Genomic DNA, 72,089 nt, shown 5'->3' with positions numbered 1-72,089 from the left:
TTTGGCAAGAATGTTATGTTTAGCAAGAGTTCATTCTTTGAAAAGCAGGTAAGTGAAATCACCTAAGAATTGGTTTCACAGAGTTGGAATTAATTAAATCCAGTATAAGCTTAGGCAATGAGTGCACATTTTCCATTCTTGGATTTCTCTTGTTTAGTTTGGGGAAATGTAGTATCTTGTCCAACACGTTTCAAATCCTAGGACTCCTGAGAGTTTTGAAGTACTTCCGAACTGATTTTGTGCTTTTGTTACAACTGTTCAGTTTATTGTGAAATACGCAAGTGCATATAGATAAGAATTCTAAATTGGGACAATATTCACTGCACTACAGTGCCCTCCATAATGTTTGGGACAATGGCCCATCATTTATTTATTTGCCTCTGTACTCCACAATTAGCGATTTGTAATAGAAAAAAAAATCACATGTGGTTAAAGTGCACATTGTCAGATTTTAATAAAGGCCATTTTACACATTTTGGTTTTACCATGTAGACATTACAGCAGTGTTTATACATAGACATTGTCTTCCCTCCTCCCCCCCCCCCCCCCCCCCCCCCCCACCCCCCCCCCCCCCATTTCATGGCACCATAATGTTTGGGACACATCAATGTCATTTAAATAAAAGTAGACATGTTTGGTATTTTGTTGCATATCCTTTGCAAGCAATGACTGCTTGAAGTCTGTGATTCATGGACATCACCAGTTGCTGGGTGTCTTCTCTGGTGATGCTCTGCCAGGCCTGTATTGCAGCCATCTTTAGCTAATGCTTGTTTCGGGGGCTAGTCCCCTTCAGTTTTCTCTTCAGCATATAAAAGACATGCTCAATTGTGTTCAGATCGGGTGAATGACTTGGCCACTCAAGAACGGACCATTTATTAGCTTTGAAAAACTCAGTTGTTACTTTAGCAGTACGTTTGGGATCATTGTCGTGCTGTAGAATGAACCGCCGGCCAATGCGTTTTGAGGCATTTGTTTGAACTTGAGCAGATAGGATGTGTCTGTACACCGGAATTCATTATGCTACTACCATCCGCAGTTGTATCATCAATGAAGATAAGTGAGCCAGTACCTTCAGCAGCCATACATGCCCAGGCCATAACACCCCCACCACCGTGTTTCACAGATGAGGTGGTATGCTTTGGATCTTGGAGCAGTTCCTTCTCTCCTCCATACTTTGCTCTTGCCATCACTCTGATATAAGTTAATCTTCATCTCATCTGTCCACAGGACCTTTTTTTCCAGAACTGCGGTTGCTCTTTTAAGTACATCTTGGCAAACTGTAACCTGCCATCCTATTTTTGTGATTAACCAGTGGTTTGCATCTTGCAGTGTAGCCTCTGTATTTCTGTACATGAAGTCTTCTGCGGACAGTGGTCATTGACAAATCCACACCTGACTCCTGAAGAATGTTTCTGATCTGTCGCACAGGTGTTTGGGGATCTTTCTTTATTATAGAGGGAATTCTTCTCATCAGCTGTGGAGGTCTTCCTTGGCCTGCCAGTCCCTTTGTGATTAGTAAACTCACCAGTGCTCTCTTTCTTCTTAATGATGTTCCAAACAGTTGATTTTTGTAAGTGTAGTTTGACTGATGTCTCTTAATAGTTTTATTCTTGTTTCTCAGTCTCATAATGGCTTCTTTGACTTTCATTGGCACAACTTTGGTCCTCATATTGATAAACAGCAATAAATGTTTCCAAAGGTGATGGGAAGACTGGAGGAAAGACTAGGTGCTGAGATCTCTCTTATACCTGCATTAAGGAGGCAATTAAACACAGCTGAGCAATTACAAACACCTGTGAAGCCACGTGTCCCAAACATTATGGTGCCCTGAAATGGGGGGGACTATGTATAAACACTGCTGTAATTTCTACATGGTGAAACCAAAATGTATACAAATGGCCTTTAATAAAATCTGACAATGTGCACTTTAACCACACGTGATTTTTCTTTTCTATTACAAATCTCAAATTGTGGAGTACAGAGGCAAATAAATAAATGATGGGTCTTTTTTCCAAACATTATAGAGGGCACTGTATAGTTGCAGATCCTACTGATGTGTGGGTTTCCTTAACAATGTAGGCATCACAATAGGCAGACAAATTACATTATTGGAGACATTTGTTTTCTAAATTAGTGATTGTGACTCCAAACTTATTCCCATTCTGAGTTGTTTATTCCAACTTGACAGTAATTTTCATCCACTTTGTTTTGAAACATACTTGTTGAAATTGAGAGCACGTTTTATAGTCTGTGTGGCAATGAACAAACAAAGGCCTTGTTCCTCTGTAAAATTTGAAGATGGTTCTAATCAACTATTTTTTAAAACTACTATAAAACTTTCAAAGTAAATGAAATCCCAGTCATTGGTATTTCAATAACTTTGATTACTCAGGACATACTCAGGAATGTTTGTGTAGGTTTTGTTTCCTTTGTACATTTGACTGTTTTGTGGTTTAAATGCAGAGCATCGAAGTTGAAGTCTGAAAATGACAAGTTAAATAATAGAATTGTTTAGATGGTTAGGCAATATTTGTACAACTGTGTGATTTTTACACAATGTGCTTTTGTTACAACTGTTCAGAGTTTATTATGAAATACGCAAGTGCATATAGATAAGAATTCTAAATTGTGACAATATTCACTGCACTATATACTTGCAGATTCTACTGATGTGTGGGTTTCATTAACAATGTTGACATCACACCAGGCAAACAAATTACATTACTACATTCAGTCTGAAGAAGGGTCTCGACCCGAAACGTCACCCGTTCCTTCTCTCCAGAGATGCTGCCTGTCCGGCTGAGTTACTCTGGTGAGTTCACCTACCATTCCTGCTCAGGAACAAACATGCAGCAGACACATCAGTTAAAAGTCCTATGCTAGTTTTGGACTTTACTTTAGACTTTAGAGATACAGCACGGAAACAGGCCCAACGAGTCTGCACCAACCAGGCCGTGCACTAGCACTAGTCGCAGCTTACAATTTTTTGCCAAAGCCAAAGCCAATAAACCTACAAACCTGCACAACTGGGTGACATTTCGGGTCGAGACCCTTCAGACTGATGTCAGGGTAGAGGGTGGAACATAGAAACATAGAAAATAGGTGCAGGAGTAGGCCATTCGGCCCTTCGAGCCTGCACCGCCATTCAATATGATCATGGCTGATCATCCAACTCAGTATCCTGTACCTGCCTTCTCTCCATACCCCTTTGATCCCTTTAGCCACAAGGGCCACATCTAACTCCCTCTTAAATATAGCCAAAGAACTGGCCTCAACTACCTTCTGTGGCAGAGAATTCCACAGATTCACCACTCATGTTTTTCTCATCTCGGTCTTAAAAGATTTCCCCCTTATCCTTAAACTGTGACCCCTTGTTCTGGACTTCCCCAACATCGGGAACAATCTTCCTGCATCTAGCCTGTCCAACCCCTTAAGAATTTTGTACGTTTCTATAAGATCCCCCCTCAATCTTCTAAATTCTAGCGAGTACAAGCCAAGTCTATCCAGTCTTTCTTCATATGAAAGTCCTGACATCCCAGGAATCAGTCTGGTGAACCTTCTCTGTACTCCCTCTATGGCAAGAATGTCCTTCCTCAGATTAGGAGACCAAAACTGTACGCAATACTCCAGGTGTGGTCTCACCAAGACCCTGGTCAACTGCAGTAGAACCTCCCTGCTCCTATACTCAAATCCTTTTGCTATTAATGCTAACATACCATTCGATTTCTTCACTGCCTGCTGCATGGCAAGAATGTCTCTCCTCAGATTAGGAGGTGGTTAGGACAGAGATATAATGTAGTCGGAGATAGTAAGACTGGTGGGAGAACTGTGGAGGGAATGAAGAGAGTGAAACAAGAGCTACTTGAAGTTAGAGGTCAATATTCATACCGCTGGGGTGTAGCTACCCATGCTCAATATGAGGTGCTGTTCCTCCAATTTGCGCTGTACCTCATTATGACAATGGAGGAGACCCGGAGAGAAAGGCCAGTTTGGGAATCGCAGGGGAAGTTGGTGCTGAGCAACTGGGAGATCAGGTAGGTTAAGGCGGACTGAGCGGAGGTGTTCAGCGAAACGATCGGCGAGCCTGCGCTTGGTCTCACTGATATACAGGAGTTGACACCTGGAACAGCGGATACAGTAGATGCGGTTGGAGGAGGTGCAAGTGAACCTCTGCCTCACCTGGAAAGATTTGGGGTCTTGGATGGAGTTGAGGGAGGAGGTAAAGGGACAGGTGTTGCATCTCCTGCGGTTGCTGGGGAAAGTACCTGGGGAGGGGGGTGGTTTGGGTGGGAAGGGACCAGGGAGTTGCAGAGGGAACGGTCTGCGGAAAGCAGAACGGTGGAGATGTGGTCAGTAGTGGGATCCTGTTAGAGGTGGAAAAAATATTGGAGGATTATATGCGACATGCAACAAAGGTAATGCCAATGTGGTGATGGGGGATTTCAGGAAAATCAGGGTTCAGGACCCCAAGAAAGAGAGTTTGTGGAATGCCTCCGAGATGGATTCTTAGAGCTGCTTGTAATGGAGCCGACCAGAGAAAAGGCAATTCTGGATTTAGTGTTGTCCAATGAACCAGATTTGATAAAAGAACTCGAGGTAAAGGAACATAGAAATTAGGTGCAGGAGTAGGCCATTCGCCCTTCGAGCCTGCACCGCCATTCAATATGATCATGGCTGATCATCCAACTCAGTATCCCGTACCTGCCTTCTCTCCATACCCTCTGATCCCCTTGGCCACATGGGCCACATCTAACTCCCTCTTAAATATAGCCAATGAACTGGCCTCAACTACCCTCTGTGGCAGAGAGTTCCAGAGATTCACCACTCTCTGTGTGAAAAAAGTTCTTCTCATCTCGGTTTTGAAGGATTTCCCCCTTATCCTTAAGCTGTGACCCCTTGTCCTGGACTTCCCTAACATCGGGAACCATCTTCCTGCATCTTGCCTGTCCAACCCCAACCACTTAGATGACAAGAGAAGTTAGGGATAGAATAAAACTAAAAGAAAAAATGTACAGCACAGCAAAGAGTAGCCGGAAGCCAGAGGAAGACAACAGAAGGAAACAATGCGGGCTGAAAAGATGAAGTACGAGGGGAAGCTGGCCAGGAATATAAAGGACAGTAAAAGCCTCTAGATATGTTAAGGGAAAAAGAATGGCAAAGTCAAATGTGGGTCCCTTGAAGCAGACATGGGCAACAAGGAAATGGCAGAAGATTTGAACAGGTACTTAGGACCTGTCTTCACTAAGGAAGACACAAACAATCTCCCAGATGTACTGGAGGATGCAGGATCTATGAGGGTCAAGGAACTGAAATAAATGTTCATTAGGCGAGAAATAGTATTGGGTAGGCTAATGGGACTGAAGGATGATAAATCCCCTGGGCCGGATGGTCTGCATCCCAGGGTCCTCAGGGAGGTGGCTCTAGAAATAGTGGACGCATTGGTGATCATTTCCCAATGTTCAATAGATTCAGATCCTGTAGATTGGAGCTCAGCTAATGTTATCCCACTTTTCAAGAAAGGAGCGAGAGAGAAAATGGGGAATTGCAGACCAGGTAGCCTGACTGGTGGTGGAAAAGATGCTGGAGTCCATTATTAAAGAGGTAATAATGGGGCATTTGGATAGCAGTAAAATGATTAGTCCAAGGCAGCATGGATTTATGAAAGGAAAATCATGCTTGACTAATCTTCTGGATGTGACAAGTAAAATCGATGAAGGGGAGCCAGTGGATGTAGTGTATCTGGACTTTCAAAAAGCCTTTAATGTTGGGGCCGCAACTGTTTACCATATATATAATGATTTGGAAGAGGGAATTAGTGTGTGGATGACACAAAACTGGGTGGCAGTGTGAACTGAAGAGGATGTTAGGAGGTTGCAGGGTGACCTGGAAAAGGTTGAGTGAGTAGGCAGATGTATGGGAAAACCTCATCCTGGGCACAGATGCGGTGTAGACGGAGGAATTAGGAGTAGGGGGATAGAGTCTTAACAGGAAGCAGGGTGTGAAGAAGTGTAGTCCACATAGCTATGGGAGTCATTAGGTTTGTAGTAGATGTCGGTCAATAGTCTTTCTCCTGTAATGGGGACGGCGAGATCTAGAAATGGTCGGGAGATGTCGGAGATGGTCCAAGTGAATTTGAGTGCAGGATGAAATTAGTTGTGAAGTTGATAAAGTCAGTGAGTTCTGCATGGGCGCAGGAGGTAGCACCTTTGCATAAAGGGGAGGTCAACTCTGTCTATCCCTCTCATCATTTTAAAGACCTTGATAGAGGTCTTTAAAATGATGAGAGGGATAGACAGAGTTGATGTGGACAAGCTTTTCCCTTTGAGAATAGGGAAGATTCAAACAAGGGGACATGACTTCAGAATTAAGGAACAGAAGTTTAGGGGTAATATGAGGGGGAACTTCTTTACTCAAAGAGTGGTGGCGGTGTGGAATGAGCTTCCAGTGGAAGTGGTGGAGGCAGGTTCATTGGTATCATTTAAAAATATATTGGATAGGCATATGGATGAGAAGGGAATGGAGGGTTATGGTATGAGTGCAGGCAGGTAGGACTAAGGGGGAAAAGAAAAAATTTGTTCGGCATGGACTTGTAGGGCCGAGATGGCCTGTTTCCGTGCTGTAATGGTTATATGGATGCAGTCGTCAATGTAGCGGAGGTAGAGTTCGGGGATAGGGCCAGTGCACGCCTGGAACATTGATTGTTCGATGTACCCTACAAAGAGGCAGGCATAGCTAGAGCCCATATGAGTGCCCATAGGTACACCTTGGATTTGGAGGAGTCAAAGGAGAAGTTATTGAGGGTAAGGACCAGCTCTGCTTGGCGGAGGAGAGTATTAGATGGAAATTGGTTGTTTCTGCCATCTAGGAAGAAATAGAGGGCTTTAAGACTTTCCTGGTGGGGGATGGAGGTGTAGAGTGAGTGGACATCCATAGTAAAGATGAGGGAGTTGGGGCTTGGAAAACGGACGTCATTGAAGGGACGAAAAGCGTGCAAGGTGGCTTGGACATAGGTAGAGAGGGATTGGACCAGGGAGATAGGGTGGAGTCGACGTATGTGGAAATTAATTCAGTGGGACATGAACAAGCAGAAACAATGGGTCTGCTGGGACAGTTCTACTTGGGGAGAAGATAAAATCAGGCCGTGCGGAACAATAAGGTTGGAGACTTTAGAGGGCAGAGAGCCGGAAGTAATAAAATCAGAAATGGTGTGTGTGTGATATTGGTACCCGGACGGGGCGTCTAAGGATGAGAAGCCGAAGCAAAGAAGTGGAAGCCAAAGCACCGAACAGAAAGGATGCCGAGAAGCCGAAAAGCCAAATAACGGACATGACGTCTCTGGGGGTGGGATTTGTCCGAGCCCTTGTCAGCGATTGGTCCAGACCCCCGTGTCCATCAGTGTTTAAGAAGGAACTACAGATGCTGGAGAATCGAAGGTACACAAAAAAGCTGGAGAAACTCAGCGGGTGCAGCAGCATCTATGGAGCGAAGGAAATAGGCAACGTTTCGGGCCGAAGAAGGTTTCGGCCCGAAACGTTGCCTATTTCCTTCGCTCCATAGATGCTGCTGCACCCGCTGAGTTTCTCCAGCTTTTTTTTTTACGTGTACGCCCGTGTCCATCACATCACTGCCAGGGAGGGTGGGAGGGATTTTTTATTTTCCTTCGTCGTTGGACTGCCAAAGATTATGGAGCAAATCATTTTTGTAAGCGTTGATCTACCACGGTGCTTCAGGTTAAGAGGCTGGAATCTCCCTCCCCCTCCCTCTCTCTTTTATCTGTCTCTCGCTCTCTCTTGGCCTTCCCCAAATCTTTTGCCGCTTTGCAAAGACAACTACATCTGCAGTTAACCATATAACCATATAACAATTACAGCACGGAAACAGGCCATCTCGACCCTTCTAGTCCGTGCCGAACACATAATCTCCCCTAGTCCCATATACCTGCGCTCAGACCATAACCCTCCATTCCCTTCCCATCCATATAACTATCCAATTTATTTTTAAAATCATGCAGTTCCTTCCTATTGAAGAAGAACCCTGGCCCGAAACAACTCCTGATCCATTCCCTCCACAGATGCCACCCAGCCCGCTGAGTTCTTATTTATTTAACTCTGAAATTGAAGATAGAAACATAGAAATTAGGTGCAGGAGTAGGCCATTCGGCCCTTCGAGCCTGCACCACCATTCAATATGATCATGGCTGATCATCCAACTCAGTATCTCGTACCTGCCTTCTCTCCATACCCCCTGATCCCCTTAGCCACAAGGGCCACATCTAACTCCCTCTTAAATATAGCCAATGAACTGGCCTCAACTACCCTCTGTGGCAGAGAGTTCCAGAGATTCACCACTCTCTGTGTGAAAAAAGTTCTTCTCATCTCGGTTTTGAAGGATTTCCCCCTTATCCTTAAGCTGTGACCCCTTGTCCTGGACTTCCCTAACATCGGGAACCATCTTCCTGCATCTAGCCTGTCCAATCCCTTAAGAATTTTGTAAGTTTCTATAAGATCCCCTCTCAATCTCCTAAATTCTAGAGAATATAAACCAAGTCTATCCAGTCTTTCTTCATAAGACAGTCCTGACATCCCAGGAATCAGGCTGGTGAACCGTCTCTGCACTCCCTCTATGGCAATAATGTCCTTCCTCAGATTTGGAGACCAAAACTGTACGCAATACTCCAGGTGTGGTCTCACCAAGACCCTGTACAACTGCAGTAGAACCTCCCTGCTCCTATACTCAAATCCTTTTGCAATGAAAGCTAACATACCATTCGCTTTCTTTACTGCCTGCTGCACCTGCATGCCTACCTTCAATGACTGGTGTACCATGACACCCAGGTCTCGCTGCATCTCCCCCTTTCCCAATTGGCCACCATTTAGATAATAGTCTGCTTTCCCGTTTTTGCCACCAAAATGGATAACCTCACATTTATCCACATTATACTGCATCTGCCAAACATTTGCCCACTCACCCAGCCTATCCAAGTCACCTTGCAGTCTCCTAGCATCCTCCTCACAGCTAACACTGCCCCCCAGCTTAGGTCGCAGGCTGTTCTAAGAAATATAGCCACAAAAAGCTGGAGTAATTCAGCTGGGACAGGCAGCATCCCTAGAGAGAAGGAATGGGTGATGTTTCGGATCGAGACCCTTCTTCAGATCTCTGGGGATGCTGCCTGTCCCAGCTGAGTTATTCCAGCATTTTGCGTCTATATTTCTTAGAACAGCCCTGCGACCTGGAACTTCGGTTGCAATGATGGAGAACGTCTTTTAGTAGGAATGAAGGCTGAGAGGAGATTTGGTTCAAAATCATCGTGTTCGATCTAATGTTTTGATTTCATTGCACTGTATTTTTCTTTTCACTGTCTTGTACAATTTATGTATCATTTATGTTTTCGTGTGTTGTCTATGTGTGCCTGCGATGCTGCTGCAAGCAGGTTTTTCTTTGTTCCTGCACCTCAATACACTTGCGGATCCGAAAATAAACTAGACTTAAGAACCGGAGACCGTAGACTTTAAGTGGTTCTCAAAAGAAACAGATGTCACGAAGAAAAAACTTCATGAGTAACTAGGATGTGAATCCAAAGCCTGAAGAGGTAGAAGGAGCTTTAATTATTTTTTATATGCGATTTGGTGAAGCATCTGAACTGAAACAGGTTACGGGAGATACATAAGACAGGATATTCCCTAGGACATTGAGGGAAGTTAGTGTAGAAATAGCAGGGGCTATGACAGAAATATTTCAATTGTCATTAGAAACGGGAATAGTGCCGGAGGATTGGCGTACTGCGCATGTTGTTCCATTGTTTAAAAGGGGTCTAAGAGTAAACCTAGCAATTATAGACCTGTTAGTTTGACGTCAGTGGTGGGCAAATTAATGGAAAGGATACTTAGAGATAATATATATAAGCATCTGGATAAACAGGGTCTGATTAGGAACAGTCAACATGGATTTGTGCCTGGAAGATCATGTTTGACTAATCTTCTTGAATTTTTTGAAGAGGTTGCTCGGGAAATTGATGAGGGTAAAGCAGTGGATGTTGTGTATATGGACTTTAGTAAGGCCTTTGACAAGGTTCCTCATGGAAGGTTGGTTAAAAAGGTTCAATTGTTGGGTATTAATGGTGGAGTAGCAAGATGGATTTCCAAAGGGTTTCTACAGCTATATTAATAGCAAAAGGATAACGAGGGATAAAATTGGTCCATTGGAGAGACAGGGTGGACAGCTATCTGCAGAGCCAAAAGAGATGGGGGAGATATTGAACGATTTTTTTTCTTCGGTATTCACCAAGGAGAAGGATATTGAATTATGTGAGGTCAGGGAAACTAGTAGAGTTGCTATGGATACTATGAGGTTCAAAGTTAAAGAAGTACTGGCACTTTTGAAAAATATAAAAGTGGATAAGTCTCCAGGTCCTGAAAGGATATTCCCTAGGACATTGAGGGAAGTTAGTGTAGAAATAGCAGGGGCTATGACAGAAATATTTCAAATGTCATTAGAAACGGGAATAGTCCCCGAGGATTGGCGTACTGCGCATGTTGTTCCATTGTTTAAAAAGGGTTCTAAGCGTAAACCTAGCAATTATAGACCTGTTAGTTTGACTTCAGTGGTGGGCAAATTAATGGAAAAGATACTTAGAGATAATATATATAAGCATCTAGATAAACAGGGTCTGATTAGGAACAGTCAACATGGATTTGTGTCTGGAAGGTCATGTTTGACTAATCTTCTTTAATTTTTTGAAGAGGTTACTAGGGAAATTGACGAGGGTAAAGCAGGGGTCACAGCTTAAGGATAAGGGGGAAATCCTTTAAAACCGAGATGAGAAGAACTTTTTTCACACAGAGAGTGGTGAATCTCTGGAACTCTCTGCCACAGAGGGTAGTTGAGGCCAGTTCATTGGCTATATTTAAGAGGGAGTTAGATGTGGCCCTTGTGGCTAAGGGGATCAGAGGGTATGGAGAGAAGGCAGGTACGGGATACAGAGTTGGATGATCAGCCATGATCATATTGAATGGCGGTGCAGACTCGAAGGGCCGAATGGCCTACTCCTGCACCTAATTTCTATGTTTCTATGGATGTTGTCTATATGGACTTTAGTAAGGCCTTTGACAAGGTTCCTCATGGAAGGTTGGTTAAGAAGGTTCAACTGTTGGGTATAAATGCAGGAATAGCAAGATGGATTCAACAGTGGCTGAATGGGAGAAGCCAGAGGGTAATGGTGGATGGCTGTTTATCGGGTTGGAGGCAGGTGACTAGTGGGGTGCCTCAGGGATCTGTGTTGGGTCATTTGTTGTTTGTCATGTACATCAATGATCTGGATGAAGGTGTGGTAAATTGGATTAGTAAGTATGCAGATGATACCAAGATAGGGGGTGTTGTGGATAATGAAGAGGATTTCCAAAGTCTACAGAGTGATTTAGGCCATTTGGAAAAATGGGCTGAAAGATGGCAGATGGAGTTTAATGCTGATAAATGTGAGGTGCTACACCTTGGCAGGACAAATCAAAATAGGACGTACATGGTAAATGGTAGGGAATTGAAGAATACAGTTGAACAGAGGGATCTGGGTATAACCGTGCATAGTTCCTTGAAGGTGGAATCTCATATAGATAGGGTGGTAAAGAAAGCTTTAGGTATGCTAGCCTTTATAAATCAGAGCATTGAGTATAGAAGTTGGGATGTAATGTTAAAATTGTACAAGGCATTGGTGAGACCAAATCTGGAGTATGGTGTACAATTTTGGTCGCCCAATTATAGGAAGGATGTCAACAAAATAGAGAGAGTACAGAGGAGATTTACTAGAATGTTGCCTGGGTTTCAACAGCTAAGTTACAGAGATAGGTTGAATAAGTTAGGTCTTTATTCTCTGGAGCGCAGAAGGTTAAGGGGGGACTTGATAGAGGTCTTTAAAATGATGAGAGGGATAGACAGAGTTGATGTGGACAAGCTTTTCCCTTTGAGAATAGGGAAGATTCAAACAAGAGGACATGACTTCAGAATTAAGGGACAGATGTTTAGGGGTAATATGAGGGAGGACTTATTTACTCAGAGAGTGGTAGCGGTGTGGAATGAGCTTCCAGTGGAAGTGGTGGAGGCAGGTTGATTGGTATCATTTAAAAATAAATTGGATAGGCATATGGATGAGAAGGGAATGGAGGGTTATGGTATGAGTGCAGGCAGGTGGGACTAAGGGGAAAAAAGTTGTTCGGCACGGACTTGTAGGGCCGAGATGGCCTGTTTCCGTGCTGTAATTGTTATATGGTTATATGGATTCAACAGTGGCTGAATGGGAGATGCCAGATAGTAGTGGTGGATGGCTGTTTGTCAGGTTGGAGGCCGGTGACTAGTGGGGTGCCACAGGGATCTGTGTTGGGTCCACTGTTGTTTGTCATGTACATCAATGATCTGGATAATGGTGTGGTAAATTGGATTAGTAAGGATGCAGATGATACTAAGATAGGTGGTGTGGATAATGAAGTAGATTTTCAAAGTCTACAGAGAGATTTAGGCCATTTGGAAGAGTGGGCTGAAAGATGGCAGATGGAGTTTAATGCTGATAAGTGTGAGGTGCTACCTCTTGGCAGGACAAATCAAAATAGGACGTTCATGGTAAATGGTAGTAAGTTGAGGAATGCAGTTGAACAGAGGGATCTAGGTATAACTGTGCAGTTCCCTGAAGGTGTAATCTCATGTAGATAGGGTGGTAAAGAAAGCTATTGGTGTGCTGGCCTTTATAAATCAGAGCATTGAGTAAAGATTCCAAGATGGTGCCGATGTCTATGGCTGCCTGTCTGTTGCTCTCTCTGTTTTTTGTGTTTTCTATTGGTGTTATAGAACTAAAGTCTCTGCTGGTCTACGACCGTACATCTCTAATGGACATTCAGCGTAATGTCGGTGCCTTTGTTTACCGCGGACATACTACACTGCCCCCATTCCTCTTGGGAATCCAAACTCACCTGGAGTGGGTTTTAAGCCCGAGGAAGCGTCGCCGTCGCCGTCGCCGTGGCAAACGTAGCGGTCGACTGGTGAAGTCTAAACTGGGTGGGCCAGGAGGTGGGAATCTCCTCGAAAGCCTTGAGCGTCGGGAACACTTTGCTCAGGGACATCTCCAGGGCCTGCAGCCTTCAGCCTGGTGCTCACCAACTGTCAACTGTCAACGGACAATCTCCTCCCCAACGATCGGGAGCACTGTCCACCTGCTGCAGCACGGAGAACTGGCTTGGCTCACCGTCTCGGTAGGAGGAACGAAGGAGGTCACCTGGTACACCAACTCTTCCGGGTGGGTCCCTTCGCCCCCACCCCTTCCTATGCTCAGGAGCTGTGGCGAGATGGGCCACGCCCCCCATGTTCTCCTCGGCCCCGCCACCGCGGGGTGAATCCCCGGAACCTGAGGACTCTGCACCGGGCTCAGCGATCAGCTGATCTGGTGAGTCCATCCCCCTCCAGGATCGGTTTAGTGAACGCCAGATCCCTGGCAAACAAGACTTTTATACTGAGGGATTTCTTCTGCTCACGTGGACTGGATTTCCTCTGTGTGACTGAGACTTGGATGGGTCCAGGTGAGTGCAGCGCTCTTGTTGAGCTATTACCGGCTGGCTGCTCTTATTTCAACTCACCGCGGATATCGGGCCGTGGAGGAGGAACAGCGGCTGTTTATAAAAATAACTTTAAGTGCAGGCAATGCCCTCTATCATCTTCTTTCTCCAGTTTCGAAGCAACTGTATTTGAAGTGGGCCGCTCCAAACCGGTGCTTTGTGCGGTCATCTACCGACCGCCCAAGTATAATAAGGACTTTGTAAATGAATTTTCTGATTTTCTAGCTGTGATCATGCCCAACTATGATCGTGTCCTTTTGGTTGGGGACTTTAACATCCATGTGTGCTGTCCTGCTAAGCCGTTAGTGAAGGACTTTTTCACCCTTGTGGACTCTTTTGATTTTGTCCAGTGTGTGTCTGGTCCCACACACGAACATGGACATACACTGGACCTTGTTCTCTCTCATGGCTTGTCTGTGTTGAATTTGGAAATCTCTGATTGTGTGTTTTCAGATCATATGCCTGTATTGTTTGATGTCAATTTCTCCTGTGAAGCAATTTTGCCTGTGGTGTCTGCTCGGCGCTGTCGGTCTTTTAGCCCTTTTACTGCTGGCAAGTTCTCTGCTGCTTTCGATCAGCTCTGCGCCCCCTCTGCATCCACTCCTCTTGGTACGGAGGAGATTAGTTCGTGGTTTCATTCTTCATGCAGGACTATACTGGACTCTGTGGCTCCGTTAAGATCGTTGAAGCCGAGGGCTAAACCTGAACCCTGGTTCAGTGCAGTGACTCGTGCAGCACGACGGGAGTGTCGTAGAGCTGAGCGAAAGTGGAGGAAGGACAGGCTACAGGTTTCACTTCAAATTCTCAGGGACTGTTGGCGTCACTACCAAAACAACAGTGTTAAAAAGCCAAGAGAGAGTACCTGTCTAAAATTATTGTGTCAAAGTGTAACAACCCTCGTGTGCTATTTGAAATCATTGACTCTGTTCTAAATGCCCCGCAGCCTGTCTGTCTGGAAGCTTCACCTGAAATGTGTAATGACTTCCTGCACTTTTTTGTTGATAAGGTTGTTTCCTTAAGGGCTAACATTTCAGCACCTGCCTCTGACCCTTCTATTTCGGTCCCTTGCCTGGTGGTATTCAACAAGTTTGAGCCTGTGACTATATCGTATTTAAAGGATGTGGTTTCCCATATTAAGCCATCGGGTTCTCCTTGTGATGCGGTCCCTCCACATCTTTTTAAGGAGGTTTTCTCTAGTATAGGGCAGTCGGTTCTTACCATTATTAACAGCAGCTTGTGTTCTGGGGTTGTCCCCGTGAGTTTTAAGCATGCGGTAGTGCAACCACTGCTTAAGAAACCTGGCCTGGATCAATCTGTTCTGGCCAATTTTAGACCCATCTCGAAATTGCCTTTTATTTCTAAATTACTGGAGAGAGTTGTTTATGCTCAGCTAAAACTATTCCTGGAGGAGCATGATATTCGGGAGATCTTCCAGTCTGGATTTAAAACCATGCACAGCACGGAGTCAGCATTGCTAAGGGTTTTTAACGATATCCTCCTGGCTAATGATTCTGGGGATTGTGTGGTTCTTGTCCTGCTGGACTTGTCTGCCGCCTTTGATACGGTGGACCATAATATCTTATTATCTCGGCTACAGCAGTTAGTGGGCATCTGCGACAGTGCCCTGGGATGGTTCAGGTCCTATCTGGCAGACAGAACCATGTGTGTTAGCCTTGCTGGGTTTGAATCCTCTTCCGCTCCCCTGTCATATGGGGTTCCACAGGGTTCGATTCTGGGGCCCCTGCTTTTCTCGCTGTACATACTTCCTCTGGGTTCCATCCTTAGAAAGCATGGCATCTCCTTCCACTGTTATGCAGATGATACCCAGCTTTATTTGCCGCTGAGGGGGAAGATGCCTTTTCTGTAAAATCGCTTCTGTCTTGTTTTGATGACATTAAGTCCTGGTTGGCCCTAAACTTTCTTGGATTTAATGAAAAGAAGACAGAGGTGATTTTATTTGATCCCAATGGCTGCCGTGAACCTCCATTTGTTGATTTAGGTCCATTGTCAAGGTACGTGAAGCCAACAGTTGTGAACCTGGGTTTTAGGATGGACAGTGACTTTAAATTAGATCGCCAAATATGCGCGGTGGTTAAGTCCAGCTTCTTTCACCTAAGGAAGCTGGCGAAGGTGAAGCCCATTCTCGAGCGGCAGCATTTTGAGACAGTAATCCATGCCTTTATTACATCTAGGCTGGATTACTGTAACGCGCTCTATTTTGGTGTTGCTCGTTCTTCACTGGCTCGTCTCCAGTTGGTTCAGAATGCTGCTGCTCGCCTTTTAACAGGGACTCGAAAGAGGGAGCACATATCGCCAATTCTGGCCTCCCTACACTGGCTCCCGGTGCACTTTCGGGTTCATTTTAAGTTACTGTTATTTGTTTTTAAATCTCTGAATGGGCTCGCCCCGCCTTACCTCTCTGAGCTGCTCCACCCATACACTCCTGCCCGGTCCCTCAGGTCAGCTGGTCAGCTGCTCCTGGAGGTACCGAGGTCTAGTCGGAGGCTCAGAGGGGATAGAGCCTTCTCTGTTGCTGCTCCCGGCACTCTGGAACACCCTGCCGCTGCACATCAGACAGGCCCCCTCACTGTCCATCTTCAAATCCAGTGTTAAAACGCATTTGTACTCCCTGGCTTTTGACCATGCCTGAGGCTTTGCTTCTGTTTGTGGTGTTTTTGATGTTTCTTTATTTTACATGTCTTTTCCTACTATTTCTTTTGATTGTTATTTTTGGTGTGTATTAACTTTTTTGTCAATGATTAGTGATGTACAGCACTTTGTTGCAGCTATGTTTGTTTTTAAAGTGCTCTATAAATAAAATTATTATTATATTATTATTATTATAGAAGTTGGGATGCAATGTTAAAATTGTACAAGGCATTGGTGAGGCCAATTCTGGAGTATGGTGTACAATTTTGGCCGCCTAATTATAGAAAGGATGTCAACAAAATAGAGAGAGTACAGAGGAGATTTACTAGAATGTTGCCTGGGTTTCAACAACTAAGTTACAGAGAAAGGTTGAACAAGTTAGGTCTTTATTCTTTGGAGCGCAGAAGGTTAAGGGGGGACTTGATAGAGGTCTTTAAAATTATGAGAGGGATAGACAAAGATAGGATAAGCTTTTCCCATTGAGAGTAGGGAAGATTCAAACAAGAGGACATGACTTGAGAATTAAGGGACAGACGTTTAGGGGTAACATGAGGGGGAACTTCTTTACTCAGAGAGCGGTAGCTGTGTGGAATGAGCTTCCAGTGGAAGTGGTGGAGGCTGGTTTGATTTCATCATTTAAAAATAAATTGGATAGTTATATGGACGGGAAAGGAATGGAGGGTTATGGTCTGAGCGCAAGTAGATGGGACTAGGGGAGAATAAGTGTTCGGCACGGACTAGAAGGGCCGAGTTGGCCTGTTTCCGTGCTGTAATTGTTATATGGTTATAAACAATGTAAATCGACTGCTATCACAGGAAGCATATGGACAGCAGAAACTCCACCTCTCCCATCCCACCATCAATCCAAACCAGTTACATACTTCCATGCAAAGCCTCCATGGGGTCTATTCCACAGACACAAAGAGTACTTGTGAATAGACACAAAATGCTGGAGTAACTCAGCGAGACAGGCAGCAACTCTGGGGAGAAGGAATGTGTGATGTTTCGGGTCGAGACCCTTCTTCAGACAGAACTGAACTCTTGTTGGTGAGAGTACCTGTGATTGTCTGAAGAAGGGTCTCTACCTGAAATGTCACCCATTCCTGCTATCCAGAGATGCTACCTGACCCGCTGAATTACTCCAGCCTTTACAATACAATACAACAATTTATTTGTTGTCATTTGAACCCGGAGTTAAACGAAATTTGGTTTCTGCAGTCATACAAACAAGAAGAAGAACCAAGACACAACACAATTTACACAAACATCCATCACAGTGAATCTCCTCCTCACTGTGATGGAAGGCAAAGTCTTATCTCTCCCCTGCACTCCTCGCTCTCCTCCCGATGTCCGAGTCAAAACCCCCGGCTGGCGATGGTAAATAAGTCCCGCGGCCATTAAAGCCGCACCGGGTGATGCAAGGCCGCGCTCCGGGTCTTGGAGTTGGAGCCCCCGGCGGGCGCTAACAAGTCCTGCGGCCATTTAAAGCCACGCCGGGTGATGTAAGGCCCCGCTCCAGGTCATCCTCAACCCCACAACTCGGGCAGGAGAAGTCGCCGTTGCAGAAGCCCCGAAAAGTGGTCTCCCAGCAGATACCCGCGGGCTCCCGATGTCATCGTCCACCAGACCTGCAGCTGGAGCCCCCGAATCTCCTGGGTCCGGCCACAGCCGCGCGCCACGACAGCTCCTCCCGCTCTGAACTCGGCCAGCTCCGCGATGGTGGGTAAGCCCACAGCTCCGCGACTGGAGCCCCAGGTCGTTCGGGTTGGAGGCCGCTCCACGGTGCTAGGCCCCAACGACAACGGAGACCCGACAGGGAAAAGGTCAGGTTCTCTGTGCAGGGGAAAGATTTTAAAAGTTTCCCCCCTCACGCACATACCCAGTTTAAAAAAACTACATTCAAACAAAACAACAAAAAAAACGGACAGATGGACTGCAGAGGCCGCTGTGACGTGAGTCGTGCCGTGTCTATTTTTGTGTCTATCTTCAATTTCAGAGTTAAATAAAAAACAGTGTGCTGGAGGAACTCAGCGGGCTAGGCGGCATCTGTGGAGGGAATGGATTAGGAGTTGTTTCAGGCCAGGGTTCTTCTTCAATAGGAAGGAACTGCAGATGTAGTTGTCTTTGCAAAACGCCAAATGATTCTGGGAATGCCAAGAGAGGGAGAGGGGAGAGAGTGAGCGAGAAAGAATGAGAGATTCCAGCTACTTAACCCCAAGCACCCTGGTAGATCAACGCTTACAAAAATAATCCGCTCTATGATCTTTGGCAGTCCAAAAGCAGCGAAGGAAAATAAAAAATCCCCCCACCCTCCAGTCTCCCCCGGCCAGTGATGCGATGAACGCGGGGGTCTGGACCAATCGCTGACAAGGTCTGGGACAAATCCCCTCCCTGGAGACGTCATGTCCGTTATTTGGCTTTTCAGCGTCGTTACTGTTCGGTATCTTGGCTCCCTTTTCGGCGGGTTTGATTATCAAGTTGGGGTTGCAGAGTGCGCGGAGGGCTGTACGTTCGGGGGTGGGGAGGTTAGAGTGAGTAAGGGGAGTGGAAGAGTTGAGGCGGTTGATGTCCCGCTGGCAGTTGGAAATGACAAGATCTAAAGGGCAGATCGTCAAGTGGTCACAACATTGGGGCTTGCAGTTCAACCCTTCCAAATGTGAAACCATGCGTGTCACCAGAAAGAGGAATCCAGGCGTCACATCCTACAACATACTTGGTGTCACCCTTGAAGAACCCAAACAAACCAAGTATCTTGGCATCAAATTGCAAAATGATCTTCGTTGGAATGGTCAGACTCATCATGTTGCAGTGAAAGCAACAAGAAGGGTTTCGGCCCGAAACGTTGCCTATTTCCTTCGCTCCATAGATGCTGCTGCACCCGCTGAGTTTCTCCAGCTTTTTTGTGTACCTTAGGTGTCCTAAACTTCCTGAGGTGCAACTTTCATCATTGTTCAGCTTCTGTCAAGGAGAAGTTGTATTTCACCCTCGTTCGACCTAATTTGGACTACACAGTTGCAGCTTGGGACCCATACAGATAAAAACATTTCATCCATCGAACGTGTCCAAAGACAGGCCGCTCGATTTGTTACTAACACCTATGAGAGAGAAGCGAGTGTCACCTAACTTCTGAATTCTCTGGGGTGGAACCCTCTCCAAGACAGACGTGAAGCTCACCGTTTGACCTGTTTTTACAAAATGTTAAATGGTCAGCTAGACATAGATTACAAGACCTACACCAACCCCAAACTAATTAGGAGCAGACGAGGGCATTCGATCCAATTTGTGTTCCCAGCTACAAAGACAGATATATACAGCAATTTGTTCTTCCCACGCACAATTAAAGCATGGAATAATCTCCACCCAACTATAGTTACCCAACCAGATGCAACTAAATTTAAAGTACAGGTAGCACTTTCTTCCCAATAACCCTTTCTGGCTTAATCCCTCCCTTCACCACCTCCAGTTTAAATTCCAGTTGGAATATTTTGGAGGACCAAGTAACCAATAACCAAGTAGAGGGCCATCCACGGGAGTCCAAGAGGAGGGGGTGCGGTTGAGAAGGGGCCATCACTGGGTGGTGAGGACTCCTTCCCATGGTAAAAAGCCCAGAGGCAGAGGCGACGGATGAAGAGCTGTACATTGTTGCGGACCCAGAGCTCGTTGAGGTGGGGGCAGAGGGGAACAAAGGTGAGGCCTCTTGCTGAGGGTGGAGGGGTCGCAGGTTAACTCACACTTTGTTCCCTTGGCAGCTGAACAGCGCCTCAACTCAAATGTATTGTCCAACCAATCCCCCTGACCTTTCTTCTCCCCCTCCCCCCCTCTCATGCCACACTAGAACACAAACCCATTCCTCCTCCTGATTTTGCAATTCACAACTGTTCAATCGTCTCACAATAGACAATAGGTGCAAGAGTAGGCCACTCGGCCCTTCGAGCCGTCACATAGAAACATAGAAATTAGGTGCAGGAGTAGGCCATTCGGCCCTTCGAGCCGTCACCTTTTTGTCTTTTCATCTCTGACCTTAGTCAAACCATCTGTTGGGTAGTTCTGACCCAAAACATCACCTATCCATATTCTGCAGAGCTGATGAGCTATATTCCAGCATCTGCGGTTCATTTTTTCTACTTGATTTAGTTTAGAGATACAGTGCGGATATTGGGAAAATCCCTTCAGCCCACCGAGTCTGCGCCAACCTGCGATCCCTGACACACTAACCTATCCTGCACACACCAGGGACAATTTACTGAAGCCGATTACCCTACAAAAGTGTACCTCTTTGGAGTGTGGGAGGAAACGGGAGAACATACAAACTGTACAGACAAGCACCCATAGTCAGGATCTAACTGGTGCTGTAAGGCAGCAACTCCACCGCTACGTCACCATGCCTCCTATCTTGCTTCCTTTTACCATGTCCCCGTGGATCCATTTTCGAATGCCAGCTTATCCATTCGGCCATATTTACTGTTGTTTGGAAAGCAGCAAGGTGTGAATGTGAAAGCTACGCAGACTTGAAGCATTACTACATTTCACAATCTAAGTGTATAAAGTGCATCTTTGAAGTTGCACTAAACATTTATAACTCGGCTTCTGCAAACTGTAATTTCAGTAAAACCATACAGCGGAGATAAACCAAAGCAGAGTTTATTCCTTTTCTTTGCATCCCTATTTAATTATTAAGGTGGACCAAGTTTTTGTATAATTAGAATGTTATTATTGACATTGAATTGCAGTTCCACAGAAGTCTAGTACAATTAATTCCTACTTAAATATCTCAAACAAATCTCTCCAATAAATCCATCTTGTTTTATTTTAAGATGAAGAACAGCAACTGCCTGTGGCACTGTAATTAAAGTAGTGTATGATCAAAGTTGCACCTAAAGGTCATTCCAGGCTGATTTGAATTGCCTGTTCTAGTGAGAATTGTCTCTACAGTCAACTAAACTGCAATCTATTTCAGGAACATGTACCAAAATGGGTTGTTCTGCACGCACAGAGAGACCCTTACCCCTACATTAAAGACTGCAAAATCATATTTAATGGTTATAAAGCAGTCCTGGTCAACCCACGTCATAATCTTTTTGTTCACTTTTATTACTGAAGAATTGCTGAAATTCACAACTGTGCTTGAATGCTGATGGAGGACTTGGTAATCATCCATATGTACAAAAAAATGAAAAAGTACTAGTCGGGATACTAGTACTTTAGAAGGACTCTTATCTTTAGAAGGGAGACTTGCCAAAGACAGAAACATTACAGTGCCCATCTCAAATTTCAAATCCTGCACTAAAATGGGGTTTTAAAGTTCCAACAATTTTAATTGTTTTTAACAGTTTCAATTGTTTTATCTCGGTTGCTGGAGGACTCCAAACACATACTTAAGGGTGCCATTTGAAGCCAAAAATGGCAATAGTAAAAACTAGAGGCAGGAAATATCAACCAAAACATTCTTTTACAACTCAAATATACAATTGTTAGTTAATATAAAGAATATTTTCCCACCATGGGTTGTTTATAACAGGATAATCACTATCAAGTTTATGGAGTATTCTTTCACTATAATAAGGCCACTTAGAAAAAAAAGTGTTTACATTCTTCAACAATTTGATTTAACCAAAAACAAACCATAAACAGTAACCCTCATCACCCCCACAGTTAAGTCTGGGAATTGTAAAGACATTAGTGCTGAAATTATACTGAATAATAAAGTAGTCAAAGGTTTTGACAGCTACCGAGAAGTAGTTTAGCGTAATGGGAGAAATGACTTGCCAGTGTAGTATTGTTCTTCTTGGGAAGCATACTTTGTACAGATTTAACAGTACCAATGTTTTACGCAGAAAATATAGACTTTGGTATTGGCATGAAGAGGGAAAGAGGGGTATGGGAACCATCTCATACTCCACAGCAACATAATTCGAGTGGGAACTATACAGCCAAGATATTTTACACAGATCAACTCCGGAGTGCTGCCAGCCGCGACTGCATTTCTTCAATTTCCTCTTCTGCCTCGCCTTCATCTGATGCAGCCGTGGCCCCTTTTAGTTCCGGCTCTGGCTCTGGCAGAGCATCCGTGACTTTGCTGGGAGCTTTCCCAAGGGCACCTGAAAACAAAAATAAAGGGAATGTTTAAAATCTATCATGACTTGTCAATACTCGATGTTACAGCAGAAGGGTGTTAAATCGAGATTCTATCCGTCCAATACTGCTCAGATTGCATTTCTGCTCTCAGTAACCTGACAACTGAGACCTTTCACGACTTTTCCCCAGATCAGATACAGAATGCAAACCAAGTCTCACTGAACGGGGAAAAAAGTGCTGGAGTAACTCCGTGGGGCAGGAGACGTGTGCAGGAAATGGACGGAAAACATTTTGGTCTGGACCCTTTCTCAGATTGCCACTGATCTTGGCAAATCAGTTCATAAACCAGTACGTAATCATTGGATGCAATGTTTGCGTCACAGCATAGGAAAACTAGCTAGAATTTCTAACCCTAATCGTTGATAATATCAGCTAAATGACTGCAGTATTTTCATCAAATTGTTCCCCCCAGGCCATGAACTGCTCAAATAATTTCTACTATCCTATTTGAAGGATGCAATCGGTGGATATTTAAAAACTACGAGATACAACATTTCTGAGATTGACACAAAAATCTAAAGGAGATTTCAATACTATGAAAGATATTAAACATACACGCTGGGTTTAATTTACCTGCAGTGACCTCAAAAAGTATTTTGTCAATTTCCATCTCTGCTGCTTCCTCCATTTCGTCTTCATCTTCCATACTCTCAAAAGTATCTTCCAGCATCTCATCAATAATCCCTGCCTGCAGACAGTAAACGCACACACACAAATTATTCAACATTTGAAGCATCGACACCTCAGGTTTAAGAAACGATTTATTCAGATTGCAAGACTGAAGAATGCCATTTTCTTCTCGTTCCAAAAAAACATGCATCTGAAACATTGTCAGGATTTCGCTAAAGATGTTGACACATCTCCAACCGTCAGATTCAGATTTGCGGTGATTTTCATTTTTGCGAGGTACACTTTGCTCGCAAGACCACCGCTTGCGCTTGCACCCATCAGGACGCATCCACCTGCTGCTCTTGGTTTAACGGTGGTGCTCAGGAGATGCTGCCTGAACAGCCTGGGCAATAGGGTGAATGCACAGTCTTTTTTTCCCCCAAGGTAGGGGAATCCAGAATTAGCGGGCCTAAGGTTACGGTGAGAGGGAAATGATTTAATAGGAATGCAAGGAGCAGCTTTTGCCCACACAGGCGGCGGTGGGTATGTGAAATGAGCTGCCAGAGGAAATAGTTGAGGCAGGTACTATAGTTAAAATATAGGTACATGGACAGGAAAGATTTAGAGGGATACAGACCAAACAGGAAAATGGGTCTAGTTTCCATGGAGCATCTTGGACACCTAAAAACCCGCTCGTCTTTGGGATGTGGGAGGAGATCCACACAGTCACAGAGACAGTAGCTACAGTCAGGATAAAACCCAGACTGTGAGGCAGCAGTTCTACCAGCTGTGCCACCCCCTTGAACATGTAACGTCAAGAGTGTTATATTGTCATATGTCCCAGATAGAACAATGGAATTCTTACTTACAGCAGCACCACAAAATATGTAAACATAGTACTCTGTGAACTATATAATAAAGAAGAAAAAGAAGTTCTGTATAAGATCTATATGTATATATATATATATAGAACCATACATTAAAACAAACAAACAATTTGTTTGCCCCATGGTCAATGTAGTTGAGAGTTTATTTGGAGGTTGTTGTATTTAATAACTGTAGGGAAGAAGCTGCTCCTGAACCAGGACGTTACAGTTTTCAGGCTCCTATATCTTCCCAATGGCAGGGGTGAAATGATTGTGTGGCCAGGGTGGTGTGGGTCTCGGATGATGCTTTTTGAGGCAGCGACTCCTGTAAATCCCTTCGATGGTGGGGAGGTCAGAACCCGTGATGGACTGGGCAGTGTTCACCACTGTTGCAGTCTTGTTACATATTCAAGTTAAAGTAGGTCCCGACCATTAGCACTAGTGTTTTATCTCTCACCTTCATCATTTCTTTGGACAGATCCCTCATGGTGGCTTGAATTTCAGGAATCTTTACTAAATTCTGCATGGCTTTCATCACTTCAGTACTCTTGTCTAAGGCACCAGTGACTTTTGCTACAGCTACAAAAGGAAGGCAAGAAATCAAACGAAAAACTGAAGGCAGTAATAAACACGATTTACGACCATTTCATTTTGACTTGCACTTTAGTCTTCGGTGCTTCTGTTAAATTAGAGGATCAAGCCTCAAATTGGTGGCAGCTCAAAATAAATTGATCAGCAAGGTCTGAAAACTGGAAATGGAACCAAGTGGATTACTCATGCAGTGCAATTGCAGAAGTGTTGGGAATTGCACCAAGATTGAGGCATGAGTAATAATCCTGATTTATGGTATTGAGCGGAGGTCAGGCAAAATCTTAAGGGAACAGAGGCAGGTAATTGGACACTGTTGTTACACTTGATAACTTTCCTACCAATTATTAAATATAGAAACATAGAATATAGATGCAGGAATAGGCCATTCGGCCCTTCGAGCCAGCACCGCCATTCAATATGATCATGGCTGATCATCCACAATCAATACCCTGTTCCTGCTTTCTCCTCATATCCCTTGATTCCCTTCGCCCTAAGAGCTACATCTAAGTCTCCCTTGAATAAATACTGTTCTATACGCGTTGTTACCATCCGCCCACCATCCCCCCTTCCTCTGTTCACTCCACGTATCCCCTCTCAGCCTTCGTTGTTTTCTCCTACATTCCCCCACCTAAGTCCATCAGCAAAACAATGCCTCTGACATCCACCTGCTGCTTGCCAGATCTTGCCCTATCCTTAAGGGCCCGTCCCACGAGCGTGTGACTGCATGCGGCAAGCGCGACCTAACGTGGTCGCTTGACCCGTATAGCCTCCTGGGGCCGGTCCCACTTCGATCGCCGGAGCCGTATGGAGTTGTGCGGAGCTGGTCCCGACATCGCGCGGGGCTCTGAAAAACTGACCGTGTTCAAAAATTCCGCGCGGCAACGGCCTGCCGGCCCGCAGCCGCATTGAGGCCGTACGCACCGCCTCGACGGGCGTGCGCAGCGTCTTGACGCCTTACGCAGCGTCTTGACGTCGTACGCCTTCGCTCGAACTTCACGTCAACTCGTACGGGATCACTCGACCTCCGAGCGACCCCCGCTTCCGGTTTGGTCGCGCTTGCCGCATGCAGTCGCAATCTCGTGGGACAGGCCCTTTATGCCCTCATCTCTGCATACTTGCTCTCTACCACGATTCCAAACATTGACCTTCTACCACCCTCCACAGATGCTGCATGGCCAGCAGTTTGGGGTTTTGTTTGCTGCAGATTCCAGCATCTGCAATCTCTCAAGTCCCCTAAATAACTTGGGTGCCCTCGTCATGGAATGAATAGCAACATCCTATCTGTTGTACAACCAAGATCATCGATTCGCAATAGTGCTTACCACAAAGGACAATCAAAGGGACCCAGCACCAGGGTGCAAATCGCTCAAGGAATGATGAGAACTAGTTTAAACTAAACTAAAACAAATCATCACTTTTGACATCCCTTGTGACAATAAACTGACCATGAAACCTTGAAACTAGAAAAACAGCAATAACATAATCTGATCATTTAAGATGACCGTAACTTCATCAGCCACATTATTTTATCTGTACAGTTAATTACAGATACTTTTACCGCTGTACCATAGAGAGTATCCTGACCACCTGCTTCACGGTATGGTACAGCAGCTGCACTGCTGCGGACAGGAAGGCACTACAACGGGTGGTGAAAACCGCGCAGCACATCATCGGTGCCCCGCTCCCTGCCATGGATGCCCTCCACCGAAAACGGTGTCTGAGACGGGCTGGGAAGATCATCAAAGACCCCTCACACCCCAACCATGGACTGTTTGCCCTCCTCCCATCAGGGAGGCGGTACAGGAGCCTCAGGTCACGTACTAGTAGGATGAGGAACAGCTTCTACAACAACACAATCACATTGCTGAACTCGGAGTCCCGACGATAGATTTCTCTGGTCCCTCCGTCCCCATTGTTTAATTATTCTGTATTTCTTGAATTATTCTGTATCTTCCCTCTTTCTATTTTTTTTGTTTTCTTTATGTACAACTACTACGGACTGACGCAAAACTGCATTTCGTTGTACTGATACTTGTATTGTGCGATGACATTAAAGTTGAATTGAATTGAATTTATAAAAATGAGAAAATAAACAGGAAAAATCAAATTACTTGGAGATGTAATAGTTAAGTCCGAATGAAGAAGAGATCATAGAGAAAGTGAACTTCAACAGTGCGTAAATGTAACAGGCCCACAGCAGAAAACAATATATTATTTGCCAGGTTGGCATTTACTGAGATTTCTGGTACAATGCCAACAGCTTACCTAGTTGGTTCTTCATACTCATAAGGACAGAATTCATTTGTGCTTTTGAAGCATACAATTTGTTCACAGCCTTCTTTGATCGAACAATTTCTTTTGCTAAGATGATGCAAACATCCTTTTGGCCCTTCTTTGCAGCATCTTTCACAGACCTCTTTACTTTCTCCTCTTCCCTCTGAATATCTAAAACAAAAAGTGTAGTTATAAATAGGGTTAGGGAAACTTTAGAAGGATATGGGTCAAACGCTAGCAAATGCTTTCCAGTTTAAATGGGACACCATGGTTGACACGGACAAGTTGGGCCAAAGTGCCAGTTTCTGTGCTGTATCACTCTACGACTCTAAAGAGGGGTCTTTCCAAATGCCTCAAAAAATGTAATTCTCAACGGTATAATTAACATAACCCCCCAGTCCTTTGTCCCACTGGTGAGAGTTCCCCCCCCCCCCCTGCCCCCCCCCCCCCCCCCCCCCACCTCAGACTTCCCCTCCCCCCCCCCCCCCCCCCCCCCCTCCCGTCCTCCACCTTTCAACCTAAAGCCCCCAAATACTCCCGTGGCAAGCATTTTATACCCTTTATATCCAAGATCATAGGGATGATTGGGCTAACTTATAATGAGCATTTGACAGCTCTGGGCGTGTAGTCGCTGAAATTTAGAAGGATGAGGAAGGATCTCATAGAAACTTACCATTTAATTAAAGGCATTGATCATAGTCATACATTATTAGCCAAGTATGTTTTGCAACATACAAGGAATTTCATTTGTGATACATTCATACCAATAAACAGCAACAGAACACACAAAATACATTTTAACATAAACATCCACCACAGTGACTCCTCCACATTCCTCACTGTGATGGAAGGCGAAAAAAAAAGTTCAATCTCTTCCCTTCTTTGTTCTCCCGTTGACGGGATGATCTTGGCACCCGTAGCCGGTGGCGTTTGGGCCCTCGTGTCGATCAAGCTCCCACATCGGGGGGGAAATCTCAGCTCCCCCACGCCGGGCCATCTGACCCCGGGACGGGGCTGGTCGAAATCTTCTGCATCATTTGGAGCTCCCGACATCAGTCTCTATCCGAGATAGCGAGCTCCTCGATGGAGAAATCCGCAGGTTGGTGCATCGATCCCAGGCAAGGGATCAGCTCCAATGGTAAGCCCACGTCCCCGCGGTGGGGCTCAAAGTCAAACCGGAGCGAGGCCTCCAGCTCCATGATGTTAGGCCTCAGAGCGACTGGATATACAATCCGGAAAACAATCGCACCTCCGGCAAGGTAACAGATTGAAAAAAAATTTCCCCCACCCCCCACATAAAAACAAACCGGAAAACATTAACACATACCTTTAAAACACACTAAAAAACATTTTAAAGCCAAAAAGACAGTCAGACTGTTGGCGAGGCTGCCATCGTGTGGTTCCCCCCTGGTGGTATCACATCCACGATAGTGGATGTGAAGAGGATGATTCTACTAGTGGGAGAGCCTAGGACCAGAGGGCACAGCCTTAGAATAAATGGACGTACCTTTAGAAAGGAGATGAGGAGGAATTTATTTAACTAGAGGGTGGTGAATCAGCCAAATTCACTGCCATAGGCGGCTGTGGCAGCCATCTTCGGGTATTTTTAAAGTGGAGATTGATACGTTCTTGATCAGTAGGGATGTCAAGAGTTACAAGGAGAAGAATGGAGTTGAGAAGGAGAAATAGATCAGCCGTGATTTAATGGCGGAGCAGACTCGATGGGTTGACTCCTTCAGTGCTATGCTAGAGTGCTGGCCGAGATTGTAAATTAAAAATTACAAGACCAACATCCCCACCTACACTAACTCAAGGCTGGGTGTACTTGCTCGAGTCAGGTTAAAAACCAATAGCTGACTTGTAAATGACTTCCATGAATAAGAAGACCAATACTACGCACAGTACTCAAGATGTGCACATATAAATTAAGTATAACTGCACTACTTTTAAAATTAGTTTCCCCAGCTACAAATATTTTGCCAGCTTTCTCAATCACCCAAGAACCTACATACAAGCCCTGTCATTGAAAAATAGCTTAAGTATACCTCGATTTCCACATTGCCACTCTGTGTTTCTGTAATATACATAGTGAAACGCACTACAGTAAACTCTTGGTTTAATGGACCTCTTTGTAACAGGTTTTAGTTATAGCGGATAGACCTGCTGATGCCATCATGGCTCGCACTGCGTTCCCAGCCCGGGCTACTGATGCCACCCTGGTTCGCAAGATGCACCAGCTTGCCCTTCTCCTCCCATGGCACGGTCCAGTTGATGCGACCGTTGTTGCGACTCACATCGTAGCACACAGAAACAGCATCGGCAGGACACACAAGGCCATCGTGGGGCTCCCTCCTCTCCCACCTACTGCTGCTGATTCTTCCTGTCCGCTCGTCGCTTTGTCCACTCGGCCTCTTCCCCTTCTCCCTGCCTCACCCCACCACCACCTCCTCCTACTCCTCCCGTCACTTTGTCCACTCAGCATTCCCCTCCCCCCCCACCCTCCCGTCCTCCACCTTCTCCCCTAAAGCCCCCAACGTACTCCACCAGTGACTGGTGAGAGGGGAGGCTGAGAGCATCCTGTCGGTAGCGGCGACCTAAAGAAAGCACGTCCTGTTGGTAGTGGCAGCCTGAAGAAAGCGTGTCCTCACAGCCGCGTCAACGCGGTGAAGAAGTGCTCGCCGTTACAGACCAGTGGCATTGGCGCTTAATTTTAAGGTACAGTTCAGTTTAGTTTATTGTCACGTGTACCGGGGCACAGTGAAAAGCTTGCTAACCAGTCAGCGGAAAGACAATACATGATTACAATCAAGCCATTTGCAGTGTACAGATACATGATAAAGGAATAACGCTGAGTGCAAGGTAAAGCCAGTACAGTCTGATCTGTAAAGATCGGACTATCCTCAAAGATAGTGCAAGGGTCACCAATGAGGTCGATGTGAAAAGACACAAAGTGCTGGAGTAACTCAGCAGACTGAATCTGTCCGAAGAAGGGTCCCAACGTCGCCTTACAATTGTTCTCCCGAGATGCTGCCTGAGCCGCTGAGTTACTCCAGAACTTTGTGTCTTTTTGTGTATGAACCACCACCTGCAGTGCTTTGTTTCAACTACATACAATGATCAATCCTTACTGGGTTATAGCAGACAATCGGCAATAATGGACACCATTTTCCTCCCCACCCCCTCCCTCCCAGGGTCCATTATAACAAGGGTTTACTGCATGACAGAAAATGAGGGTTTTTTTTACTCACCTCGAATTTGTCTGTCAATCACTCTCATTTCCTTTCTTATTTTTGTTGACCATTCTGAAACCTAATCAAAAACCACAATAACATTATTAACACAGATATGGTTTCAGATGATATGCAGAAATACTAATTTTAACATGCAAATGGCAATAAACTGATACCGTTCAGAAGGCTCATGGGTCATGGAAAATTAAGAACAATATTCAGGTTTCCATTGATGAAACTAGGGCTATTGCTGCTGTTTTCCTCCCATTCAAGTTTAATTTTCCCTATACTTAGTTTATTGTTTATTGTCACATGTACTGAGGTACAGTGAAAAACATTTGTTGCGAGCTAACCAGTCAGCAGAAAGATAAAACATGATTACAATCGAGCCATTTACAGCGTATGGAAACATGATAAGGGAATAACGCTTAGTGCAAGGTAAAGCCAGCAAAGGATAGTCATATTTAGTTGTAAGCCATATTTATTTTATTGCTATGCCAAAGGCCTCAAACACACAAGCCCACTTTTAGCAAGTGAGTCAGAAGAATGGTTTTTGTATCAACTTCCCACCCAATGGGAATGCAACTGGTCTTTAAATAACACAACTGATGTCCAGTGCCGAAACTGTGTATGTATACTCTGAAAATAATAATCTGCAAAGATGAGCAAAAGTTAAAGTATATCTGTAATAGACTGAGACAAGAGAAAATATACTTGGGAATAAGGAAATTACAAAGAAATAAAATGTTATTCTGTGTTTGGGTATGTTTGGCACGCCACCCTGGCCATACACTGATTTCACTCCTGCCATCGGGAAGAAGATAGAGGAGCCTGAAAACAGTAATGTCCAGGTTCAGGAACAGCATCCCTACAGCAATCAGGTTATGAAACACTACGGCCTCTAAATAAGCTCTAAACTACACAGACCTGGGGCATTGGTTTTTGTCTTTTTGCACTATTATTGTTTGTTGGTTTTTATGTGTATACATTTTTATTTATGAGCATATAAATACACACACATTGAACTTTTTTTTGGTTTATTATATTGTTTACAGCGTACTATGTTCACATATTATGTCGTGCTGCTGCAAGTAAGAATGTCTTTGTTTTGTTTGCGACACATGACAATAAATCTCTAGAGAAGATGAGCCAGAAAACTCCCCAAATTAATGTTGTTTTTACAACGTCTCAAGGTTTTAGGCCTCAATAGTCACTTTGATGACCATAGATCAGAAGGTAATCTATACGCACCCACGAGACATTCAATGCTGTCGAAAGATGAATCTTCCAAAAACAGACTCTTGATTAATAGTTTCTTTATTGTATTATTATAAACAGTAAGATAATTCATAAAAGCTTCTTCTTGTATAAGTACCCCTGTACATTTCAATCATGCTCATGCATGGTCGAAAACTATGTCTATCCCCCGATCTTCATAAAACTAAACTAAACTCCTTGGGAGTCTGCGCCAGAATCCCAGCCGCAAACCACGACCCAGACCACGTATAAATCCCACCCACATAATTACAGGTAGATAAAATTAAAGGTAACTGGTTATAATTATAACATACGGAGTTAAGCTAAATGGCTACTGCAAATGGATTTCTTGTTTCATTATATTTCAGTAACAACTCTCCTTTATGTGAAATATATGCCCTGCATAAGGAAACTAACTGAAAATTTCAACTTTACCCCAAGCCTATTTTAAGATATTCCAGCTAATAAGTTCCTTTCAATACAGTAGTAAACACTATAAGTCTTGCCTTCAAATTCTAGTAACTTGGTTAACTTTTTGGGCTGTCCCATTTAACCAGAAAAACATTTATAATTTTAAGGACGTTTTGAACATATTGTCATATTCCAAGTACCTAATCTCAATGTTTTTGCAAATGGATGAATCTAGAAGACTTTAAGAAATAGTGGCCATTAAGTTATTTCAGTCAGGCGCATAATTCAGTTGAGGAATGTCAGATCAGCTATCCCAATAGTTCACATTACCAACCTTTAGAGTCAGAGTCTTAGTGTGAAAACAGATTGTTTGGTCCAACTTGCCCACACCAGTCTTCACATCTGTTTATGTGCCACCGCTTCCTCCTTCCAAATAACCAATATATATTGTAAACTGTTGTGGTCTGAGCACTGCTCTCTGTGGCAGTCCACTGGGTCAACCAGTGATACCTACTCGCTATTTCCTGTCTGTTAACCAATCCACCATCTCCAAGACTACGGGCTGAAATATTGTGACTTGACCTTCTACGAGACATCTCATCGCACATATTCACAAAGTCTAACTGCATGTAGTTGTGTGGTGGCGGTGTGGAATGAGCTCCCAGTGGAAGTGGTGGAGGCAGGTTCATTGGTATCATTTAAAAATAAATTGGATGGGCATATGGATGAGAAGGGAATGGAGGGTTATGGTACGAGTGCAGGCAGGTGGGACTAAGGGGAAAAAAATTTGTTCGGCACGGACTTGTAGGGCCGAGATGGCCTGTTTCCGTGCTGTAATTGTTATATGGTTATATGGTTATATGTACTGATTCCCACCTATCTATCTATCCTGGTCACGACTACCCCAGCAGCAAGGTGGAGCAGTGGCAGAGTTGCTACCTTACAACGCCAGAGATCAGGGGTTCAATCCTTACTGCTGCCTGTACAGAGATTGTACATTCTCCCCGTGACCTGTCTGGGTTTTCTACGGGTGCTCCAGTTCCCTCCCACTCTCAAAGAACGTACAGGTTAGTAGGTTAATTGGTCTGGTATAATTCTAAATTATCCCTAGTGTGTGTAGGATTAAAAAAAAATCAAGATGGCGCGACCGGATCCAGTCGCCGTCTTGGTAGCTCCGCGGAAACGATGCGTATTTTTAACTTGCATGTTCGTTTTAAATTTTATTTCTAAGTACTAACTCTCTAGCAGTAACAACGTATGACCGGGAAACTCTCATAAAACTAAACTCTGACATAACCGGAGACTTTTTAAACACTGTACTCACCGATCCAGCGTGGCCAGCAGAGATCAACAGAGCGCGCCGGGGCAAGAACAATGGGAGCGCGGCTCCAAGGAAAACCCAGAGAAAACATCGAGGTAAGCGGGGGGGGATTCGGAATAGGCTGAGAGCCCAAGCATTCCGTCCTCCTCTGCCCAGCATTCTTTTGGCAAACGTAGTCCCTGGAGAACAAGCTGGATGACCTCAGGGCGAGGGTCAGATTCCAGCGGGACATAAGGGACTGCAACATCCTCTGCCTGACCGAAACATGGCTGACCTCACTGATTCCGGTTCAGGTAATCTGCCCAATCGAGTCCTTCACTGTCCACCGTGCTGACAGAACAGAAGCATCTGGTAAATCCAAGGGTGGAGGAGTCTGCTTCATGACCAATAACAACTGGTGCAACCCTGGAAATATCAAGATGCTTTCCCATTCCTGCTCGCCGGACCTGGAGCACCTAACAATCTCATGCCGTCCATTCTACCTTCCCCGGGAGTTCGGCTCAGTGATCATCACAGCCGTCTACATTCCACCGCAGGCGGACACCGACGAGGCACTATCGGCCCTACACGATGTGTTATGTCGACACCAAAACAAGTACCCGAATGCGGCTATGGTGGTGGCTGGAGATTTTAATAAATCAAATCTCAAAAAAGTTCATGCCGAACTTCTACCAACACATCACGTGTGCCACCAGGGGGGGAAAGAACATTGGACCACTGCTATACGCCGTTCCGGAAGGGCTACGAGGCCATTTCACTCTCTCCTTTTGGAAAATCTGACCACGCTGCCATTTTCCTGCTATAAACAATGGATAGTACGGGAAGCGGCAGTGATGAGGGACATAAAGGGGTGGTCCGACCAGTGAGAGGCCATGCTGCAAGATGCACTGAGCAATGTCGACTGGAATATGTTCCAAGCAAGTTCCAGTGACATCACTGAGTTCGCGGAAGCTGTCACGGACTTCATTGCAACAATAGCCGATAACATCCGCCCCACGGTAAGGGTTAGCATCTTTCCTAATCAAAAACCCTGGGTGGACAGGTCCATTCATGTGGCCTTGAATGCTCGCACTGACCGCTGCTTACAACTCTGGCCTGGCATCTGGAAATATGGACGTCTACAAGGTAGAGTCCTACCGACTGCGAAGGGCGGTGAAGGACACAAAAAGGAGGTACAAGGACAGGATGGAGTCGCAGATCGAGCAACAGGACATCAGGCGCCTTTGGCAGGGGCTACAGACCATGACTAACTACCGGAGCAGCCCCCCCTCAATCGGAAGTGCCGGCACCCCCCTAGCTGATGACCTGAACTCTTTCTACGCACGCTTCAAGAAGGGCAACATCACCCCTAGCTTGCCGGCTAACGACAACACCACCAGCGTGCTGGCTAGCGAGGCTGGAGGAGGTCCTCCGCTGGGGGTGGATACACATTCTCATTGTCCAAGCACGACGTGAGGAGGGCTCTGACGTGTGAACATGAGGAAAGCCGTAGGCCCAGATGGTATATCTGGGCGAGTACTTAAGTCTTGTGCTACTCAGCTAGCTCCGGTGCTCCCTACAATATTCTCCCTGGCCAAGTCCATGGTCCCTGCCTGCTTCAAAAGATCCATCATTGTACCTGTACCAAAGAATGCCTCTCCAGCCTGTCTGAATGACTACCGACCGGTGGCCCTCACCTCGGTAGTCACAAAATGCTTCGAGAGGCTGGTCAAGAACCACATCTGTGCCTTCCTCCCTCGCAACATGGACCCGCTACAGTTCGCATACCGTCCGAACAGATCCACGGACGATGCGGTCTCCCAGGTTCTGCACACCACTCTCTCTCACATTGACAGCCAGAAGGGGGGCTACGTGAGGATGCTGTTCATAGACTTCAGTTCAGCCTTCAACACGATAGTCCCCACCAGACTTGCTGAGAAGCTGCTGGAACTGGGACTTAACACTCCCCGTGTGCCTGGGTCCTGGACTTTCTCACCGCCAGGCCCCAGGTAGTCAAGATGGGAGGAAATACATCAACGACCCTCACCCTGAGCACAAAATCCCCCCCAGGGTTGCGTCCTCAGCCCTCTACTGTACTCCCTGTACACACATGACTTTGTGGCTAGGTTCAGCTCCAACTCTATAATCAAGTTTGCTGATGACACTGTGGTGGTGGGCCTAATCACTGAAAATAATGAGAAGGCCTACCAGGTAGAGGTGGCTGATCTGGCACTCTGGTGTCAGGACAACAGCCTCCTCTTGAATGTTAAAAAAACTAAGGAGCTGATCGTGGACTTTAGGAAGGCACAACATCCGAGGACACACACGCCACTGAAGATAAATGGGGATACTGTGGATGGCGTAAGCTGCTTTAAATACCTGGGAGTCCACATCACTGAGGATTTGACATGGACAATACATACTGCTGCACTGGTGAGTACGGCAAGGCAGTGCCTTTACCACCTCAGGCAGCTGAGGAAATTTAGAATGTCTCTGAGCATCCTCCAGTGCTTCTACTCAACGGCTGTGGAAAGCATCTTGTCCGGAAACATCACAATCTGGTCTAGGTTCTGCTCTGCCCGGGACAAGAAGGCTCTGCAGAGAGTAGTGAGTTCGGCCGAACACACTGTGGGAACTACACTCGCCCCCCTGCAGGAACTATATATCAGAAGGTGCAGATCCAGAGCCAGCAACATTATGGGAGACCCCTTCCACCCCAGCAATAGACTGTTCCAGCTGCTACGGACAGCCTCCGCTGTCATGCTGTGAAAACAGAGAGGATGAGACGGAGTTTCTTCCCACAGGCCATTAGAACTGTAAACTCTTATCTCACCAGGGACTAATTCACTGTACCAATTTACTGTTGTGTGGTGCCTTTTTAAAATTGCCGGTTTTTTTTCTCACCAATATGTGATTCTGTTCTATTCTGTTTTGTAGTTTTTGCACATTCCGCAAGCATTGCCACTTTTCATTTCACTGCACATCTCGTATGCGTATTTGACAAATAAACTTGACTTGACTTCGTGTGCAGGGATCGCTGGTTGGCGCAGACTCGGTGGGCTGAAGGGCCTGTTTTTCAGCTGTATCTATAAAATAAACTAAACTAAAAAAAAAAAACTTGACTCAATTTAGAATTAAGGAAATACAGATGCTGGTTTACCAAGGAAAGATACAAAATGCTGGAAACGCAGGATTCAGGTCAAGTAGCATGCTAGAAAATGAATAAATTTGTTGGACACAATTCCGCCTTCATTAAGCCATACATAATCATTCTGCTAATTAATAAAGATTTCCCAAATGTATTACTTTTAATTTGTTAATAATTCATTCTGACATTTTATCAAAAAAGGGAGAAATACTGTACATTTGGGATCACATTTCTCTATTTCAGGTGCTACATCTTGTGTGCAATTATAAAGATTTTATGAACAGTACATCGACACTTTGTCAAGTGCTTTCTGTCAACATGTTCGGAGGACAATGTGTGTTGAACATTTTAGCCACCCCCCATCATAACAGGGCATCCAACAAGGTTAGAGGGCAGTCTGTACTAGACATCACGTTCCTCCTGATACACAACTGTGGGTGTCTACCAGACATCATTGTTCACTGATATGAATTTGCAGACATTGAAGCACCACACAGTTTGCCATGAATAGACTTTAGAATACAATAGTTTGCCATGACAGCTGAAAATAATATCTGCCACATGTCTGCTTACTCCATAATTATTACTGTGTACATATCTCCATTCAAAAAGAATATGTGAAGTAACCCACTGGTCCCATATCATTCAATAAGGTTGTGGATGATCTAACTTTGGCCTTAATGAAATAGTCGCCAGTAATCCTCGACTCCCCTTTCAACCAATAATCTCTGCGCATCGAATTTCAATCTATTCATTGATTCAGTCTCCATAGTTCTCTGCAATAAAGATTTGCAGAGATTCATTATGCTCAAGGAAGAAATTCCCCCTTTATTCTCTGTCTTAATCTTATTCAGATACTGTACCTTCAGCTTAAGATTTTCCCGTGAGGGGTAACATTCTCCCAGGTTCTACCTTGGTCAAACCGCTCAAAAATTCCTCCAAACTCCAAACCTGCCCAATCTTTTATGAAATTAATCCCTTTAACCAAATTAATTTTCCCTGGTTGAAATACAGGTCTACAATCTGTCTGATCTTTATTGAGGAGTTTGTCCTGTTTCTTGTCTAATTCTCCAGCCTCTTATATCAGCACCTGAAGCCCAGTGTAGGGCCTTTCTAACACAGGGAATGACACCAATTAACAAGGGAGGCACCAGAGACATGCTCCATCCTGACTACGGATACTGAAGTATCTGTGTGAAGTTTGTACGTTCTCATTGTGACCAAATGGCTTTTCTATGGGCGTCCAGGTTTCCGCCCACATTCCAAAGACATGCAGGTTTATACGTTAATTGGTTTCTGTAAAATGCCCTCAGGGTGTTGGAATGATAGTGTGTATGGAAGATCGACAATCGGCATGGACACGGTGGGTCGAAGGGCCTGTTGCCACACTGCATCTCTGAACTAAAAGTGGTGCAGCCTTCATTATTTGTATGATCCACTTTGTCTTTACTTATAGTCATTAACCAAATTAAGCAATCAGACTTGCATTTGTTTTGCACAATTGCTAACCTGGTAGTGTTTTTGAACAACACCCAGTTCTCTTATAGGAAACAATGGATTCAATTTGTACATGACAAGGTGCCACAAATAATGACATATCAATAAAAACAATTTTTTTTTTTTAAATGTTAAGCCAATGTTAAGGGGAGGACATAGAAAGAACACCAACTCAAGGTCTTTCAGCAGCACTTGATGTTGATCTCTGGATTTGTTCTTGGGAACTATCCTTAAATCAGCTAAAGCAAAGGCTCTGTGGGGAAGGATCATAGCCTGGGGTCTTTCTACCCACTGGACACTAAGAGGCTGAGTTAAAAAGTAGAAGCATTATCACCCAAGGGACCACTGATTGGTAATGGTGTAATGCATAAAGCCAATGTATTAACACTACTATGTATAAAACTAGCAACACCGAATGTATAGACCAATACTAAGAATTTATTAAGAGGTTTGCTCAGTTTTCTTTGGTATATTTTTCATGAAGTTTACTTTTAAAATAAAAAGGAATCAAAAGGTTTTAACATGCCGCTGCAGGTTTGTCATGCTTAATCTATTTTTGCAAATGTTTGGCATTTTAATGTATTGTGTGGTGTTGATTATTTTTGCTTGGCCATTAGTCGTGGGGCTTCTATTTAACAACAGATTTGAGAAAGAAGTCAATGTACCCCAGTTATCCATGCTATTTGTATATAAGGTTACTATGGTATAACAACTGTTATTTTACAACTTCTGTGGAATTAGTATAAGGAATTCAGATAGCTGGTGACATCTGAGCAGGCTGTGTGGATTGCTCCAGGCACCCCTGTCACTGTAATAAGCAGGAGCATTGACATGGGAGTATATATAGCATCATGACTGGTTTAAGTACCTCCTCTATTTATGGAGATATGTATTAGACTTTCAGCCATCCCTTCATTGAACTACAAAGTCTGTTTCTTTTGTCAAAACCAATGAAAAAGATCCATTTAAGACCTTACACCTTCTGGCTCTGCGCAGATTGACCCTGTAGTCCATATTGGGCTTTATGTTTTTTTCTGGTTATACCTTTACCAAAAATCAAAGAACACCTTCAATTTCAGTCCTTAATCGTATCTGTCAATTATTTGTCCCTCATTGCCTTCCAAATTTCCATTTTAAGCAGATTTCTGCACTTTTTATATTCTTGATAGTTCTCTTTGTCAATAGTTCCTTAATCCTGCCATATGTTTCCTTTTTTCTCTTTATCGAACTCTCAATATCCTTCAATGTTTTATGTTTAGGTTTATTATTATCACGTGTAATGAGGTACAGTAAAAAAAAAACTTTGTTTTTGCATACTATTCAATCAGGTCAGATAATACTATACAAACATACAATCAACCCAAGCACTTTGTGTCCAAATTCAAGTACAATATGTAGAACAATGGGGAAGATACAAAGTGCAGAATATAGTTCTCTTTGCTGTTGCATAGACAAACCTCAATGTCCACAATGGGGTAGAGGTGAATAGGACAGTATCCTACCTAATGGAAAAACTGTTCAGAAGCCCGACAACAGGGGGAAAAGCTGCTTATGAGTCTGGTGATGCATGCTTTCAAGCTTCTCTATCTTCTGCCCAACAGGAGTGAGAAGATGGAATGACCGAGACTGCACATCCAGTTTCCCTAAACTGTTACTCTTATAGAACCACGTTGGCCTTGAACTCTTGCACCAAGCTTCAGTGCGTTCCTCAGCACATATTCCTGCAGTTGGGAACATGCCAGTACGTGGGGGGGGGGTAGCGATAGCCATACATTGTCACATTAAAGGCCAGTGAAAGAGATTGGCTTGCAGCCGCCAATCCCCAGGTGGTGTAACTGGTAATTGGCCCAATCATTAATGAGATGTGGCTGGAACCGGCCATTAGGCAGGGGCAGTAGGTGGGCCCTGTACTTCAGTTTGAGGGCAACAACAAGAACCCATGGCCAAGAGTGACAGCAGCGAGCAAGGAAAAGAGGGAGGAAGAAAAAGAATGGAGGGAGGGAAGGAGTAATGGAGGGAGGGAAGACAATAGACAATAGGTGCAGGAGTAGGCCATTCGGCCCTTCGAGCCAGCACCACCATTCAATGTGATTATGGCTGATCATCCACAATCAGTACCCTGTTCCTGTCTTCTCCCCATATCCCCTGACTCTGCTTTCTTTAAGAGCCCTATCTAGCTCTCTCTTGAAAGCATCCAGAGAACCTGCCTCCACCGCCCTCTGAAGCAGAGAATTCCAGATCACAACGCTCTGTGAGAAAAGTGTTTCCTCATCTCTGTTCTAAATGGCTTACTCCTTATTCTTAAACTGTGGCCCCTGGTTCTGGACTCCCCCAACATCGAGAACATGTTTCTCAGCGGGAACTCATGTAACTCAGTGGGTCAGGCAGTATCACTGGAGAGAAGGATTAGGTCACAAAAAGAGGAATGGGTCACAACAGGAAAGAGGTGTGTCTATCTTGGTGAAGAGGGAAAGTGAAACAATACAAGGATTGTTACCCAAAGGACTACTGAGTGGCAATGACATATGTGCATAATTGTCTATTGCCAAAGGGGGGGGGGGGGGGGGGGGAGGGAGGGAGGGGAGATGGAAGGGTTGAAAGGAAGGGAAGGAGTAATGGAAGGAGTAATGGAAGGGTTGGAAGGAGGAATTGACAGAGCGGAGGAATGGGTGGAGAAGAGGAATGGAGGGTGGAGAGGAGGGAGGGGAGGAAGGAAGGAGGAGGTGGAGAAAGGGAGGGAGGGAGGGAGTGGGGGAGGGAGTGTGTGAAGGAGGGGAGGGTGGGATGGAGAGGAAGGAGGGAGTGAGTGTGTGAAGGAGTGTATGTAGGAGTGTGTGAGTGAGTGGGGGGAGGAGGAGACCGGGCTCCGTCCCAACGCACATTAGCCCGACCTACCGGCCGAGGATGGCGACCGTCGCTCCCGCTCCCGGGACGCGCTCGGTTGGATCCGGGATAAGGGGGGAGGCGGCAAGAAGCGAGATATTGGAAGTAAGACGCGTCCTCACCAGATCCTTGGGCGGCCGCTCCTGGGATTTGCCGAACAGGCCCATAGTGGACGCTGGCGTCGCCCGGCCCAGCCCAGCCCGGAGCGTCACTTCCGGCACCGTGACGTCAGCCACGCCCCGCCCCCTCCCCCTTCCCCTGGTCGCCACAGGGGGCGCTGCGGTGGAGATCAAAGATCTTTGGTGAAGATGTGGAGCAAAGATCAGTCTGAAGAAGGATTTCAGCCCGAAACGTCGCATATTGCCTTCGCTCCATAGATGCTGCTGCACCCGCTGAGTTTCTCCAGCATTTGTGTGTACCTTGGAGCAAAGATTTTACCTCTCTTAAACGTTTCTTAAACGTTGCGTTAATCCCAGCCTCAACTACTAGCAATGTTACAAAATTTTGAGATTTTAAAAATCAAGTCTGCAATTTATCCCATCAGATAAAGCATAACAATAAGTTTAATTTGACACCAAATTCACTTTCATATCTCAAGTATTAAAAAAGCTATGGCCATTTTCATACTCGGAAATTAGCATCTTGTTCCCTATTGATTTTCAATGGACATTACAAAAAAGCTGTGATCTTGGATAGTCAATAGCCCATTTCTTAAGGAAAGATTAACATTTTTAAATAGCCCAAGTGTCCAAAGATTATTCACAAATAATTCACAATATAACATGATTTTTATATCTAATTTACATTAATTTATAGGCTAAATGGAAGGAATTTAGTGTTCAATTGCTGTAAATAAATGCCCATTTAAATCGGCTTTCTAGTGGGTTCATGTGAACGCGCTGGTTTAGAACGTTGACATCGCGCTGGATTAGTGCCCTCAAATGCCGAGAAAAATACTGCGGGATATAAAAAGCCCAAAATGAACTACTCGCTATAGATAACTTGATATATAGGGTTATATATATGCCCCATTTAATGTAAAAATAAGGTACATACCTTTAATTGTTTGCTTTATAAAACCCTGGGGCTGCGAGAGGTTGCGGAATGAGAGAGTAATTTTAAACTATTATAACTATATTATCGAGGCCTATAAAACTAATAATACCTTTTGCGACCGGGTCTTGCAGCGATTTTTCGTTAATGATTTACTAGGCTGAACATCTGCGATTAGTACAGCCTAGTAAAAATCGCGTTTTAAACCCGCCCCCTCCAAACAGCGCCAAAATCGCGGACCTGGCTGTGGGCAGATTCCCAATGGCGATTCAGGTAGGTTTTGTAACATACCTACAACTACCTCCTCTGGCAGCCCTTCCATACACCCACCACTGTCATTGCCCCAAGGCACTTTCCAGCAAAGATCTTCGCTATACGATCTTTGCTTTCCAGTCTTTCATGCTGCAATGCTTCAACTCACCTCTACAAGTTCCCACTGGAGTAGAACAAAATTAACACAAATCCACATCTGCCATGCATTTGCCCACTCACCCAGCCTATCCAAGTCACCTTGCAGCCTCCTAGCATTCCTCACAGCTAACACTGCCGCCCAGCTTCGTGTCATCCGCAAACTTGAAGATGTTGCATTCAATTCCCTCGTCCAAAACATTAATATACATCGTAAATAGCTGGGGTCCCAGAACCGAGCCTTGCGGTACCCCACTAGTCACGGCCTGCCATTGTGAAAAGGACCCGTTCACTCCTACCCTTTGCTTCCTGTCTGCCAACCAGTTCTCTATTCACATCAATACTGAACCCCCAATACCGTGTGCTTTAAGTTTGTATACTAATCTCTTATGTGGGACCTTGTCGAATGCCTTCTGAAAGTCCAGATACAACACATCCACTGGTTCTCCCTTATCCACTCTACTAGTTACATCCTCGAAAAATTCTATAAGATTCGTCAGACAATCCAGGCTGACTTTGTCCAATGATTTCACCACTTTCCAAATGTGCTGCTATCCCATCTTTAATAACTGACTCTAGCAGTTTCCCCACTACCGACGTTAGACTAACTGGTCTGTAATTCCCTGTTTTCTCTTTCCCTCCCTTTTTAAAAAGTGGGGTTACATTAGCTACCCTCCAATCCTCAGGAACTACTCCAGAATCTAAATAGTTTTGAAAAATTATCACTAATGCATCCACTATTTCTGGGGCTACTTCCTTAAGTACTCTGGGATGCAGCCTATCTGGCCCTGGGGATTTATCGGCCTTTAATCCATTCAATTTACCTAACACCACTTCCCGGCTAACCTGGATTTCACTCAGTTACCCCATCTCAATTGACCCCCGGTCCCCTGCTATTTCCGGCAGATTATTTATGTCTTCCTTAATGAAGACAGAACCAAAGTAGTTATTCAATTGGTCTGCCATGTCCTTGTTCCCCATGATCAATTCACCCGTTTCTGACTGCAAGGGACCTACATTTGTTTTAACTAATCTTTTTCTCTTCACATATCTATAAAAGCTTTTGCAGTCAGTTTTTATGTTCCCTGCCAGTTTTCTTTCATAATCTATTTTCCCTTTCCTAATTAAGCCCTTTGTCCTCCTCTGCTGGTCTCTGAATTTCTCCCAGTCCTCTGGTAAGCAGCTTTTTCTGGCTAATTTGTACGCTTCATCTTTTGTTTGGCTAATTTGTACGCTTCATCTATTGTTTTAGAAATGCGTGCGACAAAGGCAAAGCAGTTATAACGGGTGACTTCAATCTACATATAGATTGGGTGAATCAAATTGGCAGGGGTGCCGAGGAAGAGGATTTCTTGGAATGTATGCGGGATAGTTATCTAAATCAACATGTAGAGGAACCAACGAGAGAGCTGGCTATTTTAGACTGGGTATTGAGTAATGAGGAAGGGTTAGTTAGTAGTCTTGTTGTGCGTGGCCCCTTGGGCAAGAGTGACCATAATATGGTTGAGTTCTTCATTAGGATGGAGAGTGACATTGTTAATTCAGAAACAATGGTTTTGAACTTAAAGAAAGGTAACTTTGAGGGTATGAGACGTGAATTGGCCAAGATTGACTAGTAATTAATTCTAAAAGGGTTGACGGTGGATATGCAATGGAAGACATTTAAAGACTGTATGGATGAACTATAACAATTGTTCAACCCATGTTTGGCAAAAGAATAAATCAGGGAAGGTAGTGCATCCGTGGATAACAAGGGAAATTAGGGATAGTATCAAAGCGAAGGATGATGCGTACAAATTAGCCAGAAAAAGCAGCATATCGGAGGACTGGGAGAAATTCAGAGACCAGCAGAGGAGGACAAAGGGCTTAATTAGGAAAGGAAAAATTGATTTTTTTTTTTTTTAATTTAATTTTATTTTTATTAGCAGTACAGTAAATCACATTAATACATCGCATATATCTTATTACATTATGTTGTACCACTTCATTTTTTGAGCTTTAAAAAAGATAGAAATAAAAGAAGTAAGGAAAGTAAGCAAGAATCGTGAAGGTGCAGGAAAGTGTTGGGAGAAGAGAACCCCTTAGGGAAGGAATTAGAGAAGGAAGCAAAGAAAATAAATAAGACCCTAGAAAGAAAAGAAAAAAAAAGGAAGAAAGGAAAATCAATCGCTCTATTGTAACACAAAACTCCGCAAAAAAGGATATACCAACCGTGTTTTTTATTAAAAATGTATTTTATACCCCCCATTACCAGGTCCTGGTAGCCTTTATGTTTTAACTTATTATTGCACCTTATGCTTGTAATAGTTCCATAAATGCAGACCACGTCTTTTGGAAGTGATCTGCTTTGCCTGCTAGGAGGAGTCTCGTCTCCAAAGTGTAGTGTTTCGAACATGTTTGAAATCCACAATTTTGTTGTTGGTATTGGAGCATTTTTCCAAAATTTAAGTATTAGCTTTTTTCTGATTATTAGCCCATAATTAAGTAAGTTCTTTTGAAACATATTTTGAAACATATGAAACAGGTGAGTTGATCATGGGGAACAAGGATATGGCGGACCAATTGAATAAATACTTTGGTTCCGTCTTCACAAAGGAAGACATAAATAATCTGCCGGAAATAGCAAGGGCCCGCGGGTCAAAGGAGTTGGAGGAATTGAGTGAAATCCAGGTTAGTCGGGAAGTGGTGTTGGGTAAATTGAATGGATTAAAGGCCGATAAATCCCCAGGGCCAGATAGGCTGCATCCCAGAGTACTTAAGGAAGTAGCTCCAGAAATAGTGGATGCATTAGTAATAATTTTTCAAAACTCTTTAGATTCTGGAGTAGTTCCAGAGGATTGGCGGGTAGCAAACGTAACCCCACTTTTTAAGAAGGGAGGGAGAGAGAAAATGGGGAAATTACAGACCAGTTAGTCTAACATCGGTAGTGGGGAAACTGCTAGAGTCAGTTATTAAAGATGGGATAGCAGCACATTTGGAAAGTGGTGAAATCATTGGACAAAGTCAGCATGGATTTACGAAAGGTAAGTCATGTCTGACGAATCTTATAGAATTTTTCGAGGATGCAACTAGTAGCGTGGGTAGGGGAGAACCAGTGGATGTGGTGTATCTGGACTTCCAGAAGGCTTTCGACAAGGTCCCACATAAGAGATTAGTATACAAACTTAAAGCACAAGGCATTGGGGGTTCAGTATTGATGTGGATAGAGAACTGGCTGGCAAACAGGAAGCAAAGAGTAGGAGTAAACGGGTCCTTTTCACAATGGCAGGCAGTGACTAGTGGGGTACCGCAAGGCTCAGTGCTGGGACCCCAGCTATTTACAATATATATTAATGATCTGGATGAGGGAATTGAAGGCAATATCTCCCAAGTTTGCGGATGACACTAAGCTGGGGGGCAGTGTTAGCTGTGAGGAGGATGCTAGGAGACTGCAAGATGGCTTGGATAGGCTGGGTGAGTGGGCAAATGTTTGGCAAATGCAGTATAATGTGGATAAATGTGAGGTTATCCATTTTGGTGGCAAAAAACGGGAAAGCAGACTATTATCTAAATGGTGGCCGATTGGGAAAGGGGGAGATGCAGCGAGACCTGGGTGTCATGGTACACCAGTCATTGAAGGTAGGCATGCAGGTGCAGCAGGCAGTAAAGAAAGCGAATGGTATGTTGGCTTTCATAGCAAAAGGATTTGAGTATAGGGGCAGGGAGGTTCTACTGCAGTTGTACAGGGTCTTGGTGAGACCACACCTGGAGTATTGCGTACAGTTTGGGTCTCCAAATCTGAGGAAGGACATTATTGCCATAGAGGGAGTGCAGAGAAGGTTCACCAGACTGATTCCTGGGATGTCAGGACTGTCTTATGAAGAAAGACTGGATAGACTTGGTTTATACTCTCTAGAATTTAGGAGATTGAGATGGGATGTTATAGAAACTTACAAAATTCTTAAGGGGTTGGACAGGCTAGATGCAGGAAGATTGTTCCCAATGTTGGGGAAGTCCAGGACAAAGGGTCACATCTTAAGGATAAGGGGGAAATCCTTTAAAACCGAGATGAGAAGAACTTTTTTCACACAGAGAGTGGTGAATCTCTGGAACTCTCTGCCACAGAGGGTAGTTGAGGCTAGTTCATTGGCTATATTTAAGAGGGAGTTAGATGTGGCCCTTGTGGCCAAGGGGATCAGAGGGTATGGAGAGAAGGCAGGTACGGGATACTGAGTTGGATGATCAGCCATGATCATATTGAATGGTGGTGCAGGCTCGAAGGGCCGAATGGCCTACTCGTGCACCTAATTTCTATGTTTCTATTGGTTCTAAAGCTTGCAAAAAAAATGTATATTGGTTCTAAAGCTTGTAAAAAATGTCTATTGGTTCTAAAGCTTGCAAAACAATGTCTATTGGTTCTAAAGCTTGCAAAAAAATGTCTCTATTGGTTCTAAAGCTTGCAAAAAGTGTCTCTATGGGTTCTAAAGCTTGCAAAAACGTGTCTATTGGTTCTAAAGCTTGCAAAAAAAAATCTCTATTGGTTCTAAAGCATGCAAAAAATGTCTATTGGTTCTAAAATGCTTGCAAAAAAAAAATGTCTATTGGTTCTAAAATGGTTCATACTAGCGCTCCAGAAAGCAGCCCCCCCCCCCCCCCCCCCCCCCCCTGGTTGGCTTGGCTTGGGTGTGTCTTGAAATTGAAAGGCACTACTTACTGCAAATGGTGGCATGAAGTTGAAAGGCACTACTTACTGCAAATGGTGTCTTGGGTGCTTTGGCTTGAAGTTGAAAGCACTACTTACTGCAAATGGTGGCTTGGGAGCTTTGGTTTGAAGTTGAAAGGCACTACTTACTGCAAATGGTGGATTGGGAGCTTTGAAGTTGAAAGGCACTACTTCCATCAAACTGCAAAACAACATTCCCCAACAATAAAAGTTCACAAAAAGACCTTACAAATTATTCCCCACTTCCCAAATCTTGGGAGCAATCTCTCAGGCTAAGGCAGACTTCAATGATCAAATTCATCATCTACTTTAGGGTGCCAGCATAAACTTCCATCATCGGTCAGGCTTGTCAGGCATTTCCTTTTCCACCTGTGGCAGTGTTTGTTGGTTCCAAACTACCCTCATAACTCAATGCAGAACCCATTGAACAATGGTAAAGCAAGTCATCCTTGATCCTGAAGGGATACTGAGGAGGCAAGTATGTTCAAGACATACAACTAAAGGCATGTGTATTAGCAGCAAATAATAAAGAGAAAAGGAATCTGATCATGTGACAGATGGAAATAGGAAGTCAAGATGAAGACATATATACGAGGTCTAGAACTGATTCTTGTGTTGAAATTTACCTGGCATGATATGACACGATTTCAGGAATGTCAATAATTTACCCAACATTGAATTCTCTCCAATTTTAGGTAACCTCTAACAACCCCTCTCACCGTGCCCCACCTGGACGTGCACCTATTTCTCCCATCCCTTTCCCACTCCACCCACGTTTGCTTCCTTTGGCTTCATAATTCACGACGACTCAATCCTTTTGTCTCACACTTTGTATTAAGCTCTGACCGTTGTTCCAACCATCTGCCAATCAACCTCCCCCCTTGCTTGTGTTAACTGATTACCAACCACAACTTGTCCTGCCTCTCCTCTCACCCAGCTTTCTTCTCATCCCCCCCCCCTCCCCCCAGTCGGTCTAAGCAAGGGTCCCGAACCTAAAACGTCACCTACTCACGTGTTCCAGAGTTGCTGCCTGACCCTTTAGCTCTTAGGGCTAAAGGAATTAAGGGATATGGGGGGGAAAATCAGGAACGGGGTACTGATTTTAGATGATCAGCCATGATCATATTGAATGGCAGTGCTGGCTCGGCACTCCTACACCTATTTTTCAATGTTTCTATGATCCAGAGTTACTCCAGCACTTTATGTCGATAGTTTAACATGTAATCATACATTACAATTTAAGTCATAGTTCTGAAGATGCCCTTGATTTTAATTAGTTTAGTTTAGTTTATCGTCACATGTACCGAGGTGCAGTTACAAGCTTTTTTCTTGCATGCTGTCCAAATAAATAACAGGAGACACATATGGGCAGGTGAGTGATTTATACATCAGGCAAAGAACTCTCAGTTTCTTATCATCCTGGATTCAGAGGCAGCACTCTTGCCTCTGACAGCCTCGAGTCAGCCTCAAAAGATTAAAGATTGGGGACTTGAGGACATGATCCCTGGTAGCTGGTGTACTGCTGCAAGTACAATCGTTTTTATGAGTTACTAAAACAAGTTGCAAAATGGCTCCAGAAAGTGGTGACTTTCCAAGTGCTGTTCAGGATCTATTGTACTTATGTACGGTATGATTTGATAGCACGCAGAACAAGCATCTTGCCGTATCTCTGCACATAAGACAATAAAAAAACATTTAAGTTCTCAATTAAGTCCATTGCCTTATTCAAAAACGATAAACGAGCTATTGCAGCCCAGCAATAGTCCGGTTATGGATCTCTTTGTAAATGATACCTTGTCGTGTGCATACTTCCTCTGTATTAACAAAGTTGGAAGGGTGGGGGCAGGCAGAGAACATCAGGACTATAACGATACGTGGTGACTCTGCATATTTTGTGCATTGTATGCAAAACTAATTTCACTGTACATGTGACAAGAGAGTATAGTTGAATTTCTCTGTTATACTGATGACAACTCTTTAAATAGTACTTAAATGTAGAGTGCTTTGGGATGTAGTCTTCAATGTTATTCCATCCCATTTCATTCTGACTCTCAATGAAGTTTTGCAAAAACCATTCAGGTTCTTTTTCAGGTGCTACGCTCCAATCGGATTTTAATCTCTACCACAGAACCAAAACTGCTGTTGTCAAATCACAAATGAGAGTGATAAAAGTACACTAGTTTCCTACATTCTGAGATATCTTCTAACGCTGAGCAGACTATCCCCTTTCAGTGCCTCAAGAATCACCTGCAATAACATCTTGTGCATAATTAACTCCAGTTAGCAAATCTGTGCACACAAACACACACACAAACTATTTCTCATTCACATATTGCCATTCAAAAATACATACCATCAATATCCATATGCAATGCTTACTGCTTCTAACTTTATCTCAGCACCCTCTCTATCACATTATCTCAAATGAGTCACAAATATTCCAGTAGTTTATTTTGTTAGAAAGACCAAGGACATTATTTCCAGACCCCGCCAATATCTCTTTTCCAACCAAATCTCTGATCTTGAAAGAAAAATCAGTTGGTTTGCTGCCTTGATTTCACATACAACCAGAATATGATAGATAGATAGGACAAATGCACAGTCTTTTACCCAGAGTAAGGGAATCAAGAACCAGAGGGCACAATTTAAGACGAAAGGGGCAAAATCTAATACAAACCTGAGGGGCAACTTTTTCACTCAGTGGGTAGTGGGTATGGAACAAGCTGCCAGAGGTAGTTGAGGCAAGTATTATGACAACATTTAAAATACATTTGGACACGTACGTGGATAGGGAGGGTTTAGAGAGATATAGGCCAAACGTAAGCTGGTGGGACTAGTGTAGATGGGGCATCTTGGGTTAGGTTGAAGGGCTTGTTTTTGTGCTGTGTGACTCAAGGAGCTTGGAATCAGAGAATCCGTGGCACATAATGTCAACTGACATCCTCAACCTTGCCTCGAGACATGTCAATTCCAACAGCTCTCATGAGTGGAGGCAGATACAATAGACACATGGAAGAGGATTTTAATATGGCACATGGAAGTGCATGGAATAGAGGGATATGGAATATGTACAGGCGGATGAGTTCAGTTTAACTTGGCATCACGATAGGCACAAACATTGTGGACAAAGGGCTAGTTTCTGTGCTGTACTGTTCTATGTTCCCTTCATGACCTTCCTAATCTGTAACACTAATTTCCTCATTGCTACAACCCTGAAAGATCTGTGCTCCTCCATGTCTGGGGTCTTGATCCTTGATTTTAATCTTCCACCATTGAGGAAATGCCCTCAAATGCCATGGAGTCATGTTCTCCATAATTTGCAGATATGCAAATTGTTTGGTTGAAACAGATAGGTAGATATTCTGTGAGAAGGTGGAGACAAAGGAAGAAGGTGAAATTGGCAGCCAAATAGTGGAGCCAAAGAAGAGATTGGAATTTAAAACAATATGCTGGAAGCCAAATAGGTCAGACAAATTAATATTTTCAGTTTGATTACTTAAAAAAAAAAAAATCAGAACTGCGAATCATTAGACATGAAATGAAACATGATGATAAGGGACTGAGTGGAGAGCACAAAGGGAATGTCCAATATTCAGATTAAAAATTGAGCTTGCATTTACTTTTTGTGTATGAAAATGTCCCAAGACGTGTCCATTTGTTGGAAAAGTGCTTTCTACACCACAACATTATGTTACTAACCTGTGTCATCAGCAACATTAGATACAACTTAATGTTATTCGTAAATATTTGGAATAATTGAAAACAATAGTTACTTCTCATTTGAACATATAATTTCAACTCCTTGTTTTGTACTGTTTAACCTAATCCCATTAGGACAATAATTTGCCTTCAACTTCTTATGTCTATTTAATTTTAATAAAGTCACTTATTTGGAAACTTAAGATACCCACTGGAAGTCTATTAGTCTCACATTTATCTCTCTTTGGAAAGGTTTGACCCCAAAAGAATTGTCTCACCTTCTACAAAAATAAGTGTCAACTTGCAAAAAAAAGGTACACCCTTATCAAAGGAAAGTGTTTATTGTTCAGTTGTTACAAGGAAATGTAGAAAATAAATACAGTTTACCGTGAAAATGATTTGCTACGTATTCCGTATTATTGCCTTGTAAATTTACCGTGACCCCAGAGCATAACTTCAACATCCAAAGGATAGAAGCATACATTACTGCACATGACATCACCAAATCCAGTACAGGAGATGTGCTATTGTTTAACAAGATAAAATGCAATAAGGGTACTAACAGATTGCAAGGTCCAAAGGATCCTTTCACGGAAGTCACTATTTTTTTGCCAAATGAGAAAAGGCATCTGGCAGACTCAAATTTCTAAAGAGCCCCTATCTTTTTATATATTTTACTTTCAGTTCTTCATTTCACTTATGATATATAAACTTTGACAATCTTGGCTTTATCTATGGCTAACATAATTGCTACACAAACTTACGTATTTTTAATCAGTGCCATCTATATTATGGGACATTGGCCACCTTAAAAATATTTAATTTTTAAAATAATGATTTGAGTAAAGAATATAGATAATTGAGCATGTATATTGATAATAAATGCAGCTTAATAATTATCCAGTAGTTGGGGGTTAAAGTGCAATATAAGCATCTTAGTATAGTGTGAAATCTTTCACTGAACCAAGTTTTTATTCCAATTTCAAATAACGTCTGAATGTCGTGGGTTTCTTGAAATTGTCTGCAAAAAAATGCTTCAAAATGAATGATATATGTTAATTTTTTATTGACCCCTTTTACAATAAGATTTGCACCTCAAAATGATCATGAGCTGTCCCCAGATCTAGGTAAAGAAATACGCCCAATATTCTGTAACCAGAAAAGGAAATTATTTTGAATAAGACTGTAAATTGATTCTTTTAATATTTAATTAATGTAATATTTCTCCAACAAATGCCAAATTGAAAGGTCTTTTTCATTCTCCGGTTGGTCATATTTTAATGGTTGAACATACCAAAACAGAATGAACAAGATTTATTGTGCTATTGTTGTAAAGCATCCAGAAATAAACAAGACTGGCATTAGACTCATCAGTCAACATAGTGTAGTTATACCATGGATCAGCTCAAAATAAATTCTACATAAAAACTAAATTGAAACCACATAAAAGCACGAACATGAACAACAAACACCACAATGCATATTAAGTATTAGATATTTAAGAGCCAGAAATATTGTCTTAAAACATTGTTGAATGATTGTTCTTATCTGACAAAACAATGCTTCTTTTTGTAGGAAGCCCATCGACACACAGGGCAGCAGTGTCTTCCTCCTGCCAGCCAGACCACAATACATTGCTGGTGGAACACGTGACCACAGGGTAGTCCCATTATTAAGCAGCCATTTCTGAAATTCTCCAAGCATACCACACATTCCGAGCAATGCAGCATGTTACTGGGCCAAGCAGACCAATCTGGCTCATCATCTTCAGTGACGTTCGTGTTTCTGTGCAATTTTGGTGTGCTTTGACAAACGTTGCTGGAGTTTACTTCACTGATATTCAAGTCTTCATTAGCTTGCACTTTTCCTTGTGCAGGTGCCAGGCATCCGCTAGCTTCTTCATTAGCACTTTTTCCTGATTTATTGCACACTTCATGGCTTTCATTTTCAGAATCACTTTCAGTCTCCTGCCAGCTTTCAATCACTTCATCTTCAGAATGCCCCGTAATACTTTTAAATAGCCAGGTTGGTAGGTTCCTGATGTAATCCGTTGGTATCAATGGATGCAACCAAAGATCTGGGAATGCAAGTCTTTCCAATAACAAATTAGGATCTTCATCCCAATCTAAATTATGAGGATAGTGCTGAAATGACGCAATTGGATGGAACAGGTAGCTTGTATACCAGTCCCACAGGCTTGACAGCCATTCAAGATTATTCACATTCACTTCATCGTCGTTATTATTACGTCTTCGTTTCTTCTCAAAGTAATCTATTAGCAAACCATGACCCAGGTATGTGCTGAGAAACAGAGCAGGGTGAGAAGAGTAGAAAGTCCAATCAACTCGAACCCAAGATGCTAAAGTGGTCGTGTTGGCGTATCTCAAAAATTTTAAACTATATTCATAAAAGCTTTCCAAATATGGCAACTGCAAAAAACCAATTATGGGTAGCCAGGACATTATTAATAAGGAGTTATAAGTTCCTAATGTGCTTATAAGAACCACAAATCGTTTTATCGTTGCACCTTGTGTTATAAATAAGTCCATCCATGCCATTAAATTAACCAAAACTAGACTCAAGACAAAGAGATCATTTACTTCAGGTTGTAACGATCGAAGAAATACATCCATTGCATGATGTGATATAAACTCCCCTGTGGTGTTTCCATATTTATAGATACCTTCAGGAGTTTTCACAATATATGCTGGGAACTGGTCAATGCCAATCTCCTTCATGTGGCTGTCACTGTTCCAGTTCTGTACATCAACAAATATGAATTCCACGCGACCTGTAAATTTTTACACTGAGGACAGAATAGAATGCAGGTGGCTGGTCCAGGCTCGCAAACAAATACATCTTTACCAGGTATCGATCACTTTTATTCCATTCTTCCATTAGCTGATTGGGACTTCTGATTGTTTTTATTCGAGATGCCACATGGGTGTTTATCCATTTGAAAATATGCTCAACTTCAATTCTACGTCCACTGTACTCCTTAAGCATTACTTTCCCTTTTGAAGTGTTAGTTTGTGGAATGGACATTATGAGTGTGGATTTCAACCAATCTCTTTTGCTACAGTACCTATAGAGGAAAAAGGCAAATAAAACATAAATACATTTTGTAATTATTTGCATATCATACAAAAAATAGGCTTAGTTATCTGCTAAATCATTTGTAAATATTTCTCACTTCCTGGAAACAATTTGTGCATTCATGCAGTTGCTTTAGCAGTGAGAATATCACATAGATGGAACTAGGTAGTAGAACAGCAAAGGAAATGATGAAAGGCTCTTTTCAAAAGGTAGAATTTGAGCAAGCATTGGAGAAGTAAAGGCGAGATAGTTTGATGCAGAGCTGATACAGAATAGCTAATTCATGATGTTAGAGCCAAAAGGAAATGGCTGACTTTTAGAGTTTGTTAGAGCCATACAACACAGAAACAGGCCCTTTAACTGATGATGATACTTTATTGTCACTTATACCCAAAACAGTGAAATTCTGTGCATACAAAGTACACAAAAGAATCGCCACAAAGGCACGGACAGTTTACAAAAAGTACTCATTCCCTCTGCTCCACCCCCCTCCTCCAGGCCCCCTTTAGTTCTTGGTGGCGCCCCCCCCATGCCTTGTCCCCCATTATTCTCAGCACCCCACTCCCCCCCCTCCCCCACCTCCACGCTGGGTCCCCATTTATTCTCAGAGGCGTTGAACAGTGTCCCCCCACCCACATCACTATTCTAGTTCCAGTTTCTGAAATAGCATCACAGATCTCTATACTAGTCCAATTCTGACCACTTGTACACTCCTGAAGCGAATCTCCCCATTTTTGGCAACTGTGCTCTCTCTCAGCCGATTTGATTAACAGTCAAAACACTACTTTCACACACATCTTCAAACTTCATTAATACTAACCTGATATCTGATCACTTTCCAGATATCTTTCTTGACCAATAAAATACAATTCTTTTTTAATTTAAGGGGTGTGGGTTTCACAGGGTCAGGTGCTACATAATTGCCCAACCCTAACTGCCCGTGGGAAGGTGGTGGTGAGCTGCTTGATCCATCGCAATCCTTGAGATGTGGATGCAGCCACAATGCTGTTAGGGAGAGTTCCAGGTTTATGACCCAGTGAAAGTGACGGAAGAGTGATATATTTCCAAGTCAGGATAGTGTGTGGTTATAGCGGGCAACTCCTAGTTGGCAGAGGTTGTGGAATCCATGTCCAGTTTAGCCAGGGCTCCTCAATGCAATGATCAATAGAATCCTGCCTTGATATCAAGCACAGTTACTCTTACTTTACTTGAGTTCAGCTCTTTTGACTAAATTTAAACCGAGGCTGTAACAAAGTCAGGAGCTGGGTGACTGATGGAACACAGACTGGGCTTCCGCAAGTAGATTGTTGCCAAGTGTCACTTCACAGCACTAGCAATAAATCCTTCCATCATGTAGAGTGGATAAGTGAGAACCAGTGGATGTGTTATATCTGGACTTTCAGAAGGCTTTCGAAAAGGTCCCACATAAGAGATTAGTATACAAACTTAAAGCACATGGTATTGGGGGTTCAGTATTGATGTGGATAGAGAACTGGCTGGCAGACAGGAAGGAAAGAGTAGGAGTAAACGGGTCCTTTTCACAATGGCAGGCAGTGACTAGTGGGGTACTGCAAGGCTCAGTTCTGGGACCCCAGCTATTTACGATATATATTAATGATTTGGACGAGGGAATTGAATGCAACATCTCCAAGTTTGCGGATGACACGAAGCTGGGGGGCAGTGTTAGCTGTGAGGAGGATGCTAGGAGGCTGCAAGGTGACTTGGATAGGCTGAGTGAGTGGGCAAATGCATGGCAGATGCAGTATAATGTGGATAAATGTGAGGTTATCCACTTTGGTGGCAAAAACAGGAAAGTAGATTATTATCTGAATGGTGGCCGATTAGGATAGGGGGAGATGCAACGAGACCTGGGTCATTAAAAGTAGGCATGCAAGTGCAGCAGGCAGTGAAGAAGGCGAATGGTATGTTAGCATTCATAGCAAAAGGATTTGAGTATAGGAACAGGGAGGTTCTACTGCAGTTGTACAGGGTCTTGGTGAGACCACACCTGGAGTATTGTGTACAGTTTTGGTCTCCTAATCTGAGGAAAGACATTCTTGCCATAGAGGGAGTACAGAGAAGGTTCACCAGACTGATTCCTGGGATGTCAGGACGTTCATATGAAGAAAGACTGGATAGACTCGATTTGTACTCGCTATAATTTAGAAGATTGAGGGGGGATCTTATAGAAACTTACAAAATTCTTAAGGGATTGGACAGGCTAGATGCAGGAAGATTGTTCCCAATGTTGGGGAAGTCCAGAACAAGGGGTCACAGTTCAAGGATAAAGGGGAAATCTTTTAGGACCGAGATGAGGAAAACGTTTTTCACGCAGAGAGTGGTGAATCTCTGGAATTCTCTCCCGCAGAGGTTGGTTGAGGCCAGTTCATTGGCTATATTTAAGAGGGAGTTAGATGTGGCCCTTGTGGCTAAAGGGATCAGGGGGTATGGAGAGAAGGCAGGTACAGGATACTGAGTTGGATGATCAGCCATGATCATATTGAATGGCGGTGCAGGCTCGAAGGGCCGAATGGCCTACACCTGCACCTATTTTCTATGTTTCTATGTTTTTATGTTGCTGATGATTAGAGTAAACTAGTGGCGTGAAAATCGGCCAGGTTGGATTTTTCCTGCTTCTTGTGGACATTCATACATGGGACAATTTTATACTTTCTTAGGTAGATGCCAGTGTTGCAGCTGCACTCAAACACCCAAGAGCATGGCAAATTCTGCAGAAGTCTTCAGTACTCTTGTCGAAATGTTGTCAGAGACCAGAGGCTTTGTTTTGTTCAATGCCTTTAACCATTGCAGAGTGAAGACTGGCATCTATCATGCAGGAGACCACGGGAAGGGGCTGAGAGGGATCATTCACTCGTCACTCTGGTTGAAGATTCTTACAAATGCTTCAGCTTTCTATTTTGCACTGATGGGCTGTGAACCCCATTGACAAATTATTTGACAATAATCCTGTCAAGTGCTTAATCCTGTTAAGACTACACTTCTTCCACTCTGCTTCCTGTAAGGATTCTATCCCTCTACTCCCAATTCCTCCGTCTACGCCGCATCAGCACCCAGGTTGAGGTGTTCCAAACCAGGGCATTGGAGATGTCCTCATTCTTTAGGGAATAGATGAGGCCAGGGTCTCCTCTATATCCCGTAGCTCCGCTCTCACTCCCCATCCCCAAACTCGTAACAAGGACAGAGTCCCTCTAGTCCTCACCTTCCATCCTACCAGCCGTCACCCGACCAACAGATAATCCTCCAACATTTTTGCAACCTCCAACGGGATCCCACCACTGGCCACATCTTCCCATCTCCTCCCCTTTGGACTTTCCGCAGAGAACGCTCCCTCTGTAACTCCCTGGTCAATTCGTCCCTTCCCACCCAAACCACCCCCTCCCCTGGTACTTTCCCTTGCAACTGCAGGAAATGCTACACTTGTCGCTTTACCACCACCCTCCACTCCATCCAAGGACCCAAGCAGTCTTTCCAGGTGAGGCAGAGGTTCACCTGCACCTCCTCCAACCTCATCTATTGCATCCACTGTTCCAGGTGTCAACTGCTCTACATCGGTGAGACCAAGCGCAGGCTTGGCAATCGCTTCACCCATCACCTCCGCCTGGTTCACATTAACCAACCTGATCTCCCGGTGGCTCAGACCTTCCCTTCCCATTCCGAATCCGACCTTTCTGTCCTGGGGCCTCCTCCATGGCCAGAGTGAGTCCCACCGCAAATTGGAGGAGCAGCACCTCATATTTCGCTTGGGTAGTTTACACCCCAGCGGTATGAATGTTGACTTCTCCAATTTCAGGTAGTCCTTGCTTTCTCCCTCCTTCCCCTCCCCTTCCCAGTTCTCCCACAGCCTACTTCTGCCTCCGCCCCTTCCTTTCTCCCCCCCACCCCCCATCAGTCTGAAGAAGGGTCTCGACCCGAAACATCGCCTATTCTTTCGGTCCATAGATGCTGCCTCAATATATTTGATGACTGCATATAATACTGTTCTTTGAACAAATTGGAATTTATAATGAAAATTATAGGCCCAAAATGCAGATGTTAAAAGAGATTATGAAAAACATGGCTAAAAATATCACAGTTAGGTGGGTTGAAAGATGAGTAGATTGCAGTAGTAGTCTTGATTATAGGTCGATTGCAAGAATATTTTGTTCTGTTCTGAATCAAAGAAGAGGACAAGGTTTATTGTTGTAATGCTGTTCGGTATGGGGAAGTTGGTCATGAGGGTGTGGAGTTTAGGCAGGGACTGAATGCAACAACTTTCCTATAGTTGAATTTGGGCAAAAATTGTTTATTAAAAATTTACAATTTCTCTGACTGCAGGGGAGATCAAGTGGTTAAAACTAGCAGCATAGAACTGGAGACAAGTGCCAGATAACACTAAAAAAAAATGTCCATGTGTAGAAATCGTTGCTCAGAAGATGGCTGTTAGCCCATGATGAAGATTATAATCTAACTACAGCAGCACAAAGTGGCATTGGATGTTTTCCTGAAATATCGCAGTCCCTGTGGTGAAGCTATTCAAACGTTACTGCTCAGATCAGATTGTTTATTGTGCAATGGGGATTCCTTGGATGCAATGAAATTCCTTGTTCACGTGAAGTTTACAGAGTAAACAGAATGCATAGAGTAATCATAAACACAATAATACACAAGTACAGAGCTGAAGAATGGCAAGATATTGTAGTGCGTTCTGCAGTAGTACAAAACATATTACAGTACAATACTGGAATAACCAAATGAGCTCCAAGAATGTGTGAAAAAGTTGATTGATTCAAGAGTCTGATAGAAGAAGCTATTTTAAAATCTGAACATCTGGACTTTCAAGCTCCTGCATCCTCTCCATGAAGGTAGAAAAGAGAGAAGAGAACAGCCAAGGTGTAGAGCAAGCTTGATGATACTTCAGGCCTTCCTAATGCCACACACCATGAAGATGGACCAAATAGAAGGAATTAACGAGTCTGCGATGGACTGGGTTCATTCAGCACTCTCTGCAGGTTCAGGCAGTCAAGAGCAGAGTGCTCGCCATACCAGGCTGAGTTACACCCCATCAGAATACCCTCAACAGCACAAGTGCAGAATTTCGAGACAATCCTTGTGCACATGCCATATCTTCTCAGGAGCCTAAGAAGGTAAATATACCAATGAGCTTTCTTGATAGTTGAATCAGGGACCAGGTTAGGTAGTTGGTGATACGGATGCCTGAGAACCTGAAGCCGTCAAGCATCTCTACAGAAGCTGTTGATAAGGACGGGGTTGTGTTTCACACAAAGGGTGGTGGGTGTATGGACCAAGTTGCCAGAGGAGGTAGTTGAGGCTGGGACTATCCAAATGTTTAAGAAACAGTTAGACAGGTACATGGATAAGACAGGTTTGGAGGGATATGGACCAAATGCAGGCAGGTGGGACTAGTGTAGCTGGGTGGTGTGGACAAGTTGGGCCGAAGGGCTTGTTTCCACACTGTATCACTCTATGACTTTATCTATTCCTTCCTTTGGTCAACAACCATCCTTTTTGTCTTGCTGGTGTCAAGGGCAAGGTTGTTGTGCTATGACACAAAGTTCTTGATCTCTTGCCTGTACATTGTTGATCTGGCCTCATTATATGATCATCCTCATCGTCAAACATAAAAGGTTGGCATTGTACTTGGCCTTAGTTTAAACTTACAGGGATTAGAGCAGGCAGCTGGCACACAACTCCGAGAAGTGCCAATGTTGAGGATCAGAGTGGAGGCAATTAAATGACCAGTTCTCACCGACTGATGTCTGCCAGTCAGGAAATCCAGGCCAGTTCTAAATGGATGTCCCGATGCCATGGTATAGAAGATGAGAGATTAATTTAATCTGAATGATGGCATTGAAGGTCGAAGTGCAAGTAATGAATAGCATCCATACATAGATATTTCTTATTCTTGAGGTGATCCAGACCTGAATGTAGTGCAAGATCATCTATCCTCCATAGGTCCTCAATAGACCTATTTTATTGTGAGCCAATTGCAAAGGGTCTAGAATTTCCAGAAGACTGTTGCAAATGTGGGCCATTATCAATCTTTCAAAGCGCTTCATTATGGTCAGTGTTAGAGGTACTGGGTGGTAATTATTGGAATTGCTTTCTGAATTTATCTTGGGCACTGGAATGATGGAGGTTTCTTTGTAAAAAATTCTTAAATATTGGAATAAGCTGCCCAAAGGAGGTGGTTAAGGCATAACAACATTTAAACGACACTTGACTACATGGTATACAGATAGGAAAGGTTGGTTGATGGATACGGGCTAAATTAGATTAGCTTTATAGGGCATCTTGAATCTGCATGAACGAGATGGGCCGAAGGGCCTGTTTCTGTGCTGTATAACTAGGCCCCCCCCCCAAAAAAAAATGAAGATAGTCACGGTGTTTGTAACTGAATGGCAAAATCTCCATTATGTGCATATGGATAATGTCATGTCGGCATATGGATGAGCTGACTCCAGGGTTAATTCTTCAGAGGCAAGGAAGCTACTGCAGGAGATGAGCTTCATATATTCAACCTATTAGAGGCAGAAACTCGTGGCTTATTTTTGACAGCCAAGTGCTGCGTTTTAAACTGGCTGGAAGCCATATTCTCGCTTTCAATCTACAATTGCTTATACCTTAGTGGTATTGAATATTCAAATTTGTTTTAAACTTCCTATTGTTCACACACCAAGTGATTCATAGCAGTGAGCAGATATTATGCAATCTAATATAACATTTATTTTATTTTAATTGGACACAGCTCTGATTCAATAAGAAATGCTGAGGTGAAAAGGGATTTATTTGCTGCCGTAGTTCTTCCTGTGGGGGGGGAGAGAATCACAAGCATCGGCAGCATTGTATTTCCACCTTTTAAAAAATTCATATGACAGATGGTCTCCCTATTGCTTATACATGCCAGGAAGGTTATTTTAATATTCCGTGTGTGTGTGTATTTTACCTCCCCACCCCCCAGTATCAACCAGTGCCTTAGTCATTGTGCAAACATAATAGTCAGAGTGATACAGTGTGGAAACAGGCCCTTTGGCCCAACTCGCCCACACCAGCCAACAATGTCCCAGCTGCACTAGTCCCACTTGCCTGCGGTTGGTCCATATCCCTCCAAACCTGTTCTATCCTTGTACTGATCTAACTGTTTCTTAAACGTTGGGACAGTCCCAGCCTTAACTACCTCTTCTAGCAGCTTGTTCCATACACCCACCACCCTTTGTGTGAAAACGTTACCCCTCGGATTCCCATTAAATCTTTTCCCCTTCACCTTGAACCTATGTCCTCTGGTCCTCGATTCCCCTACTCTGGGCAAAGACTATGCATCTACCCGATCTATTTCTCTCATGATTTTGTACACCTATATAACATCTCCCCTCATTCTCCTGCGCTCCATGGAATAGAGACCCAGCCTACTCAACCTCTCCCTATAGCTCACACCCTCTAGTCCTGGCAACATCCTCGTAAATCTTTTCTGAACCCTTTCAAGCTTGACAATATCTTTCCTATAACATGGTGCCCAGAACTGAACAAAATATTCTAAATGCGGTCTCACCAACTACACCGTGACCTCCCAATTATTGATTCCGCTTGGGGAGTCTGCATCCTGACGACATGAACATTGAATTCTCCCAATTATGTTAGCTCTTGCTGTTCCTCCCCTTCCTATCACTCCCTCAGCCCTCTGGCTCCTCCTCCTTTTTCCTTCTCCCCCCCCCACCTCCAGTCTGAAGAAGGGTTTTGGCCCAAAACTTTGCCCATTTCCTTCGCTCCATAGATGCTGCTGCACCCGCTGAGTTTCTCCAGCATTTTTGTGTACCTTGCACTGAGAATATTTGCTTTTGTCACATCCTTCAGAAAACAGAAAAATTACCATTCTGAATGACAGGCAATAGATTTCTGCAATATAACCAAATATGCTGTGTAGGGTTTCAGAATAAAGACACTAAAAAGCTTACCTGGGATCATTGGAACAAATGAAAGCTCCAGTACGTATACCAAACTGGGACACTTTCTTCACCATCTTGTGCCACTGTTCCTTGCCCAACAAAGGATCTTTATCTTTAGCCACAACCTGTGAAATAACATGTGGTTATTTAAAAACAACTGTGATATTATTTTATAGTAATATTTTATCCTACTTCTGAGGAGGAAAGTAAATATCTGAAATATTAATTGCCACAAATGCTGCCTGACCTGCTATACATTTCCAGTACTGTATTTTATGTTTTTAATCCAGAACAATAGCTTGACCTTAAACACCAGTTCAGGTAGTTAGATTCAGAATTTATGACTTAAATTTACAAACAATGTCCACTGTGCCTGCAAGTTGAAAATAAGCTACCCAACCTAATCCCAATTTCCATAATTGTCTGTAGTTCTGCATTCTCTAAGTATACCATTACTGTCCCATTCACAGCACAATCCAATTGCCTTATCCACCTCTCCAAATGACATATGTTGAAAGAATGGGTCGACTGGGTTTGTATTCACTGGAATTTAGAAGGATGAGAGGGCCACTCATGCTCGAACCCTCGTCAGGAGATACGAGGGTGGGCATGTGACGTCATGGGCTAGAGGGAGTGTCCTGGTACTAAAGGTCTCTCACCGCAAGACCTTGAGCAGTTAACCGGTAGCTGAGCCCGAGAGAACAACCTCGCTCAACTACAGCAACATTGTATTATAGTTAGCGCACCAACCACCACTGAATAAACGACTCTTTGAACCGGCCTGACGTCTCACCTTTATTCACCATGTATGGTGCCGCTACAGGATCTTATAGAAACATATAACATTCTTAAAGGATTGGACCGGCTAGATGCAGGAAAAATGTTCCCAATGTTGGGGGAGTCCAGAACCAGGGGTCACAGTTTAAAAATAAGGGGTGGACCATTTAGGACTGAGATGAGGAAAATCTTTACCCAGAGAGTTGTGAATCTGTGGAATTCTCTGCCAAAGAAGGCAGTGGAAGCCGATTCACTGGATGTTTTCAAGAAAGAGTTAGATTTAGCCCTTAGGACTAAAGGAATCAAGGGATGTTGTGAAAAGCAGGAACGGGGAGCTGATTTTAGATGATCAGCCATGATCATATTGAAAGGCGATGCTGGCTTGAAGGGCCGAATGGCCTACTCCTGGCACCTATTTTACTATGTTCTATGTTTTCTATAAATCTCTCATTCTGGAATAAATTCCATTTGCTGCTTTTCTATTTAAATGACTATACCATAAATATTTCCCTGCAACTCAAAGCTTTCCCTCTGGCTTTCGACCGGATGGCTATTTTTTGCATCAGCTACAAAATTCGTAAATATGGGTCCCATCTTCAAAAATGAAGATACAAAGTTCCACGGACCATTTTTGATCTGTTCTGAAACTCTCCCATGGATGTCATGGGATTTTACTTCATTGACCAATCTGCTAAAGGTCATTTTATGACAATAGTCAATAGGTGCAGGAGTAGGCCATTCGGCCCTTCGAGCCAGCTCCGCTATTCAATGTGATCATGGCTGATCATCCCCAATCAGTACCCCGTTCCTGCCTTCTCCCCATATCCCCTGACTCCGCTATCTTTAAGAGCCTATCTAGCTCTCTTGAAAGTATCATGAGAACCGGCCTCCACCGCTTTCTGAGGCAGAGAATTCCACAGACTCACAACTTTGTGTGAAAAAGTGTTTCCTCGTCTCCGTTCTAAATGGCTTACCGATTATTCTTAAACTATGGCCCCTGATTCTGGACTCCCCCAACATCAGGAACCCTTCTAAACTCCAGAGTGCATAAGAACAGCCGCTCCATTGTCTCAGCATATGACAGTCCCGCCAACACGGGAATTAACCTTGTAAACCTACGCTGCCCTCCCTCAATAGCAAGAATGTCCTTCCTCAACTTAGGGGACCAAAACTGCACACAATACGCCAAGTGTGGTCTCACTAGGGCCCTATACAACTGCAGAAGGACCTCTTTGCTCCTATATGCGACTCCTCATGTTATAAAGGCCAACATGCCATTCGCTTTCTTCACAGCCTGCTGTACCTGCATGCTTAATTTCATAGACTGATGAACAAGGACCCACTGTACTTCCCCTTTTCCCAACTTGACGCCATTTAGATAGTAATCTGCCTATGAAGAGCTTGATAGCAGTTCCTTTCACATAGGTCTCAGCAAAGCATTGGACACTATGAGACATATAGCATGGACACAGGCCCTTTGGCCCAACGTGTTCACACCAATCCGCATGCCCCAACTGTACTGGTCCAATCTGCCTCCGTTTGGCCTATTATCCCTCTAAATTAGACCATAATTCATTATATTTCTACTTTGCATCCGAATTGTTTACACCAAATAGATTCATGAAAAACTGCTGCTGATGACATTTATCTCTACTGCAGGGGATTTTAAAATAAATTTATCATTAAAATGCACTCTGGACTTGGGTACAATATTTGAAAAATAAAGCATCTAATTGATTCAAGATTCATTTTTTATGTAGGAGTACAACATGAAAGATCTTTAGGTGCTAACCTATCAAACACTAAACAGTGCTTCCAAAAGACTGACTGTCTCCAAGGAAAATTGGGAAAACAAGGAAGGCACTACTCATTAAAACACGAAAACAAAGACACTTTCCAGCTTCAGCTCTATGTAATATTTTACTTTTATTGCAGAAAAAAAGTAAATTTAAAATACTTAATTCAAAGACCTGACTATGCATCACTAGAGATGACCTATGGTTACTTTTAAGCACCTTTACATCTTATAATGTTAGATGCTTTTGGAATTTGAAACCAATAACAGTTTCAACATGATTACTAACCCTATTATTTATCTTAACAAGGCAGCATCTCTGGAGAGAAGGAATGGGTGATGTTTTGGATCGAGACCCTTCTTCAGACTTGAGTCACCCATTCCTTCTCTCTAGAGATGCTGCCTGTTCCGCCGAGTTACTCCAGCTTTTTGTGTCTATCGTCAGTTTAAACTTAATTCCTTCCTACACATTTATCTCAACTTTTGTTCAAAATGTTTCCCTCTCCAAAATCAAATTGGAAATGGCTCCTGTGAATTACAGTTTCCATCATTTGGTCCATGCTGAAAAATATAATTTCATGTCTGCCCTTTCCTAACTCCAATATAATCTAGGAATCACAAGAAACTGCAGATGCTGGTTTACAAATATAACCATTCCTTTTCCTCCCCTTTCATACCTCCAACAATCAATGGTCCTTGTGAGTGATGTGAACATTTAAATGAACTGTCTGATACTAGAACTGTCTGATACTGCCTGAAGAAGGGTCTCGACCCGAAACGTCACCCATTCCTTCTCTCGAGAGATGCTGCCTGACCCACTGAGTTACTCCAGCATTTTGTGTCTGGCACTAGATATATATATAGTTTCCTTTTATTGAAGGTCCTCAACTTCCATGCCCCTTTTTAACATGAGGGTGACTACTATGCACTGTTCAGACTCAAATAGTATGAAAAACACATAGAGCTGAATGTGGTCATCACTATGAATTTTGTGAACTCTGAGCATTTGAGTTGGTGATAAATTTTGTGAGCCTTAATACAGCATTTAACAAAAACACAGAAGTAATTACTTGGACCAGCCATATCCCATCCTTAGTGTCTTCCACCTGTTCGTAGAAATGCATCTCGCCACTGAAGTCAGTGCTAATGGTAGATTCCGATGCTTCCTCTTCGCGAAGTGCAGAATAAAGCTCGCCTTCCATCAAATCACCTGAGAAAAAATAGTACAGAAACACCAAAACAGTAGTTTAAATATTGTGGATAAAGGGATGTGAGATTAGTGTAGTGCCAAGCTGAAAGATCAACCATTAATTTTGAATCATGGAATTGGCCCAAGAGGCCACAGAGCTAAAACATTTTTATTGCTTACTAGACTAAGTGGGACTCGTTGGGTCCCAGCATCACACGGGAGGGCTGGTCACCAACGCAATATTCCACCTCTCCACCAATTCCAATATTGCTCGCCAGCGGGGGGGGGATGCTAATGTTGGTTGTTGCGGGCTGAAGGTATTGGTTTCCAGAAGGCTAGTATAGACATTGTGGGCCGAATGGATTCTTGGGCTGGCAGCCAACTGTTGCAACGATTTTAAAAGCCAAGCCAAGGCAAACAATTGGGCAGCAAGCAGCCACCTGACAAGCAAAATTCATTTTGTGAACACAAACTTAAAAAAAAAAAAATGCGAGGCAAACAATTGGGCCGCAAGCAACCACCTGGCAACCAAAATTCATTTTGTGAACACAAACTTTTTTTAACAAAAGGGGAGGCAAACATTTGGGCAGCAAGCAGCCACCTGACAACCAAACAATTGGGCAGCAAGCAGCCACCTGACAACCAAAATTAATTTTGTGAACACAAACGTAAAAAAAAGGCGAGGCAAACAATTGGGCAGCAGCCACTTTACAGCCGCATCGAGGGGACTCACCGTGGAGTAGACGTGCATTCAGTGTTATTTGAAGCTCAGAGAGCCGTGACCCTCTCGCTTCCTGGGTCTGGCAGAGACTGAGTGAGGCACGACACTTCCGGGTTTCATAATCCCTCCCTCTGCCGCCAGCAGGGGGGAAGCAGAGAGAAATGGAGAATTTTGTAAAAACATTAATATCTCTCTCATTTTTCATCGATGGGAAAAGTCCTCTGGTACCGGAAGGTGGAGGGGGGCTCTGAGCGAGGTGGCCAAAAATGACCGCCGTAGGTGGCGCCATGCTCTCGGAAATCGCGCCTCAGTGGGCCAAAAGCAGTCAAGATCAGACTTTTAGTAATATAGAAGATGTAAAATATTTTGAAGTATAAAAATTAGCATGATGTACTGATTCATTTAATTGGTTGAAAGTTCTTTGTCGTTAAGTTTCTTTTTAAATTACCAAAATGCAAGTCCTTAAATGAAACAGTAGACTCAAATTCCATCACAACATCTTCCATCACAGTTAACCATCCTGCTTTATATATGTATATCATCTCAATATTTTAATTATTCAAAATCATTTACAACTTTTCCTTTCTTCATTAAACCTGAAATCTCAAGGCTCTTGCGACTTTTAAAGATTTCTGTAGTTGAAAACCTGTCTTCAACTTTTGTTTGAAAACATAAAAAATTCCTGATTTTCCTACATTAGATGTCACCCGATGATCAATCAATTTACCAAATTTACAGAATGTTACCTGGACTTGCAGACTTGAGTTTACGGGAAAGATTGAATTGTGGGCCCCCCTCGGTCATGACTGACCACGGGTGATGCATCCTGGTCGGATGCAAGCCTGGACAATGTCATATGGAGGACAGGCTGTTGCCCATGTAGCACGTCCCCCCTCTCCATGTCGCTGATCGATCCAAAGGAACGGCAGGGCCGTTACAGTTTGGCACTAGTGCCGTCGCAGGAGCTGCCAGAGCGAGGTTGTAGACAACGACGAACGGGGACTCTGACTCCAGATTTTCTTGAGGTTTACTCCTGGAGCCTTTTCCCATGACCGGATATGGCAACAAGGCAGTGGAGGTTTTAAATCAGAGTGTTCCCTCTGCTAGATGGACTGCCTTCCCAGCAGATGGCCGAGCCCCATCTGCCCGAGACTCGAGGGGGCGGGAGCATCTACCTTCCCGTGCAGGTCTATAGCACCTGCTCACTGCCCAGAGTGATTGAAAAGGCTGCAACATTTTCCTTTGCAGCATAGGAGGCTAAGCAGTGACCTTGTTGAGGTCTACTTGATAAAGTATGGATAAAGTGAAAGGTCTGAAGAAGGGTCTCAACCAGAAAAACTACCCATTCCTTTTCTCCAGAGGTGCTGCCTGTCCCCCTGAGTTATTCCAGCTTTTTGTGTCTATCTAAGTGAAAGCTCAGTCTTTCTAAAACTGGAGGGCATAGGCTTAAGGTGAGAGGGGAGATACTTAAGAGAGGCCCCAGGGACAGCTCTATAACTCAGTGGTCCGTTTCTGGGATGCTGACAGAGACAGCTATAGAAGTAAGTAGGAAGCATTTAGACGTCTAAGGGGCAAATGCAGGTAAATGGCCCTAACCCAAAATGCCAACCTAGTCAGCATGGACAAGATGGGCCGAAGGGCTTGTTCCCATGCCGTATAGCGCTATGATTCTAATGCTAAATAGTATGTCATAATATGCCCATAGCATATATGGAATTATTCAAATGTTATAATAAATTTGCTATGGGCATATTACAACAGTGTTCTGCATAAATGCTGGAAAAAGCTGGCATTAAAAAAAAAAAAATCAGATACTAATTGATTATCATACAAATTCACTTGTTCACTAATGACACTAATGAAAGTAAAACTACCATATCATTCATTCAACAACATCTTTTTGTCTCTGAAATTGCATAGGATTTTCTTATTCCTGTCTTTAATTTTGTCTCACAGGAGATTACATGACCATTAGAGCCACAAGCAAGTGCAGATGCTGAAATCTGGAGCAAGAATAAAGGTGTTGGACGAACTCAGCAGGACAAGAAGCATCCGTGGAGGCAAAGAGATGGTCGAGAGTTTGAGTAAAGTCCTTCCAGCAAGGTTCACGATGCCAAAAATGTGCCTGGGACACGTTCAACAGACTAATGATTTCCTGTTCTTGCTCCAAAACCATAAATAATATGGAAACATCAAACTGTAATTAGCATCTCATCACTAGTAGTTTGTAGTCTCTACGTTACCATTGATAGAATGGAAATGTCTTATAGAAACCTAAATATAGATATGAAAAGTAAAAAAGAAAATATTGATAGAAAATACAGATAAGGATTCTGTCGCGTTTCACTATATTAAACAGTAATTTGAATAACACCTGTGAATGCACATATGCAGTTAAATATGGTAACAAGATATCACCCACAGCAGCTTGTTGCCAAGAGGTTTGACACATGCAAGAGGGCAAAAAATAGCACTGCAGATATTACAAATAGACAGTAAACATGCCAGAAATAATTAACTCTCATTTAGAATTTGTATACCTGTGCAAGTGAATAGTTAACTGCGTTTAAGTCTTAATTGCTGACAAACAACGTCTCTGAAAATTATTTTGACAAGTCAACACTTCAATTACAAAATTAGGCAAGATTGCTTTGGCTTGTACGGTCATTGGGCTACAAGATCTACAGTTGCTACTCAAACTGTGCTGTAAAAGGAATGATTTCTCCGTGCCCTTAAACTACACTATACAAAACCTCCCAAAAATATTGCTGCTGCAAAAGTCACTGCTGCAAATCTGAAATGAAAGTGCTTAAACTTCTCATGCTTAAACATCTGAGGCAACGGAACAAAGATGCTTTCCCTTTTCTTAATATTCCAGCATTTTCCTAAGTTTAATATTTACCTTTTTCCACCTCCTATACGCCACTTTGGAGCTGGAAACCAAAACTGATAAAATGCCTGTTTCCTCCAAAGTCTGGGAAACTTAGCTGCCGTGGGAAAACCCGTGAACTAGTTTTCACCATCCAGTATTTAAAGCTTGTGCAGGCAAAGTATTAAATTATTCACGTGGAGGTGGAATGAAGGTGTGGATAAAGAAAATACAAGAAAATCCAATGAATAGAAATAAACCATATTTGATTGTTATTATAAAAGGAATTCTGGAAATGTAAAATTATAATTAGAGAATTATTAATGTAAACTTCTGATTTAAAGAATAAAGAAATTAGACCAACTTTCTCTTAATTCCACGTAAAACAAAATCTTATTATAACAAGGTGACTATTCACGGTAATTTAAGGAGCAACATTATCAAGTTCATGTATTAAGTCTGATTTTCTGGAGTATAGTAACAAATTTAATATATACATCTGATATATACATTTAAAGAGAAACTATTTATGGGAAAAGTATAGATGCATTCAAAGCGATGCCTCATGGGCGATATGTCAAAATTCTTCCCCTTTTAAACACAAGCCAAATTTTATGATTCTTTAAGAACATTTTGCAAAGAGCCTATTAAGCCATCAATCAGTCTGAAGGGTTCTGACAACAATATTCTGTTGAGCTGCTGCAAGTAAGAATTTCATTGTTCTATCGGAGACATATGACAATAAAACACTCTTGGAGAGTCAGAGTGACACAGTGTGGAAACAGGCCCTTCGGCCCAACTCGCCCACACTGGCCAACAATGTCCCATCTACCCTAGTCCCTCTTGCCTGCGCTTGGTCCATAACCCTCCAAACCTGTCCTATCCATGTACCTGTCCAACTGTTTCTTAAACGATGGGATAGTCCCAGCCTCAACTACATCCTCTGGCAGCTTGTTTCATACACCAACCACCCTCTGTGTGAAAAGGTTACCTCTCGGATTCCTATTAAATCTTTTCCTCTTCACCTTGAACATATGTCTTCTGGTCCTCGATTCCCCAACTCTGGGTAAAAGACTCTGTGCATCTACCCGATCTATTCCTCTCATGATTTTGTATACTTCTATAAGATCTCCCCTCATCCTCCTACACTCCATGGAATAGAGACCCAGCCTACTCAACCTCTCCCTATAGCTCACACCCTCTAGTCCTGGCAACATCCTCGTAAATCTTTTCTGAACACTTTCAAGCTTGACAATATCTTTCCTATAACATGGTGCCCAGAACTGAACACAATATTCTAAATGTGGTCTCACCCACGTCTTATACAACTGCAACATGACCTCCCAACTTCTATACTCTATATTCTGACTCACGAAGGCCAAAGTGCCAAAAGCCTTTTTGACCACCTTATCTACCTGCGGCTTGACCTTCATGGAACCATGCACCTGTACCCCTCTGCTCTACAACACTCCCCAGAGGCCAACCGTTCACTGTGTAGGTCCTATCCTTGTTAGACATCCCAGTTCCCTCTATTCTACAACACTACCCAGAGGCCTACCATTTACTATGTAGGTCCTTCCCTTGTTCGACGACCTAAAATGCAACACCTCACACTTCTCTGTATTAAATTCCATCAACCATTCCTTCGCCCACCTGGCCAATCGATCCAGATCCTGCTGTAATCTTTCACAACCAACTTCACTATCTGCAAAACCAATAATTTTTATATCATCAGCAAACTTGCTAATCTTGCCTTGTGTGTTCTCATGTAGATGACAAACAGTGACGGGCCCAGCACCGAACCCTGAGGCACACCACTAGTCACAAGCCTCCATTCTGAGAACTAACCTTTCACCATCACCCTCTGCTTCCTTGCATGGAGCCAATTAGCTATCCATTCAGCTATCTCTCCTTGTATCCCATAAGATCTAACCTTCCAGAGCAGCCTACCATATGACACCTTGTCGAACGCCTTACTAAAGTCCATGTACACAACATCTACAGCTCTGCCTTCATCAACCTTTTTGCTCACATCTTCGAAACAATCAATCAGATTTGTGAGACACGACCTCATGCTGACTATCCCTAATCAGCCCTTGCCCATCCAAATGCCTGTATATCCTATCCCTCCCCAGTAAATGACCAACTACAGATGTTAAGCTCACTAGCCTATAGTTACCACCATTTTCCCTGCAGCCCTTGACCCAAAACGTCACCCCACAGGTGCTGTCTGACCCGCTGGTACTCCAGTACTTTGTGTCACCTATTGCACAAGATGTTTTGAGATCTTGTTATAGTATAAGACGTCTGACCCACTGAGTTACTCCAGCTTTTCGTGTCTATCTATGGCATAAGACGTTATATTAATCTAAGAAGGCAAAGCAAATCAGCAATGAGGGAACACGATGACATTATACAGAAAATCCCCAATGATTATTATCAAATCCTGATGGATGAATGCCTTAGAGAAGGTAGAAAAAAGTATACAATGTGGAAAAACTGAAGAAAATGAACACACCACCTTATCACCTGATTATTAATAAAAAACAGTTGAATAAGATCAACTAGCATCTGTAAAAAAAAAACGGGGGGGGGGGGGTTGTATTGCATAAACATTCATTAAAAGCAGGTGCATTTAATACCTGATTTTTGCACCAGCTCCCTGACATCTTTCTTCTCGGGCAGGCCGGCGTAGCAGATACCTCTACACTCCAGGATGGTCCGCAGCTTCTTGAAGCTCAGCGCCACCGGGTCCACCAACTTGGTGGCGAACACGCCCGTCTCGTACCACACGATGGCTTCGAAGAACCGGGCCAGCACGAAGAGGACCAGGAAGTAGAGGAGCAAGAAGAACAGCTTGAGCCACATCTTGGGCCGTGGGGTTGGGGGGGGGGGGGTAGAGAGAGCGAGAGAGAGGAAGGATTGCGCTGTTAAACGGGGCACTCGGGCATCTCAATCCGCCTTCCCCGGGATATTTCCCTCGTCAAAATCCCAATTCACGTTTCTCTCTTTCTTTCTCTCCGCTCGATCTACGCCGGGCGCCACCTTCCTTGCTCCTAGGGGGGTGTTGTCAGCCTGGTGTTTACCGCCTCAGGGTTCAGGCCCAGCCGACGCCACCGCCATTTTCCGCGGCCGTGATCAACACGGTGGTGCTGGTGCCGCCGCTGCGCATGCGCGCCAAACAAATGACCTCATCGGACGGGCGGGCGAGGAGCTCATTTGCATGAAATGCTAATTATAATTCTGACGCCCCCTTATGACGCACGGCGAGGTTGACAGACCCAGGGACTGCAGGATCTTTGCCCAGGGTGGATGGATGGATGGAGGCTGGCAGCGGCAGTGGTGGTAGCAAAGGAAGCGCTGCTCCAATGCCGCAT

At 43.6% G+C, this 72,089-nt stretch overlaps 2 protein-coding genes across 6 annotated transcripts in view; one reads left to right on the top strand and one right to left on the bottom strand.

Annotated features, from left to right (window-relative positions):
• Positions 1-534, top strand: part of LOC129705670 (lysine-specific demethylase 3A-like) — an 87,316-nt gene extending 86,782 nt beyond the window's left edge. For 2 of the 3 annotated variants that reach the window (XM_055649481.1, XM_055649400.1), the window contains exon 25: positions 1-533. This exon is cut by the window's left edge and continues 751 nt beyond it. The gene's annotated coding sequence lies outside the window, so the exon portion shown is untranslated. The other variant, XM_055649565.1, reaches the window with a different exon arrangement.
• Positions 535-20,866: 20,332 nt separating this feature from the next.
• LOC129705418 (charged multivesicular body protein 3-like) lies at positions 20,867-71,841 on the bottom strand. 3 transcript variants are annotated; one of them, XM_055649148.1, is made up of 7 exons: positions 71,355-71,841; positions 65,004-65,143; positions 29,965-30,025; positions 26,708-26,887; positions 24,309-24,430; positions 22,950-23,064; positions 20,867-22,339 (listed from the first exon to the last, which is right to left on the bottom strand). In XM_055649148.1, the coding sequence occupies exons 1-7, from the start codon at positions 71,578-71,580 to the stop codon at positions 22,191-22,193; spliced, it is 993 nt and encodes a 330-aa protein (XP_055505123.1). In that variant the 5' UTR covers positions 71,581-71,841; the 3' UTR covers positions 20,867-22,190. The 3 variants fall into 3 exon arrangements, with proteins under 3 accessions (XP_055505123.1, XP_055504987.1, XP_055505061.1); XM_055649012.1 differs by lacking the exons at positions 65,004-65,143; positions 71,355-71,841 and adding an exon at positions 40,565-40,687; XM_055649086.1 differs by lacking the exons at positions 65,004-65,143; positions 71,355-71,841 and adding an exon at positions 35,819-35,837.
• Positions 71,842-72,089: the final 248 nt, after the last annotated feature.

The sequence above is a fragment of the Leucoraja erinacea genome, chromosome 1 (assembly GCF_028641065.1).
Source record: "Leucoraja erinacea ecotype New England chromosome 1, Leri_hhj_1, whole genome shotgun sequence".
Lineage (NCBI taxonomy): Eukaryota > Metazoa > Chordata > Chondrichthyes > Rajiformes > Rajidae > Leucoraja > Leucoraja erinaceus.
This window is presented reverse-complemented; position numbering and strand designations above follow the sequence as displayed.

Coding starts and splice junctions, on each gene's coding strand:
- LOC129705418 (XM_055649148.1), bottom strand. CDS start 71,580: ATGTGGCTCAAGCTGTTCTTCTTGCTCCTCTACTTCCTGGTCCTCTTC. Junction 65,144..71,354: donor GGAGCTGGTGCAAAAATCAG/GTATTAAATGCA, acceptor ATTTTTTCTCAG/GTGATTTGATGGAAGGCGAG. Junction 30,026..65,003: donor ATGGGATATGGCTGGTCCAA/GTAATTACTTCT, acceptor GTTTTTGATTAG/GTTTCAGAATGGTCAACAAA.